At 43.1% G+C, this 72,089-nt stretch overlaps 1 protein-coding gene across 1 annotated transcript; it reads right to left on the bottom strand.

Annotated features, from left to right (window-relative positions):
• Positions 1-12,276: 12,276 nt before the first annotated feature.
• On the bottom strand, positions 12,277-64,461 carry LOC129693394 (protein transport protein Sec23A-like). Its single transcript, XM_055630223.1, has 21 exons — positions 64,151-64,461; positions 53,090-53,256; positions 50,316-50,406; positions 47,502-47,559; positions 45,826-45,912; positions 45,451-45,687; positions 42,253-42,335; positions 36,560-36,704; positions 35,603-35,761; positions 34,216-34,331; positions 31,228-31,351; positions 26,682-26,762; positions 25,822-25,911; positions 20,528-20,634; positions 19,938-20,091; positions 19,758-19,835; positions 18,821-18,982; positions 18,037-18,123; positions 15,231-15,386; positions 14,665-14,730; positions 12,277-12,497 (listed from the first exon to the last, which is right to left on the bottom strand). Exons 1-21 carry the CDS (start codon positions 64,459-64,461, stop codon positions 12,408-12,410), a joined length of 2,649 nt encoding a protein of 882 aa, XP_055486198.1. The 3' UTR covers positions 12,277-12,407.
• Positions 64,462-72,089: the final 7,628 nt, after the last annotated feature.

The following is a 72,089-nucleotide window of genomic DNA, read 5'->3' as shown; positions in this document are numbered from 1 at the left end:
TATTTGTTGACATCCTTCCTATAATTGGGCGACCAAAATTGTACACCATACTCCAGATTTGGTCTCACCAATGCCTTGTACAATTTTAACATTACATCCCAGCTTCTATACTCAATGCTCTGATTTATAAAGGCTAGCATACCAAAAGCTTTCTTTACCACCCTATCTATATGAGATTCCACCTTCAAGGAACTATACACGGATATACCCAGATCCCTCTGTTCAACTGTATTCTTCAATTCCCTACCATTTACCATGTACGTCCTATTTTGATTTGTCCTGCCAAGGTGTAGCACCTTACATTTATCAGCATTAAACTCCATCTGCCATCTTTCAGCCCATTCTTCCAAATGGCCTAAATCACTCTGTAGACTTTGGAAATCCTCTTCATTATCCACAACACCCACCTATCTTGGTGTCATCTGCATACTTACTAATCCAATTTACCACACCTTCATCCAGATCATTGATGTACATGACAAACAACAAAGGACCCAACACAGATCCCTGAGGCACCCCACTAGTCACCTGCCTCCAACCCGACAAACAACCATCCACCATTACCCTCTGGCTTCTCCCATTCAGCCACTGTTGAATCCATCTTGCTACTCCTGCATTTATACCCAACAGTTGAACCTTCTTAACCAACCTTCCATGAGGAACCTTGTCAAAGGCCTTACTAAAGTCCATATAGACAACATCCACTGCTTTACCCTCGTCAATTTCCCTAGTAACCTCTTCAAAAAATTCAAGAACATTAGTCAATCATGACCTTCCAGGCACAAATCCATGCTGACTGTTCCTAATCAGACCCTGTTTATCCAGATGCTTATATATATTATCTCTAAGTATCTTTTCCATTAATTTGCCCACCACTGACGTCCAACTATCAGGTCTATAATTGCTAGGTTTACTCTTGCAACCCTTTTTAAACAATGGAAAAACATGCACAGTACGCCAATCCTCGGGGACTATTCCCGTTTCTAATGACATTTGAAATATTTCTGTCATAGCCCCGGCTATTTCTACACTAACTTCCCTCAATGTCCTAGGGAATATCATGTCAGGACCTGGAGACTTATCCACTTTTATATTTTTCAAAAGTGTCAGTACTTCTTTTACTTTGAAACTCATAGTATCCATAGCTACTCTACTAGTTTCCCTTACCTCACATAATTCAATATCCTTCTCCTTGGTGAATACCGAAGAAAAAAAATTGTTCAATATCTCCTCCATCTCTTTTGGCTCTGCAGATAGCTGTCTCTCCAATGGACCAATTTTATCCCTCGTTATCCTTTTGCTATTAATATAGCTGTAGAAACCCTTTGGATTTACTTTCACCTTACTTGCCAAAGCAACCTTATGTCTTCTTTTAGCTTTTCTAATTTCTTTCTTAAGATTCTTTTTTACATTCCTTATACTCCTCAAGCACCTCATTTACTTCATACTGCCTATAATTATTGTAGATCTCCCTCTTTTTCCGAACAAATGTCCAATTTCCCTTGAAAACCAGGGCTTTTTCCAATTTTGTACTGTTTCCTTTCAACCGAACAGGAACATAAATATTCTGTACTCTTAAAATTTCCCCTTTAAATGTCCTCCATTTCTCTTCTACATCCTTCCCATAAAACAAACATTCATTGAAAACAAACATTGAATTTAACTTGGACAAGTGCAAAGTGGCAAGTTAAATGTGTGCAGGAACAGCAGCAGGACTTACACTGTAAATGGCAGCAGAGCCCCAGAGAATGTTATAGGTGTATACAGAGACCGCTAAATAGTACGAATGCATGATTCTCCAAAAGTGATAACACAAATAGACCAAGAGGCTGATCAAGAAGCAGTTTGTCAAGTATGTCTTCATCAGTCAGAGCATTAAGTACAAGACTTAGGACATCATGTTCGAGCTGTACAAGAAATGTTGGTGAGGCAATACAGTGTGGGGGGGGGGGGGGGGGGGGGGGGGGGGGGGGGGGAGAGAGAGATTGGGGACGGAGGGGGGGTGTAGTGGGGGAGAGAGGGGGAGGGGTGGGGGGGGGGAGAGGGGGGGGGGGGGGAGGAGAGAGTCTTACGGGGTTTGCCTATTATCTATCGGGATGTGCTAAGAGTGAGGAATTTGGTTGTTTTCAGCCAGCGTGTTGCTCCACAGAGGGAGGGGGATGTTGTGGGTGTGGGAGTGGCCAGTCCTCACCCTGTCGTGGGGGGGGGGGTGTGGAGGAGAGGCGTGTGCTTAGAGAGGTTTCTGACTGACTGAGCTTACCACCGCTCCGTCGGATCTGCTCATCGGGCCTAGGCTCAGGAATATATCTCGGGCACCGACTCCACACAACTTGAGCCCCCTCATCGAGATGCCCAGCGTGCCGTTTCGTGATGCGAAGAGACGCACACTGCACAGAATGCTCCTGCACATTCTGCACCTCCTTGCTTTCATCTTCTGTCCCGACATACCTTGGCGGTCTGTGGTTCCACCTGAAGACGGGGGCGGCCCCAGTGGATGTCTCTCTACAAGGGAGTTGTCCCCCTTTACATTGGGGACCTGGGGGATCGAGGGAATTGTTCATATTGATTACACCATTGTATTATAATGACTGCTTGATGTATTCTTTATGTACTTTGGTCAAGCTATAATATTCAATTTGGAAACAAATAAAATTATCTTTAAAATTAAGAAATTTATCATTGTTAATGCCAATTGCGAATAACCCTTTATTTAAACCTTATTGATAAAACATACAACCAATGGGAAAGTCTCGGAATTAGAAGGATCGGGGATATGTACAAAATGGGAAACCTACTATCATTCCAACAATTACAATTAAAATTTAAATTGAAAAACAACCAATATTTTAAATATCTTCAGATTTTCAATTTCATGAAAAAATACATACAAGGATATCAAAAAATAACTCCTGAATTATTGGAAGAAGCAATGAATATTAAAGCGGAATCACAAAAATTTATATCATATTTATATAATAGTATTTTAAATATAGACCTACCATCGACAGAGGTACTTAGAGAAGAGTGGGAACGGGAACTAATGATAAAAATTACGAAGGTTACATGGGAAAAATACTTGATATATATTCACAAATGTTCGATTAATGGAAGACATAATCTAATTCAATTTAAAATTTTACATAGATTATATTATTCAAAAACAAGATTGAACAAATTCTATCCAAATATATCCGCCATTTGTGATAAATGTCTATCCCAAAATGCAACTATAACGCACTGCTTAGTTTCCTGCATAAAACGTTATAGATTTTGGAGTGATATTTTTGAAATATTTACAAAATTATTTAAGATAAGAATGGAACCTAATACTGAAATGATTATATTTGAAGTAATGGAAGATGGGAATAAATTGAACTCATCCCAAAATTTATTTTTAAATTATGGTTTAATAATAGCTTAAAAATTAATACTTCAATTTTGGAAAAAATACATCAATACCAACGCTTAAAATGTGGATTGCAAGTATGTTAGACACCGCACATCTAGAGGAAATGCGATTCCTCCTAATGGATAAATCAGACCAATTGATAACGAGTTGGTCTCCATTTGTCGTCTTCTTGGAATCATATGGTGCAACACAATTGTAAAAACTAACTGTTTCAGGACTGGGCGAGGGTTGGTCACGATTATAAATAATGAGCTCCTTACTTCTTTTCTTTGTCTTATTCTCCTTTTCCTATTTTCTTTTCTTCAACTTTCTTCATTCATTCATTCTTTTTTTTTCTTCACACACTATATCTCACGTCTTTCTATCCTTTACTATCTAATTTATTTTTCTTATTTTTCTTTATTATAACAAAAAAAAAGCTGTACATAAAATGTATTATGCAAATATATGTTAGGCACTTTGGTGCCATAAGATTGTACTTACTTCGAATAAAATAAAGTATATTAAAAAAAAGGAAATGTGGCAGCTAATTTGTGCACAGTAAGGCCTGACACATGCTAAAAGAAGGTTGCTCTGGAACGGGTAATTCAAGAGGGTATATAGGGAAAGGGTCAAAGGAGGGAATTTATGGCTCAAGCTAAAGGAACCGGATGAAGTGCTAAATGAGTATTCTGCATTGGTATTCACCAAAGAGAAGTATGTGGACCACGGTCAGATCTGGGGGGGGGGGCTGATAATCTTGAACGTTGGGTCAATAGACAATAGGTGCAGGAGTAGGCCATTCGGCCCTTCGAGCCAGCACCGCTATTCAATGTGATCATGGCTGAAGAACATTAAGGTGGCTAAAACAACAGGGATTGGCCAGATCTTTCCCAGGCTATTGAAGGAGGCATGAGTGGAGATAGCTGGGACCTTCAAAGGGATCTTTGTATCTGCTTTAGTTACAGGTGAGATCCCAAAGGACTGAAGTATATCCCATGTTGCTTCATTGTTTAAGAGGGGCAACAGATAATAGTCTAGAGAACTTTACATCAGTGGTAGGGAAATTACTGGAGAAGATTCTTAGAGATAGGATTTATACAGTCAGTGTGGCATTGTGCAGAGGAGGTCATGTCTTCAGAACCTGATTGATGAGGGCACTGGATGTTGCTTATATGGACCTTCAGTAATATTTCAGCAAGATCCTCATGGTAGGCTGATCCAGCACATAGGATTCATGATGATCTGTAGACTGGATTAGTCCTGGATAGAAGACGGGATAGTTGTGGAGGGATACCTGCGACCTGTGGTGCTGCAACAGGATCAGTGGCAGGATCTCTGTTACTTGAGAGAGGAACTAGCTGGGTTAGACAACATGGTTGGCATGGGTAAGATGGGCCAAAGACATTCTGTGTAGGCCCACGATTCAATTTTCTCAAACATCCACTGTCCATTAAAGTTCTAGAGGTGATCTTAGAGGTGTATAAAATCATGAGAGGAATGGATAGGATGAATATGGGTCTTTTACCCATGGTAGGGGAATCAAGAACAGGGGGAGTATCAAAGAAGGACTGCAGATGCTGATTTACACTGTAAACACAAAAAGCTGGAGAAACTCAGCAGGACAGGCAGCATTTATGGAGAGAAGGAATGGGTGACATTATGAGTCGAGACCCCACGGGGGGAGATGGGTTAAGGTGAGGGCAGGATTGATGGGAACCCGGGGGGGACACTTGGACAGGTTCGTGGTTGGGGTGGGTCTATAGCAATGTGGGCCAGGCACGGGCAAATGGGACTACTTAGATGGGGCATTTTGGTTGGCATGGATGATTTGGGCTGAAGGGCCTGTTTCCATGCTGTATGACTCTACAACCTCTATATAAATTATTTGGATGAAACAAAAAAGTGGGCTTATTGACAAGTTTTCAAAAAAATGAGGAATTGTGAATAGTGAGGAAAGTTGTCAAAGGATACAGCAGGATATAGATTTGTTGGACATTTGGCAGAGAAATTGCAGGTGTTTAATCCATACCAATATGAGGCGTTGTATTTTGGGAGGTCAAATGCAAGAGGAAACTACACTGTTAATGGCAGGACCCAGGCATGCAGGTGCAGCAGGCAGTAAAGAAAGCGAATGATATGTTAGCTTTCATAGCAAAAGGATTTGAGTATAGGAGCAGGGGTTCTACTGCAGTTGTACAGGGTCTTGGTGAGACCACACCTGGAGTATTGCGTACAGTTTTGGTCTCCAAATCTGAGGAAGGACATTATTGCCATAGAGGGAGTGCAGAGACGGTTCACCAGACTGATTCCTGGGATGTCAGGACAGTCTTATGAAGAAAGACTGGATAGACTTGGTTTATACTCTCTAGAATTTAGGAGATTGAGAGGGGATCTTATAGAAACTTACAAAATTCTTAAGGGGTTGGACAGGCTAGATGCAGGAAGATTGTTCCCGATGTTGGGGAAGTCCAGGACAAGGGGGTCACAGCTTAAGGATAAGGGGTAAATCCTTTAAAACCGAGATGAGAAGAACTTTTTTCACACAGAGAGTGGTGAATCTCTGCAACTCTCTGCCACAGAGGGTAGTTGAGGCCAGTTCATTGGCTATATTTAAGAGGGAGTTAGATGTGGCCCTTGTGGCTAAGGGGATCAGGGGGTATGGAGAGAAGGCAGGTACGGGATACTGAGTTGGATGATCAGCCATGATCATATTGAATGGCGGTGCAGGCTCGAACGGCCGAATGGCCTACTCCTGCACCTAATTTCTATGTTTCTATGACCCGTAGTACTGTATTGATGTACAGTGCTATCTTGAAAGTGACAATACAAGGGAAAGAAGTGGTAAAGAAGGCATATGGCATATTTGCCTTCATCGTTCAAGATGTTGAGTATTAAAGTAGGGAAGTCATGTTGCAGCTTTATTAACCTTTAGTGATGTCATTTTGGAGTACCATGTACAGTCCTGATCACTTCATTACAGGAATGATGTAGGGGTTTTGGAGGTTCAAGTGGATGGTCGATACAAAACTCTGGAGTATCTCAGCGTGACAGGAAGCATCTCTGGAGTGAAGGAATGGGTGATGTTTTGGGTCGAGACTCTTCTTCAGTATCTGGATCAGATTATTGGCTGTAAGGAGAGGTTAGACAAATTTGAATTGTTTTCTTCGGATCTGATGGGCAACCAGATGGAAACATATAAAATTCAGTGGAGATAGATAGGGTGGAGTCAGTCTACTTTCCCAGTGTGAAAATGCCAAAATACCAGAGGGCATCATTTTAAGGTGAGAAGAGGAGATTTATTAAGCAAGTTTAAAAAACAAAACCGTAGGTGTTGGAACAATCTGCCTGGAGAAGTGGAAATTTCCATGTGGAAAGATGCGTGGATGAACCAACAGTTTTGTGAAGATTCTATAAACATCAGGTTCTTGTGAACTTTTCCAAACTAAATAAAAAACAGCACAAATGTTAGAAGTGCACACTATATTAGTAAGATTAAACGAGTACTTACCAGTACGAAGTTTGATCTGTATTTTATGAGGAGTTACGATGAGGGATTACGTGAAGAACCCACCCAGCGCGCAGGCGCGGCATACTTCCAAGCAGCGGTGTGGAATCACAGATAGACACTAGTTGAAGTAAAGATAGTGAAGACCAACGAGACATTAGTCCGAATTTGATCTATATAATGAGGGTGGGAGCGGAGGGCACGTAATCCCTCATCGTAACTCCTCATAAAATACAGATCAAACTTCGTACTGGTAAGTACTCGTTTAATCTTACTATTTTACTTCGGAGTCACGTGAGTGACTACGTGAAGACTTCAAAGGTCTGTGATTTCAAACCGTGTAACAGTTATATCACTCACTGCCGAAAGATCATCGAGGGAGGAAGTGGTAGCTAGAGACCAACAAGTTTGTTTAGTTATAAAAGAAATATTTATTAACTATAACAAAAAACAAAATAGCTCCCATGGGCTTTAAATCATAACTTTGCGGTTTTTTAAAACGGTATCCGCAAAGACGTCCTGTTCCATCAGCGGTTTGTTGTAAAATCGTTGGAATGTCGATTCCCTTGACCATCCCGCTGCTCTGAGGATGTGGTCGAGGGGAACCTGCATCCTATCCGCCGCTGAGGTGGACGCTGCCCTGGTTGAATGGGATTTAAAAACATTTGTGTTAATCCCTGCCATGCTGAGGACCTGTTTCAACCATCTGGATAATGTTTGGCTGGTTACCCGTCCAAAAGGCTTTCTGTGGCTAACCCATAAGGCTTTCTCTCTCCCTCTTAGCGTTTGGGTTGTGTCTAGATAATGATGAAGGTGGGTCACCACACACAGCCTAGGTTCTGGAGGGTAAGCCCGGAAGATCAACGGGGAGTTTGATGTACCTGGTCTACTTTGTTTTACCAACCCCGGCATGGTGAAAGTAATGGTATCTGGGGTGGTCACCATGTAGTTCAGATTAAGCTGATGGAGCGACTGAACCCTTTGAGCTGAGACAAGCGCCATGAGCATGAGGGTTTTGTAAGTGGCCTGTTCCAGGCTCAGGGATCCCACCGGAGGCCAACCTCGAAGGTGTGTGAGAACTACACTCACATCCCACATGTGAGTGTATCTAGGTGTAGGGGGTTTGGTATTAAAGATCCCCTTAAGGAGTCTGATGACTAGAGGGTGGGATCCCACACTATGCTGTTCTATCGGCATGAGGTATGCGGACAGTGCGCTCCGAGCCGTATTGATGGCACTGTAGCTCATCTTGAGATCATGGTGCAGGTGGGCCAGGAACTCCAGCACATCCGAGATCGAAGTCGTCGTGTAGGATGTCCCTGCGTCCAGACAGTACTGTTCCCATTTCCTGATGAAGGTCAGGTACTGTTTCTTGGTGGAAACTCGCAGGGATGCCGACATGGTGGTGATTGTTCTGTCTGATAACCCCAATCCCCGGTAAGGCCTGTTCAAAATCTGGAAACCAGGAGTTTCAATTTTTGGTGGCATGGATGGCTAATGCCAGTTACCGGGTGAGTCAATAATTGGGGGTGGTGTTGAAGGACCATTGGTGTCTCTACCACCATGTCGTGGAACATTGGGAACCATGGTTGGGTAGGCCAGTCGGGCACGACCAGAATGCCAGAGGCTGAGTCTGCCTGAATTTTCTGGAGTACCCGACTGATGAGGCAGAAGGGAGGGAAAGCATAGAAAAAGAAATTTCCCCAGTCCAGCGTGAAGGCATCTACCGCTGCTGCCTCTGGGTCTGGTTCCCAAGCCACATACATGGGTAGTTGGTGATTTAACCTAGACGCAAACAAATCTATATCTGGCGTACCATATTGCTTGATAATTTTAGCAAATAATTTTGGGTCCAACATCCATTCGATGTTGTCGTTGAATTTTCGTGACCTGGTGTCCGCCACTAAATTTAGCTTGCCTGGTAAATAGGCAGCTGATAGCCAAATATGTCTCTCGACACACCATTGCCAGATTATAGCAGTTAATTTGTCGCATGATACTGATTTAATGCCACCCATGTGCTGGATATAAGATACTGCCGTAGTGTTGTCGATCATAATTCTAACATGCACGTGTCGCATACCAGATGCATATGCTTTTAGCCCATAAAAGGCGGCGAGCATTTCCAAAAAGTTAATGCCCAGTGATTGTAGTAGCGATGCCTCTGAGTTAGTCCATCTGCCACCTGTGCTGTCTTTGGAGTTAGTAGCTCCCCAGCCTAAAGCACTGGCATCCGTTGCAATGGTTATGTTAGGATTGGTTACGGTGATAGGACTGTGACTGTGCCAAATATTGTCAACCCACCACTGAAGTTCTGATTTGGCTTCAGCGGGTAAATCCATTTTGCGATCATAATGCCCCCTATGAAGGCGTAATGCATGAGTCCTTGCTCTTTGTAAATTTTGATAATGCAAGGGCCCATGTTGGGCAGCCGGAAATGCTGCTACTATAGAGCCAATAACTCTGGCTACATGCCGTATTCTAGGTTGCGGTGTGGCAATTAAATGGCTACAAGCTTCAATGAGTGAAACTGTTTTGTTTCTGGGCAGAGTGACAGTCATGTGAATCGTGTCAATAGTGAAGCCTAAGTAATCCATGTTAGTAGTAGGCTCCAATATTGATTTATCTGGGTGGAGGATAAAACCCAAAGTTTCAAGGAGTTGTTTAGTGGCTAACACTCCTGCGACAGCTTGTTCCCGTGTTCTTCCTAATATGAGAACATCGTCCAGATAGGCCACTACTAAATGTTTTAGTTCTCTCAATTTCTTCATGGCCACTTTAAGAATTTTCGTAAATAGTCTGGGAGCTGTCGTTAAACCATTGGGCAAAGCTCGGTACTGCCATAGCTGGCCCCTCCAGATAAATTTCAGATATTTAAAAGTAATCCTTATGAATGGGTACCAAATAGTAAGCATCTTTGATATCTATGCTTGCCATGTAGTATCCCTTGGAGATCAGTTGTCTGGCAGTGACAAATGTCTCCATTTTGAAATGTTGATACTCAACAGACTGATTGAGTGATGTCAGATCAATAATAATGCGACATCCACCATCTTTTTTGGTTTTGAGAAAAATATTTGATACAAATTCTTGCGGCTCGTGTGTGGTCATTTCTATGATGCCTTTAGCCACGAGCCGATCAAGTTCAGCTTGTCCTTCTACCTTCTCAACTGCCGAGGGAAGGAACACCCTTTGGGGCATGTGCTGAACTGGCGGTTCTACGCCTGGTTTGAATTCAATCTTGTATCCACTAATACTGTTGAGTATAAACTGATTGTTAGTAAGGGAGCACCAAACATGCTTGAAGAACCTCAGACGTCCCCCTGTTAATACTACACCCTTTGTCTGTGTATGTTGACAGGAACCAGACCCACCTACCTCCATGTTCACTTGTGGGGTCGTTTCCGGTGGGTCTGGCCCAAGGTTGTCCGTGTTGGTGCTGCGGTGGGGCGGCGCATCTTCCCACGGCTCCGCCCTGGGCCCCGCTCTAAAAAAGAGCACTGGGGGTAGTGGGAGGCGGTCACCAGGCTTTCACCAGCTCGGTATCAGCTGGTGGCTGCCGAGGCGTGCGGCCAACTGGGTGTCTTCGCCCTGCTCGGTCCTGGCCCTGCCCTCATGAGGCCTACTGGTTTTGCCGCCTCTTCCAACTCCTTGAGCCTTTTGGCCAGATCCGCACCAAATAGCAGCGCCTGTCGTTCGGGCGCTGGAGCTTTACAGAGGCCGGCATATGTTGGGTTGAGGGCAGGCCTGATGTTGTCCCGCCGTAGGTTGTTTAGCTCATACGTGGTGCTGCACATCAGTGCGAGGGCATCCTGCTGGGGTATGGTCAGGTCTTCATCCCCAACGGACCGAGCAAAGGCGGTGACGGCTGCTGAGTGGAGCTTCAGGACTCGCTGCATTTTGACCTCCTGAGCCCTTATGTGCTGCCCCAGCTGGTTCCAGATCTGCCCATTTACCGTCTTGACCCTCAGCGCCTCGCAATTTTCGGGCGCGATGTAGTTGTCAAGGGCCTGCTGGACAGCCTTGTCCTGCAGCGGGTTGTTGGACAGCCTGTTTATAGTTGCCGCCATTCTGGGTGGCAACACCATCCCAGTTGTTGGTGGTGCCGCATATCGGCCCACTACACCCAGTAGCTCTTCTTCCGGCACGCCCAGCATGCTGACGATATCCTCCGCCTGCCCTTGGGATAGGCCAGCCCAGTCCTGGCCTCCCTTACTGCCCTCGAATATAGAGGGTACAGAAGGGTGTGGAGAGGAGGAGGCCAAAGCCCGTCCTCCTGGGAGATGCCGCATCTCCTCATTAATCATACGCTCGAGGAGCTGCCTCATGCAGCTTATCCGAGCGTCTCCCCTTTTCGGTGGGGGAGAGTGTTCCCGTTCCTCCGAATCATCGGAGGACACCGGCCGGTCGGTTTTCTGTGTCGCCTTCCTCCCTGTGCGGGGCGTTGAGATCTGCAGCACTGGGGGCGGCTCGGTGTCGGGTGAGCGGGAGCGTTGAAAAAGCTCCTCCGCTGCGAGAGGCTGCCGTCCCGCTATGGACCCGTCCTCGGGTGGAGTAGGGCAGGCAGTCCTCCTGGCTGGTCGCTTGCGAGAGGCCATTATTCTCTCTAGCGCGACTCTGTAACAAAAAAGGCACTTACCTGAGGTCTCGTCTTTATGCTGCAGCTGGAGAGCCTGGCTCCAGCTGCTGCCGCTGTTGCACTGCTGACGTAATGCCGCGCCTGCGCGCTGGGTGGGTTCTTCACGTAGTCACTCACGTGACTCCGAAGTAAAATCACAAGTACAAACTTGTTGCAGTCAGAACTGAAACAAATCAAAATATTTAAGTTTACACAAGGATTCAAGAAACTGGGAATAAAACCCATTATCAGAATTAAGGGCTATATTAAAAAAAAAATAATTTCTATATATTTCAGCAGACAGTTTATTGAAATCTAGTTGGTAACATCCTGTACCCAAAGAAATCTCCCTTTTTTGTGGTGATGATCCACCAGGTTCAGGATGTTGGTATAAATACCAGACTTTAATTTGCACATTGTTTGCAATTAAATTGTCTTGTTGTTTGACTTTCAAGGCTATTTTTATGAAAAAATAATCTAAAAGAAGCCATGTTACAAATTCATCAGACTAAGGAAAAATATTATGTAAATATAGTTCGGCATGGAGTTGTAGGGCCGAGATGGCCTGTTTCCGTGCTGTAATTGTTATATGGTTATATGGTTAAATAATTTTTTAATTTACACAGAGTCATTGTCAATATATTTAAGTTCATTTATTAATAGCATTGAACATGTATATAAAAGACAGTGATCGAATGATAAATTAAAGATTACAGGACGTAAGAAGAAAACATTTTCTCAAATAGGAATGCAGTAGTTTGGAATGAAATGAAACAAAATCAAATTAGGAAATCCACCCACAAGCAAGATGCGACAATGAATGCAAGGCAGTCATAATTCAAAGATTTGACATGAATTCACTATTTTCCTGTGCGCTTCTGCACCAGCTTGATTTATGATGAACTAGATACAGCTAACTTTTTTAGATGGTCCATAAAGACCTGAAGGCTAACATCATCAGTCAGGATTGGTGCTCCAGATTCCTGAAGAATGCATAAAAATTAACTTATTATCAGCTACTATTAAATAATCCATTATACCTAAATACAACAATTGCTTCACATAATCTGCTTCAGCTCAATGTCAAATTAATTTCTGCATAGTTGATTTTTATTTCTCTTTCATTAAAAAGTATTTGGACACTTTTCTGCTACTACTAATTTCCATCAATATAGTTTCTGTAACAGTTCAATAGGCAACAATGTATTTTAATCATTTGTTATCTAGCAATAGAAGCAGCACTGTTTTACATTCAGTCTTAGATTACTATTAATTACTAAGCAATTGGACTTTATTTTGGCAAGTCAATGGTAAAAACGTTGCAGTCACTTAAAATAGATGTGACACGACAGATTCAAATTTACGATTTTCACAAATTTTAACGAAACACACTCATGCTAAAGTGCATTTTCACAGGTCTCTCATATCTAATACAATTGGTTATTATTCATGTGTGAATTGTGATCAGCTGACTAGCAAAATGCAAACCCAATATACAAATCGTCCCGCATTACATAACACACCATGCACACTTTTTAAGTGCAGTTTGGTGGATACTGAGGTGGAGTTGTGAATCATTTTCTCTCCTCTGTCTGCATGGCCAATTACTAAATACTGTCTTACAGACCAACTGAAACCAGATCAGGGTAATAATCTGTACCCTTTATTCCCATTTAAAAATCAAAAAGACTGTTGTAGGGTCATACAACACTGAAACAAGTCCTCAGCCCAACCTGTCCATGCCAACAAAGCTGTCTTCCTTGACTGGTCCTGTTTGCCTGCATTTGACCCAGATCCCTCCAAACGTCTATTCACAAACCTGTCCAAATGTATGTTGTAATTCTACCTGGCATTACCACTTCCTCCAGCAGCTCATTCCCTATACCCAACCCCATTTGTATGGAAACATGGTTACACAAAAAAGCTGGAGAAACTCAGCGGGTGCAGCAGCATCTATGGAGCGAAGGAAATAGGCAACGTTTCGGGCCGAAACCCTTCTTCAGACTGATCGGGGGCGGGGGTGGGTGGGGACAAGAAAGGGAAAAGGAGGAGTAGCCCGAAGGCTGGGGGATGGGAGGAGACAGCAGGGGGGCTGAGGAAGGGGAGGAGACAGCAAGGACTAACAAAATTGGGAGAATTCGATGTTCATGCCCCCGGGATGCAGACTCCCCAAACGGAATATGAGGTGCTGTTCCTCCAATTTCCGGTGCTGCTCGCTGTGGCCATGGAGGAGACCCAGGACAGAGAGGTCGGAGACGGAGTGGGAGGGGGAGTTGAAGTGCTGAGCCACCGGGAGGTCAGCTTGGTTATTGCGGACCGAGCGGAGGTGTTCGGCGAAACGATCGCCCAACCTCCGCTTGGTCTCACCGATATAGATCTGCTGACATCTAGAGCAGCAGACGCAATAGATGAGGTTGGAAGAGATGCAGGTAAACCTCTGTCGCACCTGGAACGATTGCTTGGGTCGAAGAGATGCAGGTAAACCTCTTTAAACACTGTATGGGAACATGTGTCTCTTTGGTCTCCTTTAAATCTTAAACCTGTGCCTTCTAATTTCAAACAAAAAACTGTGACAGCCTGTCGTATTAAGGCCCCTCGCGATTTTATAAGCCTTTGTAAGGTCAAACCTCAGCCTCCTTCACATCAGGAAAAATACTCAACCAATCTAGTCGTGATACCCAAGCTGTCCAAACCTGGCAACATCCTTATGACTCTTTTCTGCACCCCCTTCAGTTTAGTCACATTCTTTCCATAGTATGGTGACCAGAACTGTATTTAATACTGGTTCAAATCACTTTCCTATCTGATCTTGATGCAGCTTTTGACGACCCTGTTAAATGTCCAAGACACCACCAATTTGGGAGTTATTGACACATTTTCTATCCATGCCAACTGCAATCTCAACCAAATAGTTAATATCCATGACAGTCAACGGTGGACCCAGCACCAATCCGAATTTGAAAAGCAAAACTTCCCGACCACACTGTCTCCTTCCATCAAGCTAATTTTGAAACCAATTGGCTAGTTCATCTTGTAAATTACTTAACGATAGTGACATACATAGTAAAGAAAGTGAGAACACAAAATAAAACTTTTGGGTTTGTTGGGTGTATATTAACCAGTAAAAGTGCCTTTCCAGAGAATACCAACCTGTCCACAAGCATACATATTATTATGAGTCTGTGATGGGTTCACTTTTGATAGAAGAAATCGAGCCTTAAAAAGAGAAAGCCAATCACCATCAACATAAAACACATTTGTTTCTTCTCCTTTTAAGTTGCAAAACTCCATTAAGTTTCGGACAATGAGAATCTTAAGAGCCTTTGCTATAAAGGTTTCTGGCTAAAAGATGTTCCTGTAAACTTATAATGTTACAGTAAGCAGCAGTGGCACAGTCCCACACTCCAAATATGTACAGGTTTGTAGGTTAGTTGGCTTGGTATAAGTGTAAATTGTCCCTAGTGTGTGTAGGATAGTGTTAATGTGCGGGGATCGCTGGGCAGCGCGGACTTGGTGGGCTGAAGGTCCTGTTTCCGCGCTGTATCTCTAAACTAATAGCAGCTAGTACAGACAATGTTATAAATGGGCATTGTTGGTTAGCTAGAAGAGAATGTTATGTAATTTAATGTAATGTAATTGAAACCTCTACCAAAGATTTATTTCAGCATTTCTACGAAGAGGAATCTTTTACGTTGAATGTTGAAAAACGTAGGTACCCGACTCCCTCCATGTTCTGTGTCAACATAACGTGGCATTGGGAATCGAGTCTGCAGTATTTCCTGTGCATCATCCAGTGGAGCTTGCAGAAGCTGTTTGAAGTTTTCATACTCTTGCATGTCCTGATATCCAGCTTTCCGCCATTGAGAAATGGTCTTAGAAAAAGAATAAAAACTGAATTAAATATTCACGGCAAATTTATTTTAATTACTTATCACTTTTCCCTCAATAATCTTTCAATTGCAACATCTGAAAACAAAGAAATAGTACTTTTAATTGGTTCAATATTTAAAAGGACATAACTTGATTTATTAACAAAATGGTTTTAGCTATTCTTTATAAATCATAATAACGTTCAATCTATGCAGTTTAAAACAACTAGTTATACTCAAAGGATTTATATGGATTAATGCTACAATCTAAATAAAATGTAAATATAATCATTAATCAGCCTTTATTATTCTACATGCCTCAGGGATATGTGATATTCTAGCTGATTGAGTTTTGGGCTTGTCACTTTGCTCTGTATCATGAGACAAGCATTTCAGCACCAGAAGGTATAAATCTCATAAGCTTCTGACAATAATGTTTCATCAAGCATTTTATTCCAATGTTGCCCCAAGTGCATTTATAAATTAAGAACATTATCTTTATTCAATTTGAACTTTTGAATCATGTTGTTATATAAAATAGTCCATTCAGTAAAATACAACTTTCAAGGGATGGTTTCTCTGGACTACTTTCATATTGTCTAAACTAAAGATTACTAATGCTTTCAGGTTGCTCAGCTAAATTAATTCAAAGGGATTTTCCTCAGTGTGTGCTTTTTTTGTATATCAAATAGTATTTGCAAAGACTACAAAATATGCCGATCCCCAAAGTTTTGACTTTATGGTTAATAAGGTTTGAAAGGTAATGACTAGAGCCAGGATGTTTAGGCGCTAAAAACCTCTGAAATAGGCAGGCAAAAAAAATTTACAAAAAAGGAACAAAAAAGGCATTTATCGACCAAAAAAAAGCATAAAAATGCATTTATTTCAACCACCAAAATATGGTTAAAATTATAATTATAAAGGTATACTACATTAAATGACCAAAGTTGCACATAACTACCAGCATTTTTTCAAATTATCTGGTGTTAAACTATGCCGTCGGTCAGACAGAATATGCTACAGTTGTGAAAAACTTCTTTCTACCGCAGCTGAGGTCACTGGTGCATACCCGAAACAAGCTACAAACTCTACATTCATGCCAATATCTTGTGCATTCCAACTACCTTTGAGAACTTCAGATATTTGTATTTCTTCAAGATCTTTTTTAGCTAAAATCACCCTCGCACATTTTCCTTTTATGTCTTCACCTACATCGCCAGGAACTTTACGTACAAAGTACAGCAAGTGAAGATGTAAAAACTGAGCAATAGTTGTGCGTTTTGACTTCTCCAATACTTCCAATGTCAAGAAATACTCCTTTGATGGTTGACCTGCCTCCAGTGTACCAATGACCACATTGGCAACAAATCTTCCCGTAGCATCAGTTATCTCGTCTACTGAGATCCATATTCTGTTGCATGCAACATCATCTCTAATCTTCTGCACAACAATGTTGTAGTTGCTGTCAACATAATTTTTCCGTAATGATGACTCGCTTGGTATATGTTCCTTTGTGTATTTCCCTAAAAAACCTCTGAGGCATTTGTTTTCCAATTTCCACAGTGGAATTCCAGCATCAATGAATGTGTTGCACAGATCACTCAAACTCAGATTTGCTATTGGAGCCAGCAGTAAATGTAGTGAGGAGACAAGCTTGCGTATTTCCTACCTTCTGTTTCTCTGCCTTCAACTTGTGTTTAACTGTTTCTACATGCATGGAGATGAAATATTTTTCTCATGATTCACTGCTTTCTCACATGCATTGCAAAACAGCACACAGTTGTCTGCAGAGAATATATCAGTCCCGTTCAGTTTTTTACAAGGCGTTGACTTGACTTTAGGCATTTTTACTGCTGGGGTAGATCCTACAGGAGCGGAGATGCAGATCTCTACAGGCACGCCAAGTACAAGCTAAGAAGAGGAATCAGAGCTGCCAAGGAAAGGTTGAAGAGCAAGTTCTCAGCAAATGACTCTTCTTCAGTGTGGAAGGGCTTGCAAGAAATCACAAGCTACAAGAGGAACCCCCCCCCTGCCCGCTCCTTGGACAATCGTTAGCTGACCAACGACCTGAACGAGTTCTACTGCAGTTTCGATAAACAGAAACTTAACCCTAGTAACCCCAACTGACACTTCACACCTACTCACAGTTTGATTCCAGTTTGAAAAGACTGGACCCTTCCCCACCTACTCCTCCCCAATCACCACTTACAGCCGGGTTTCGCCCAGGTGGTGTAAATTTTCTTGTAAGCTACGTTAAAACAGCAAAAAAGGCTGATTTGGGCACTCAATCGTGAAAAAGGCATTATCTTCCTAAAATCATTAAAAAAGGCACATGGCATTTATGGCAAAATCCTGGCTCTGGTAATGAATAGAGTTTAAAAGGTAATAAGTTTTATTCTATTTTTAGCCTTTGGACAACTTGGAAAGGTTTTAATGAAATGAGATTTATGATTACTAGATGAAAACAGCGTTGCAAAAAGTTGAACAAAATTAATAAATATATTTAATGCATTGTTCTTGAAGCTGAATAAAAGACCTTTCAATAAATAAGATTATTTAATGAGCATCATTAATCCAAAACCATTAAAGTAAGCACAATAAATCAATTAGTATAGGTATAATGTTTCTGAATTTTGCATCCTTAAACACTGACCTCTCCATGGTAGATGACAATCTGGAAGAAAGTGTCCATGAGGAGTATTCGGTCTGGTAAGATGCTGCCACTGTCTAAAAGCACGGGCTGAGGAAAAGATGAATAAACGTTTGCCATTACTTACGAAAAAGATAACCAATGTTACACAATGCTGCGGGCGGAGCACCAAGGCAGATTCCTTGTATGTGAATACTTGGCCGATAAACATATTAATTCATTCAAATTCCGATGATATTTATGCAGAATAGCACACATATCCCCAAGCATGCTCTAGGAAATAAGAAGGTACTTCTGCATACCGATTGTGAATGTTCGAAAATGTTTGAAAATCTTCCCCCAAATGACATCTAGTGCTGGGCTAATGGTCAAAATCAAGCCTGAACATTTTTTTGTTAACCGCAAGATATTAAGAGGTATAGGCAATTGTCAGTGAATGGTGGCATGAATTTGAAGGATTAAATGACTGACTGACCCTTCATATTTTCCTATCTATCCTGATCGATTCAAAACCATTCATCAATGCTCATGCAGTTCCAGTAAAAGTGGCTGGACAGGAATCAGGATAAAGAACATCTGCAATTTATTCTTTAACCATCCAGAAGTTGAGGTCAGTTATACATTGCTCCAACTCAGACCAGGTAAAACTACTAACGAGCCACTCAACTTATTTTTAAAATGTGCCACATAAAAGTCTCTGAATTAGCTGATGAAATAAGAGATATTTTGTTTATAAACTCTTCAACAATCAGTCATGCAAGATTTCTAATTTGTGACCAAACCTCACCTCAGGGGGTCCATAGAAAGAATAAGAGTAGAGAACAGGCTGAATCATGATCAGTGACTGCGTCAGGTCTTGTCTCATGAAATGATGACGGTAGTATGATGATTCATCAGGACTATTATTGAAAACTTGAAGGAAAGGGGATCTTCTCAGATGGAACATGAACTAAAATGACAACATAAAATCACTCATCACATCACTGAATATATTCATGCTCTAGATAAAAAAGCTACCTAGTTTGATGAAATTAAAACTTGCATCTATCTTGCTAAAGAGAAAACGTTTACTCAAAAGTAAAGCTATCCTTCGCCTCAACATTTTATTTAAAAATATTTCCATTAACAACCTTTCCTTGTAACTTGTTGGGATATTGGGATTTTCTGAATTAGGGGAGGAAGAGGATGTACTCCTAATCTAAGCAACCATTAATATTGTAATTCTATAGATCATAGGTGAACTATTCCCTCCCTTCAATAATCTTGCAGACACTAGAGCTAACTATTGCCATCACACCTGAAGGTTATGGATCCCACTACCCTTTGTATTCTTCATCCATGAACTAGGACATGATTGGTCATCCATTCATCCATTCTAGGAGGGGATGAAATCAGAACAGAGACTTTTTTAACCCACAAATGTTAGTACACACATTCTGCAGTCCAACACCAGGCCGATTAGAAACAGGAACCCTTGCTGACATATCCCTGTTTTCTGGTTACGAAGGGTATTCCACACTGCTCGAGGTACAACCATGTAAACCCAGGGGAATTGAGTGACTGAATCAAGAAACTAAACAAAATAGCTTTTTTCCCTGAAGGTATGTATCTATAACAATATTTTCGAATATGTTAACATATTTTGCCAGTCTGCAGACCAGACTGCATTTTATGAATATAATTTTAAATATTCTCCAACAAATTCATTTTGCTATTCTACTTACCTGTGGATAGAGGGAAAATGTTTCAGAAAGCTTGAAAGAGTTGGAATCATCTTTGTGGAACTGGCCAAATTTCTGACACTGATGGAAAAAGTGGAAGAGTAATTAGTAGTTTTATGGTTGCTTCAATCTTAAATGTAATTAGCTGTCCTTCCAAGTTGATCATGTTCCTGAAGGGCTTACCAGTCGGATTAACTGTCTGTCCAACCAACGAAGCACATCGGGTCCTTCTTCAGACTCAGCTTTGAAAACACCCAGTCTTGCCATCAGCACAGCTGATGCCTCCTGATCAAATGCTGCTTCTATATGCTGGAGTTGGCTCTGTGCATCCGCCCAGCTGAGAATCCAGGCAAATATTAAACAACATTTCACTGCACAATCAATGCCTAGTAAATACCTCCCCACCACCTGTGTTCCAAATCATTTTGATTCCGTAATGAAATGTGACAATGTCAAGTATTATTGCATCACTCTTACATTGGAAAACAAAACTAAACTAGTCTTTATCCTTCCCTTTTCAGATTCAAAATGTATTCTCAGAACGGACAGTCTTTCATTGTATAAAGCTCATTTAGAGAAGATTTCAAAATGAAGAGAAGACATCGATATCTTTTCGTTTTGCGGGTGTTATTAATGACACCACTTTTTAGGTTTGTTAATTTTGTACCCGAATGAAAGAGAAGCAGAACATTTAGTTGTCGTACAATCCAAAACTTGTACATGATGAAAAAGGCTGCAAAATACACATATTGGAAGACATTCAGCAAACTTACTTTCTGGCTACTGTAGTAACTCGGATGCGTCTCTGACTGCTGGAATGCTGGTAATGGGTGACAAACTGAATAGCACCTCGTCCACCCTGAGGGATTGGTGCATTATGCTGCAAAATTTAGTTGAACAGAAACTAGATATCACTGAATTCAATATTTTTTACAAGTTTTTATATTTTTTACACTTTACACACATCAGTCAGAGTATTGAGTGTAGAAATTGGGAAGTCATGTTACAGTTCTACCAGGCATCGGTGAGGCCACACTTAGAGTATTGTGTTCAGTTTTGGTCACCCTGTTATAGGAAAGATGTTGTTAAGCTGGAAAGGGTGCAGAGAAGATTTATGACGATGTTGCCAGGACTCAACATCAACAAGGGCCAGAGCTACAGGGAGAAGTTGAGCAGGTTAGCACTTTTTTTCTTGGAGCGCAAAGGGATGAGGGTTGATCTTATAGAGGTGTACAAGATCATAAGAACAATAGATAACGTAAATGTATTTTACCCAGAGTAGGGGAATCGAGTACCAGAGGGCATAGATTTAAGGTGAAGGGGGAAAGATTTAATAGGAACCTGAATGCCAACTTTTTTTTTTTTTGAACACAAAGGTTGGTATGTATATGGAATGGGCTGCCAGATGAGGTAGTTGAGGCAGGTGCTGTCACAATTTGTAAGAAACATTTACACAGGTACATAGATAGGATGGGTTTAGAGGGATAAGGGCCAAATGCAGGCAGGTGGAACTAGAGTAGATGGGGCACGTTGGTCTGCATGGCAAGTTGGGCCGAAGGGCATGTTTTCACACAGTATGACACTATGAAATGTGATTTAAACAATGAACACATTACAATACAAGCTATCTTTGAATGTTGAATTTGGTATTCATTTGTTATTTGTTGTTATGTTGCTATTTGTGATATCCTAATTCTTCACCATCGCAACACTAGTAAAAGACAGTAACCACCAATGTCTCATTGTTGCATAATACAATCTTCCTTTTCAATGCTTTAATGTATATTCAATAATGGTCTATAGAACGGTGTGATGAGTGAACAAGTAATTTGCATGAACCTCTCAAGTTGACATATTTTTGAGTAAATTTGGACAAATTACAACTCGTATCTATCTTGCTAAACAGAAAATATTTACTTAACAAAAATGAAGGTACATTCTCACTGGCCCTCACCTCAGAACATTAGAGCACTGCTTTTAGGCATAGCTGGTGGAGGAAACATCCTCAATCAGTCAAATGAGGCCACCAACCCCATGGTAGAAGGTAAGACAGTTCAGAAGGTAAAGATAGTTAGATATAGCTCGTAGGGCTAACGGAATCAGTGAATATGGGGAGAAGGCAGGAACGGCGTACTGATTTTGGAAGATCAGCCAAGATCATATTGAATGGTGGTGCTGGCTCGAGGGGCTGAATGGCCTGCTCCTGCACCTATTTTCTATGATTCTGCCTGGTTTACTTATTTTACTTCTTTAATTATTTGCTATCTTTGAAAGTGCTTTCAAATAAGTGATTTTCACTCATTTCTAATTATTTGATTCCACCCGAGCAGTTTTTAAACTATCAGAAATATTTAAAGAGCTCTTCAAAAGGCTGTGATTAGTGGTCAGGGCCTCAGGATGCAGCATTCACACCCTCTTACTGCATGGCACCTACTCTGCTTTGTGGGGTAACCCTCATCGATGGACAGTCAGCTCAGGTAGCTCCGCATATCTAGCAGATCAGCGCACAGGTTTACACAATGATGGCACATTCAAGTTTTAATTTTAGTTCTTAATAATTCAGATCTTGTTGAACAGTTAAAAAAAAAAAAAAAAATCAGAAACATGGTCCAACCAAAAGACTGACCCTCTAACTGACACCAGGACAGTGAAAATAGGCTTTAGGATGCAAAGAAAGGGAGGAAAGAACAAAGGGACCCAGATAGGGTGGATGGAGGAGAAATTAAAAGACAGAAGGGATCATACTGCAACACAAAAGGAAGTTAAATAGAGAAAAATATGGTTCTAGAGCAAATATAAAAGAAGGTAACTGAATCAATGTGTAAAACTGCTTAACTCATTGACAAGACTAGAGGGTTATGTGTTGCTGCTCAAAAGGTGATCCTTGGGCACTCATTGAGATCAACTGTAACATTGCAGTAGGAAGAGGACAAACGGGAGTGGGATAGAGAATTGGAATGTGTGTGCAGCAGAAAATACCAAACCAAATACTAAATAAATGACTGCGTCACCCAAAACTATGTTTGGAACCCTGACTGAGTTCAGAATGGAAGCAAAACAGCAGTTGCTGGTTCTAGGACCCAGGAAAGGGAAAGGACATTTGCTGGCAAAATTGTAATTTTATGGCAGGAATGATCCGTTTGGAATGGTGAAAGGGGAGCAAAGAGAAAGATGTTTGATGATGAAGTGCAGAAACAGCAGAGAAATGTCCTTTGTATATGAAAACATTCGGATTGATCATGACATGAGGAATCCTATTTTACGTTGAGGGAAAAAGGATGTACAAAGTAGCAATGTTACAAAATGTTGAGATTTTAAAAACCAAGTCTTTAATTTATCCCATCAGATAAAGCATAAAACGATGTTTAATTTGACACCTGATTCACTTTCATATCTTCAGTATTAAAAAGGTTATGGCCATTTCCATACTCAGAAATTGGCATCTTGTTCCCTATTGCTTTTTCATTGACTTAAATCAAAAGCTGTGATCGAGAACATTTAAAGCTCGATAACTTTCTTAAAATTTAAGAGAACTGAAAGAAATGATCAGTTATTATAGATTGAAGCATGAAACAATCTTACTTAGATGACTTGAAATTAAAGCATAATTAATTAGTTACCCAATTGTAGCCAATTACAAAATTCAATTACGAGATCTAAAAATCTATCCATTTCCTAAGAATAGATTAACATTTTTAAATAGCCTAAGTGTGCAAATAACAGTCACACAAGAATTCAGAATATAATATAATTTTTAAATCTCATTGTCATGGGTTTATAGGCCAAATGGAAGGAATTTAATGTTTAATACAGGTGCACAACCTTTTATCCGAAATTCCAAATAATGAAAAGCTCCGAATATTTTTTCGGTCCTTGAAGAAAGGTCCTTGAAGACGTTCACCGAGGGCGGCCCGCAGAGGTGACAGCGGAACCTCCGGTCGGTCCTCGAAGAAAGGGGAACTAAATCCCCATTCATAAAAGAGAAGGTGAGGGTATATTGCACGGGAGGGTTAATAATTGACAATCTGCTGCTGCCTGCCCGCTGAGTTAAAAGGTTCCCACGGTAGACTCACGATACACAGTGTATCGTGAGTCTTGCGTGGGAAATTTTTAACTCAGCGGGCAGGCAGCAGCAGATTGTCGCTCCCTTCAGTTTCACCCCACCTACACCCCTCTGCTTCGCGGCCATGTGTGTGACCCCTTCCCTCCCCTCTCCAGCTTCCCGCCCATTGCTCCGGCGCGGGGGCTTTGCACTGTCTTCACGTCGGCGATGCCAGCAGGTCAGTGCCAGTTACCGGAGACGTCAGGACCAACTGGACACCGACCCCCAGGCCCACTGCAAGCACGGAGAACCCAGAGACCCACAGCCAGCAGCAGCCCAGCCCCGTTCCAACTACAGAGGAACACTCTCCCCGTAGGGACAGAAGCTGATGGTGTGCAAGGTACGTCTTGTTCTTGGGGTTGCGGATGAGGGGGCGCAGCTCGGGCTGTGGGCGAACTGCCACTTGTCGCTGTAGCGGCCCATCGGGGAGCGGGTTCCTGTTGGTCCTGACGTCTCCGGCCACTCCCCTGGACAGGAGCTGAGAGACGTCAGGACCACCAGAAGCCACTCCCCGATGGGCCGCTAAGGCGACAAGTGGCAGTTCGCCCACAGCCCAAGCTGCGCCCCCTCATCGGGACACCGACCCCCAGGCCCACTGCAAGCACAGAGATCCCAGATCAGCAACTCCAGCCCAACCCCACTCCAACTCCAGAGGGACACGCTCCCCGTAGGGGCAGAAGCTGATGGTGTGCAAGGTACGTCTTGTTCTTGGGGTGGCGCAGCTCTGGCTGTGGGTGAACTGCCACTTGTCGCCCATCGGGGAGCGGATTCCTCTGGAGTTGGAGGGACAGGGAGACACAGCGGCTTTTGAGAATGGTGGGCAATCACTTCCAAAGTTCTGCCCACACAGTCAGTACACCTCTCCTACACTTGTCTCCTGTACTAAAATCATCTTGCAGAGAATGATCCCAGCCTAACCCTCCCTATTCTCTCCTATTCTGCAAGAAAAAACTACATTGAAGACTCAAACTCGCGATGGAGTAACTGCCGGGATTGAGGCGCAAACTCGCGACCTTACGGATACGAGCCGAGCACTCTACCACTGAGCCAGCCGTTAAAATCTACGCTAAAAATCTTCCATTCCGTAAGCCGAAAAATTCCGAATTACGAAAAGTGTCTGGTCCCAAGGCTTTCGGATAAAAGGTTGTGCACCTGTACCTGTAAATTAATGGCCATTTAAATCAGCTTGCGAGTAGGATTTTCTGGAATGGGACCATTTGGAACATTCAGGCTGCGGTGAATTTATACCCCCATATCTGCAGCAAATACACTGCCGGTTCTTTGGGGGGAAAAAATCACCGTTTCGCAACTTAAAATGCGAATTAAATACATCTTAAGAAACACTTTTATACATAAAAATAAACTACTTTCTTTTACCTGGTCCTCCATAAAATCCATCCCCGTTTTCGGCATTGACGGCTTCAGAGCTGATTTTAAAATCATTCCAGCAATTAACTTGTCGGGTGTATTTTTTTTTTTAAACACACAGAACGGCCGTAGGAACGATTCTTTAGCAACATCTTGCACTCCAACAAATATAATTCAGGACCAGGTCGGAAAAAACCCCGTTTTAACCCCCCCCCCCCATAAACGCGCCAAAATCGCGCACACGGCCAGTGGCAGAATTGCAGCGCCTCTGAAGGCAAGTTTTGTAACATATACAAAGCCAAGCAAATATAAAGGAGCCTGCCAACAAAGATGGGAATCCTGAAACATGGAAAACAAGACAGCAGATGCACTAGCAAAACAAATGATATCATCAAGATATATTCAATGGAAATTGAGATGGGGAGAATGGAATGGAGTGCTAGTCTAATTCTGATGGAAGGTCTTCAACCTGAAACATTTACTCTGTTTCCCAGTAATATGGCCAGACTGAAGGAAATTTAATTCAGCCAGGCCAGAGGAAATTTCCATCCTGAAATGGATGCATTAGACACGAGGAAGAATATTCAGTCAGCTCACCTGATTGACCACTTCAAAATAGATACTCAAGGTGGTGCTGGGATCCAAGCCACATATTTTCCACTGGCATGTACCACCAATACCCAATTCCTTGAACAATAAAAGAATATGAAAAGTTACCAAAGTACAGAACTTTGGAATTATCTTTACACACTAAATATGACCGGAAAACATCAAAGCTGCTGCAAAAGTTAGATATTTCAGATCATCTTCAATAATTAAGTCCAGCTATATTTACGTTGGATTGCAACCTTGTCATGGTCGGGGAGCTTGTGTGTCTCAGTGACCCCTAGAGCTATGCCAGCGGGAGATTCGTCTCCTGTTAGGGTCTCCCATGCTGGACAGGTCGAAGGATAGAGGCGAGACGAGGAGTGATCCACTGGTCCTCCAGGTTGGAGGTTGAGCAGAGGGCTAACAACCCTGTCTCGTAAAACAACAAATATGTTATGGAAACAGCAACTGAAGGAATTAACACTACTGAGTGGAGGACCTTCGTTGCTGCCCTACATGCCAGGAGGCATCAGAGGCTGTAAGTAAGTAAGTAATATTTGCATTGGTTAGAAAATTCAGCAAAAAAATGCTGTCTGAAAGGATTATATTTTACCCAAATCTATGCATTGCCTTTATTACTTTTTTCTTGAGACTTAGTGGGAAGACTCTGAAAATGTTTTCTGATCTTATTCAATTGCAGAGCACGCACAAGGTTGCAACTCCTGCTTCTGTTTCTTAAGTTCTTCTATAGATAATGTGCTATTAAGTTTTCCATGAAAGTTACAAGACTTTGGATTACCAATAACAAAAACATCCTGCCCAAATCCAGCTGACATTTTTAGCCACACATATCATGTAAATCAACTTACATTTTCAGATACTGAAGAGCCTTTGGAGTTCAGCGACACACAGGTCCCTATTGCTCCGGCAATTTTAAGTTCTCTGGTTGTCTAAAATAAAATATTTTACATAGGAAAGTCAGTATAGTGAATTGGCTATTTCTCTTTCACAACTACATCTGCAATAATGACAAAATAAGAGTAAAAAGCAATTTTTTAGAATACAAATAGCCTGGCATTATTCTCCACGCATGTGTACCAGAAGATTATCTAATGGATTTGTTGATTAAAGTTCAAAAGTTGCCTTGTCACTCAAGACAAATGTCTTTGCAAACATCATCAGATAGGTAGAATCTGTTGGTTGCCATAATCAGGCTGGTAGTTGGGAGAGAGGCCACATGCTTTTTGTTTTATCCTTATATCTCAATAAGTTGCAATGATCTCCCAATAAAAAGTATCCACAGCACAAGACACACAAATTCCACCAAACGCTCAGAGCAGTTAGAATCATAGGGTCATAGTGTGGAAACAGGCCTTTCGGTGCAACTTGCCCACACCAGCCGACATGTCACATCTACATTCGTCCCACCTTCCTGCATTTGGGCCATGTCCCTCTAAACCTGTCCTATCCATGTACCTGTCTAAATGTTCCTTAAAAGTTGCGATAATACCTGCCTCAACTACCTCCTCCGGCAGCGCGCTCCACATACCACATTGTGTGAAAAAAGGGTGCCTGTTGATCGAGATCAGCGACAACAAAATTATAAGATTGCTCCGAATTATCTTCAGTAGCAAATAAACTGCATTGAATGTCTGAAGAAGGGACTCGACCCGAAATGTCACCTGTCCATATTCTCCAGAGATGCTGCCTGACCTGCCGAGTTACTCCAGCACTTTGTGTCCTTTTGTGCACAGAATCAGAGCAATGAACAGTAACTGGAATAAGGAAGCAAAGGCCTGCAGGTAAAGTGGATAGATGATGTTTCAGGTCAGGACCCTTCTTCAGACTGAATGAACGGGGGTGGGGATGGAGGGAGAAAGTTAGAAGAGAGGAAGGGCAGGACAAAGCCGGGCAGGCAATAGGTTGATACAGTGAGGAGGGATTTTGCTAGGCAGATGTTTGGACACAGGCCAGAGATGAAAAGACAGAAGGTGTAAAACAAAGGTATTGAAGAAATGCAGAATGTGAAGTTAGAGGAAGGAATATGCATGAAAGGGGAGGGGAGGGGAGAGGAGATATAGGTGCAAGTCCAGGTGGGGCAACAGGGAGAAGGGGTGAGAAAAGAAGGGAGTGTATAAGAGGGAAGAAGGGAAAGGGGAACAGTAGGTGCAGGAGTAGGCCATCCGGTCCTTCGAGTCAGCACCGCCATTCACTGTGATCATGGCTGATCATCCACAATCAGTACCCCGTTCCTGCCTTCTCCCCATATCCCTTGACTCCGCTATCTTCAAGAGCTCTATCTAACTCTCTCTTGAAAGCATCCAGAGAATCAGCCTCCACTGCCTTCTGAGAATTCCACAGATTCACAACTCTCCGGGTGAAAACGTTTTTCTTCATCTCCGTTCTAAATGGAATACCCCTTATTCTTAAACTGTGGCCCCTGGTTCTGGACTCCCCCCACATTGGGAACGTTTCCTGCCTCTAGCATGTCCAATCCCTTAAAAATATTATATGTTTCAATAAGATACCCTCTCATCCTTCTAAATTCTAGTGTATATAAGCCCAGTCACTCCATTCTTTCAACATATGATAGTCCCGCCATCACGGGAATTAACCTTGTAAACCTACGCTGCACTCCCTCAATAGCAAGAATGTCCTTCCTCAAATTTGGAGTCCAAAACTGCACACAATACTCCAGGTGTGGTCTCACCAGGGCCTTGTACAACTGCAGAAAGACCTCTTTGCTCCAATACTGAACTCCTCTTATTATAAAGGCCAACATGCCATCACAAAGCAAGGTTTCTTCACTGCTTGCTCTACCTGCATGCTTACTTTCAGGTTACGTAGTTAATTACAATGGGAGAATGTTCATACCGTTGGGTTGTTAGCTACAACAAGGTGTTGTTCCTTCACGCTGAGTGGCCACATGCAAACTGGAGGAACCACATCTCTAACAACCCTAATCCCAACAAACAATCTGAAGAGTGGTCATGACCCTAAATGTCATCTACCCATGCTCTCCAGAGATGCTGTTCGACTCCGAGTTACTCCAGCACTCTATCTTTTTTTGTAAACCAGCCTGCAGTTCTTTTTTTCTGCCTTCAGGTATCATGTTATTCTTATTCCAATATGTGATTTACCTCCTCCACTGAGGCAAATCACCACCACGGCTAAGTAGCCACATACAGTCTGCCGGCAGACTATATTTCATGGTAACTTATCTTTCCAAGCCTGACTCTGTCATCAGATGTTCAAATAGATTTGAACAAATTCAGCAGACAAGTAGAAACAATTTTTCAACTTTTTGAATTTTCCACTATCAGTTGTCACTCCCACCTGGTGCTTTTAAAATTAAAAAAAATTAACCAATGGACATCTAAACATGATGAAGAAAAAAAAACAATCATGCTGACAAGATCACATCACAAACTGTATGAGTACAAACATAGAAAATAGTTGCAGGAGTAGGCCATTCGGCCCTTCGAGCCTGCACCGCCATTCAATATGATCATGGCTGATCATCCAACTCAGTTAAAAAAGTATAACCATTTATAACAGATTGTGAACTATTGAGATATTGCTCACAGATATTAAGTCTTTGTGGGCATCATTATGAACAGGCCCTGCCTTGGTTTAACTTTCCAAAATGCTGAACATCTCACTTGTCCAAGTGAAATTCCATTTACCATTCCTTTGATCACTTCCCCATCATGATCTTAGATAACCTTCGTGTCCACTACACCACCAGTTTTGGGGACATCTGCAAACTAACCTACATTCTCATCGTTAATATATGTGGCAAACAATATTGGAGCCAGCATTGAACCCTGCATCACACCACTGGTCACAAGCCTCCAAGCATCAACCCCTCACTACCACCTTCTGTCTACTAACACTTGACAGGAAGGCTCTGCAGAGTAGTGCGTTCAGCCAAATGCACGATGGGAACTACACTCGCCCCCCTGCAGGACCTATACATCAGAAGGTGCAGATCCAGAGCCAGCAACATTATGGGGGACCCCTACCACCCCAGCAACAGACTGTTCCAGCTGCGACAGTCAGGCAAACGCCTCCACTGTCATGCTGCGAAAACAGAGAGGATGTGACGGAGTTTCTTCCTACAGGCCATCAGGACTGTAAACTCTTATCTCACCAGGAACTAATTTACTGTACTAATTTACTGTTGTGTTGTCCTTTTAAAATTGTTGTTTTTTTTAATATATAAATACCGATTCTGGTCTATTCTGTTCTGTAGTTTTTCCACAATCCGCAGGCATTGCCACTTTCATTTCACTGCACATCTTGTATGTGTATGTGACAAATAAACTTGACTTGACTTGAACAGCACCTCATTTCCCACCCCTGGGTAGTTCACACCAGCATGGCCACTGAATTCTTCAGTTTTAGGTAGCCTGCACCCACTCTGTTTCCTCCAATCTACCCTGGTCCTCTCTCACATCTTCTCCCTTCCACCTTCTTCCGTGCAGTTAGCTCCTCACTTGCTCTGCTGCTACCACTTGCTACCCCTCAATTAGTTCCATTCTTCCCCTTCCATTCCAATCAGATTCCAGAAACTGCAGCTTTTTGTTCTCCTTTTATCACTTCAAGTCAATCTCCACCTTTCCATCTTTCATTTAACTTTCTGCAAATCAATGGTTCAACGGTACTTTATTGTCACGGGTACCTAAGTGCAGGCCGTCGGCGACTTACATTGTTGAGGGAGTTACATAACTTGCATTTACGTAAACAGTTCACAATAGACCCCATTCTCGTTTCCTGAATGACCTGTGTTATTGCAATGTGAGGATGGCGAGGAATTCCCGTCCACTTCACAGATATAAAAGAAGCGCCCGGACTCGCTGCTCTTCCAGTTTCTGCCATTGTCAGTGCGACACTGGGGAGGCGAGTGAGAACGAGGGTGGCAGTACAGAGCAACTTTTCCACAAGATGCACAAGTGAGCCCTTCTTCACCAGCTGCCGCACCATCGGGTTGACTCAGCTGTTGCTGCGGCTCACACTGTAGCCTCTGGCCGACAGTGCTTTCTCCCCTCTCACCGTCTGCCGCTTCTTCTTGTCGACCTAGTCCCCTTTATACATTTTAAGTCCTCCCACACCTCCTTCATAATGTTGACATCGGTGTTTCCTCCCCTGAACTCCCTGGTATCCATGACCTTCTCCACGGTAAATAGAGAGAAGCATTCATTTTGCAACATTACCCCTCATGATGCAGGGAGTAGTAGATAGGGAATGGAAGTACGCAATAAAACAATCATTAAAAACACAGATTTCAACTACAGGGAAACAATATTAAATGGTTTGTGAAACTATAAACTTGGTGATAATGTCTACTCAGGTGATAGACGGTCAAGCCAGTACTATTTAAAGTGCTAGACCTGTATTAAGATATTTGCTTACCTTAATCTCTAAACTGGCACCAAATGCCATTCTGAAATCTCCTTGCAGACCTTTACTGAAAACCCTTTGGAATGTTTGCTTGAAGAGGGAAGTGTTGAACGAGTCTGCCATCACGATATAACCTCTAGATGTGGAAAGATGGAGGCAGGCTGTGAAGTTATTTCACTACAAATATCCATCAGTGTAAATTTTTAAATATTCAGTAAACAACTGTTACAGGTACACACACTGAACTTTTTTTTCTCATTTATTAAACAGAGTACTATGTTTTGAGTACCATGTCTGAGGAAGGGTTTCGGCCCGAAACGTTGCCCATTTCCTTCGCTCCATAGATGCTGCCGCACCCGCTGAGTTTCTCCAGCACCTTTGTCTACCTTTGATTTTCCAGCATCTGCAGTTCCTTCTTGAACAACTATGTTTTGCATGGTAGACAAAAATGCTGGATAAACTCAGCGGGTGAGACAGCATCTATGGAGCGAGGGAAATAGGCAACGTTACGGGTCAAAACCCTTCAACGTTTTGACCCGTAACGTTGCCTATTTCCTTCGCTCCATAGATGCTGCCACACCCGCTGAGTTTCCCCAGCATTGTCTACCTTCAATTTTCCAGCATCTGCAGTTCCTTCTTAAACACTATGTTTTGCATATCCTATTGTGCTGCTGCAAGAAAGAATGTAATTGTTCTATCTGGGTCATATGACAATATAACACTCTTGACATTGAAGAATAGATACTAATAGGAGCCAGTAATCAAACCGAGTGATGAAAATAACTTATGCAAACACTACATTATATATAACATCTGCTTAACTAAATGAGAACTGAGGTTTGAATATGTTTGGTTGATTGTGGAATTATTCAGTTTCCATCAGGCTCAACAAAATGAAAATTAAGCAGTTTCGCTCAATTGTCACAAGCTTTGACTTACAAATGATACACCAGCTGGCAAGGTGAAAAGGATCCCGACCCAAAATGTCACCTATCCATGGTCTCTAGAGATGTTACCAGAGCCGCAAAGGTACACCAGCATTTTGTGTCTCTTTTTGTAAAGCAGCATCCGCAGTTCCTTGCTTCTACCTACTATCTTGTTTTCTTTACTACTGGATTGTCAATGCATGGAATTAAACAGACATTAACAAATGCACAGAGGAATGGGCTCATCAACAGTTCTTCCATTTCTGGAATCACAAGAGTGGAGAAAGGATACATGACTCTAGCATCTCCAAGTGTCCCATAAATAAAGTAATCTGAACATTCTGAACTCAGCTTCCAATGGGGCAGGCTACAAAACAAAATGCTCAATTTGACACCCTGTTCCAACAAAACATCTTGGCATATATGGGACACTTGGAGATGCTAGAGTCATGTATCCTTTCTCCAAGTGTCCCATAAATAAAGTAATCTGAACATTCTGAACTCAGCTTCCAATGGGGCAGGCCACAAAACAAAATGCTCAATTTGACACCCTGTTCCAACAAAACATCTTGGCATATACTATGAACTTATCTGCCCACCCCACCAAAAAAGTCAACTGACCTGGTGATAAATGTCATCAACCTGAAACATTAACTGTTGTTTGGCTCCCACAGATCAGTCTGGCCCACCGAGTATCTCCAGCATTTTTTAACATTTCAATTGACCTGGCACAGATTTTTCAAAGGAGCTCTTTTCATGCGAGTCTTCCTGTGCCTATGGGTTTTGTCTGGCCTTTCTTGATAACTGCATTGAAAGATGTCTTCTGTGTCATTAGATTCACGTCTGGTGTACAATGACTGGAGTACAAGATAGGGGAATAAAACGTTTGCCTAACAACCAAGATATCATTAGCCGTAGCAGTGTGAGAGTTTGAGGACATTCAAGTGTAGTTTTGTCAAGTGTAATGAAGAATCCACAATTTTCCAAAGGGGCTTACAAATAAACCTTCCCAAAACCAGCCTGTCTAATATAGACCATGCACAAAGATGAAAATAATGAGATGACTATTTCTGAAATTAATTTTAATTTGTTGGCAGCGGAGAAAGCTGCTCATTTTGAATTACTTTCATAGGTGCTCAGTCATTGGCAGTCATTTCACAAGTTAAAATTTTAAGTAATTTTTAAGTTACTCATGAAATTAACCGATAAAACCAGTAAATCATTCAATCGACACATAGGACACTGAGGATGCTGGAATCGAGAAAAAAAAACAATCTGCTGGAGGAACTCAGTAGGATGAGCAGCATCTGTGGAGACAGAGAGACAGTCAGCTCCATCGATGCTGCTCATCCCACTGGGATCCTCCGGCAGATTGTTTCTTGAAATGACTCTGCTGATTTTCTTTATGTCATTTACAGCACAGGTGGAGGATGAGACAAGAAAAATATATAGTATTTTTGCGCTAACACTGATTACTTAAATCACAGTATGTTACATGATGTTCAAGATGTTCATATGTAAGATTAAAAACAAGCTCTGTTCCATTACACTGAGCCTGTGCAGAGATTTTATGACATGGCTAATCAAATGTCTCTTAGCATATACTTAACCTCACCATGACTATCTGCAGTCAGTTTCTTAATCCCACTAGAAAAGGAAAGACTCCATAGCGTTTGCCTGAGATTGCAACATCATTTTTTTTAAATGTTATTTGATGTGATCAATGCTACCATCCAGTGGCCACAACTAGGAAGTGCATTATTTAATCACAGAGTTTAGTATGCAAAATCTTAGAAGCAAATGCAATCAAAACTTTAAGGAGGATTAATGGAATTGAGCAAAAAAAAAAATCCACGTATATCTCGGCATTTCTATTCTTAATATTTTCCAACAATAGACTGATTACTTTCATGCACCAGTGGAAAATATACCTTTCTCAATGGAATGAGAAAAAGTAGCACAACCATATACTTTTCTGTACAAAGCATGCCACACTTTTTTTTCAGTTAAATTGGAGGCATACTTCTCCAATAATTAGACCCCATGCTGCTTGCTTTCTTTGGAAAACACATACCCAGACAGGTTGCAGCAGCACTTCAACTCCAAAAGTCCAGTCTGATCCAGAGAACAAGCATAGATGTCAATGCAATGTCCATTCACTGCTGCACGGTTCGCCAGAGCCTCATAGTGCTGTAGGAAGCAAATTATAAGAAGATTTTAAACATGTAACAGAAGAAATATTATCCCAATAAAGGTAAGAAATGAAGAACAACCCCACTCATGTTGCCAGCAGTGAAGAGGCAGATTTGCAAGAATGAAGAAGAGAACTTCCGTAACCCTGTACTAAACCTCGGGATATCACAGATTGATTTGTCATTAAGGTATCGGGTTTTTGAGGTCAAATGTGATTTGTGCATTGCAGGTTTCCAAAAAGAGGCGGTGGATATGGTAGCATTGTAGTTAACCAACTGAGCTTGTATCCAGTGGCATGAATCACAGAATATCATTATTTAAATAGTGCTGTGGAATATTCTGTTTTCACATGAGGAGCTTGGCATCTGTCTACAGTATATTCTTAGTTACTACAGTTTGCCTTCAACCCACCTGCTTCTTGCTTGAAGCTTTGAATCATCATGATTTGCATGATTTGGGAATGATGTGATTACATGTGCTATTATTTCAAAGTACCACCTAAAAAGCTGGTTAACTGAGACTCCTGGAAAAGCAGGAATATCCATCCATACAGCACAATGCTGTAATTGCCAAGTAATCCGAGCAATAAATATATGTTTGCCAAACCCAATTGTTCCCACATTTTTCTATTTCCAAACAAGGTAATAAAGATAAGAGCGTGGCACTTGATCAATTATCTCCGTAAAAGGAGAAAATAAAACAATCTATAGATGTACAAAGCTAAATGGGTTAATAGGGATGACTAAAATGACCATAGAAACATAGAAAACATAGAAAATAGGTTCAGGAGTAGCGCATTCAGCCCTTCGAGCCTGCACCGCCATTCTATATGATCATGGCTGATCATCCAACTCAGTATCCCATACCTGCCTTCTCTCCATGCCCCCTGATCCCTTTAGCCACATCTAACTCCCTCTTAAATATAGCCAATGAACTGGCCTCAACTACCTTCTGAACCAATATAGGAAAATGAATTTGTGAACTAAATGTGCAAATTATTTAGTAACAGATTAATATTTTTGTCGTTTATGTTGAAACAGATATAATATTCATGTGCAATCAGTTCATTTAAACAACCGTAAATGAGAATAAATTACTCTTAAAATGAGTAGATTCTTGCGCTAAATGAAATGTACTTGGGGAATATACCATATCATTCACTTGCCCAAATCGCAGATATTTTACATCAGAGGCTGTACAAGTAATAACATTTGGTCTTCATTACACTCACGGCAATGCCAAAAACAAGTTTATAAAAGATGACTGACCTTGGTTGCTTTCTTCAGAAACCGTGCGTTGTCCTTTTCTATATCATGCCAGGAACGGATCGGTGTTTTTAGTTCATCCCCCACCACTATGCCTGGTCCCTGGGTTGGTGGTCCTCCAGTAAACAACATTATTCTTGCTCCAGTATTTGGAAAACTGCCCTGTGGCAAAGAATCCAAAATCAATACCCTATGTCACCCAAAATGAAAATTGTGTACTGTGCAAGTTCAAGGGTATTCATCTTCAAAGCACTTTTTCATTAAATAATGTGAAACAAGAAGACTACAATGGCAAAGAGCATGGTTTTGGAAAAAACGACCTCCACATAAACACACTTCTTCCAATAACATCTCTTACCTTAAACAACAGTCTTTTATATGGTACCTTACCAAATATCAAATATTGTAATTGATATTTTCTCAGAATTCTGAAGAATACCCACTGATTAACCCATGGGTTATAAGATTTCTATTGTGCACACTTCCAATCAAAAGCATAAATCTCAGAAAATGCTTTGGGATAGGACAGTTATTTTCCATTCCATCATTCTATAAAAGATACTTTAATAACACAGGGTAAGGTGCGCATTAAATAATATTTAGCGGGTCATTAATATGACCAATGTCCCGATTCTCTGAAAGCTGTCTGCATTTAAGGAATTTGGAAGCAATTGCTGTATCTTTCTTCCAAACTCCTACCACAAATAATTGCCAGTTGAATGAGGAAAGCTCAGAATGGTGTATGTTGATATTTTTCCTTCATAAAGGAGATAATCGGATTACCCCATCTCCCGACAAGTATCTTAGAATTATGTATCTTCTAATTGGAGTATAAATAAAAGTAATCCAACACGATCTTGCGTATGTTCCTGACAGGGGATCAGGCAATAAGCCACGAGAAGCTTCTGATGTCAAAGTCCCCCAGAAGGGCCCAAAGCCCACAGACATTCAGTTCAATACCTCAAGCAAACCGACAGCAATGGAAAGAGCTACGCCAGTCGAACGCAAAGGTCTTTTCCCCTGAGGTACAGGCCATGGATCCCTCTGAAGCTCTCCAAGCAGATCAGTCAAATTCATATCAATTTTATGAACTGGCTGCAAGAACCTTAATGAAAAAGAGCACATCATCTTACTATGTAAACTGAAATATTCATAAGTGTAAAGTATCACAGTAATGCCTTTCAACTCTTGAAGTAATGCAGGAATTGGTGGACAAAGATTTAGCTCAGAGGTGTTTTACCTAATTGTTTTCCATGTGAAGACAACTGAATGCAAAAAGAGAATGTGCATCCAATGAAGTGTTTGATGTAATTGGAAATACCTCCCTTGCCCAGACTCATCAATCTGATAATGAAAATGACGGATGGAAGATGCTCATGAGCACTCTACATTCATTAATATTTGAGTGCAAGGTGACAATAAGGAAATACTGTATCCTGGAATAGATGTGAACAAGTCTAATCAGAATTAAATGGAGCCACTTTGCGAATCTTTGAGATAATCTGAGAATGAAATATGAACTGTAGCACAAAATTTAAAGGTAGATAATACAGACAGACAGACTCACCACTTGGAAAAAGTAAGATTGATAATTGTTGATCATACCAGAATGGTCACAAAACATCATGTTATCATTTGAATTCTAACCAATAATTCCAAAATGATCAAATCTTCATTATAGGCAACAAAAGAAAATGTGAGCCATAGGAGCCTCTTTGACCCTCAGACAAACCATGTAATGCAACAAGGGCTGATCTGTTCTGGGTTTCAACTCCTCTTGCCAATTATTAATAGCTCTCAAATCCCTGAAATATATAACTACCTCTTCTTGAGGTATCCCCAGTCGTTTAGCTGCGACATCCGTCCAACATAGAGAATTCTAGAGATATTTCACCCACTACAAGAAGAAACTACGCACCTTGGTTTTAAATAATCCTTATGCTGTAACTAGGGGCCCCATTCTAGTCTCTCCCTGTGGTGGAAACATCCTAATATCTAACCTATACACATAATGCTGGGGGAACTCAGCAGGACAGGCAGCATAGGTGGAGGGAATGGGCAGATGATGTTTCTTCAGACTGATCTAGACTCGCTACTGCAAGCATGCGTGCTTCCTCAGCACTTGACTGCGCCACCATCTTGTCCCACGTGGCTACTGCCAGGTCTCCCATTTTGGGCACACCAATTATCTAAGTTATCTACCCTTCATCTACCGCTTCTTGCACAAGTTCTCACTCCATGCAAGAACACTGAAGACTGAAGACGTGACCCGACCCAAAATGTCATCCATTCCCTGCACAAGTGCTGACTGAGCTCCAGCACTTTGAGCACTGGGCAAATGAATTTCTTCTAAATCAGCTTCAATGCACATGTACCCTTTCTTAAATAAGGGAGCTAATAATGTACACATACTTAAAGCATGTTCTCACCAACGCTGTGTACAATTCTAACAATTATTTTCTATATGTAAACGCCAAACCCCTTGCAATAAAGGCCAATATGCCATTTGCCTTTTTAACCACTTGCTTCAGCTGCCAGCTAACTTTGTGATACTTACACAAGAACACATAGATGTCTCTGTACACTGACTGGCAATCTCTGCTTTTAGATATTAATCTACTAACTGAAGCGCAGGTCCACGCAATTTTCTACTTTAAATTCCATTTGCCTGCCAAGGTTTCACCCACTTAGTCAATCTGTCTATAACCTTTTGGAGAATACAAATATCCTCATTGCAGAATGCCCTTCCACCTATTTTATGTTATCAGAAAACCTGGAGACCATACACTCTGCCCCCTATTGCAAGTCATTGAGACAGATAGCAAACGATTGAAAGACATGAACTCATTCTTGGGGCACTGGAATCGCTACATCCATCCATCGGAAAGAGACTTGTTTCTTCAAACTGTCTTTTATGGGATAACTAATCTTCAATCCATGTTCCCACACATCCTCCAATATTGTGACCTCTTATCTTGCAAAACAAACTTACGTAGGCTTATAAAATATCTACACCACATCTATAGGTCCCCCTCTGTCAACTCTACTTGTTACACCCTTGAAGGAATCCAGCAAATTAGTCAAACATGATTGTCTTTTCATAATTCACATTTACTTGGTTTGATTGCATTCAACACCTCTTAATGCAAAGGTACTTCTTTATAACCATATAACAATTACAGCATGGAAACAGGCCATCTCGGCCCTACAAGTCCGTGCCGAACAACTTTTTCCTTTAGTCCCACCTGCCTGCACTCATACCATAACCCTCCATTCCCTTCTCATCCATATGCCTATCCAATTTGTTTTGAAATGATACCAACGAACCTGCCTCCACCACTTCCACTGGAAGCTCATTCCACACCGCTACCACTCTCTGAGTAAAGAAGTTCCCCCTCATATTACCCCTAAACTTCTGTCCCTTAATTCTGAAGTCATGTCCTCTTGTTTGAATCTTCCCTATTCTCAAAGAGAAAAGCTTGGCCACATCAACTCTGACTATCCCTCTCATCATTTTAAAGACCACTATCAAGTCCCCCCTTAACCTTCTGCGCTCCAGAGAATAAAGACCTAACTTATTCAACCTATCTCTGTAACTTAGTTGCTGAAACCCAGGCAACATTCTAGTAAATCTCCTCTGTACTCTCTCTATTTTGTTGACATCCTTCCTATAATTGGGCGACCAAAATTGTACACCATACTCCAGATTTGGTCTCACCAATGCCTTGTACAATTTTAACATTACATCCCAGCTTCTATACTCAATGCTCTGATTTATAAAGGCTAGCATACCAAAAGCTTTCTTTACCACCCTATCTATATGAGATTCCACCTTCAAGGAACTATGCACGGTTATTCCCAGATCCCTCTGTTCAACTGTATTCTTCAATTCCCTACCATTTACCATGTATGTCCTATTTTGATTTGTCCTGCCAAGGTGTAGCACTTCACATTTATCAGCATTAAACTCCATCTGCCATCTTTCAGCCCATTTTTCCAAATGGCCTAAATCACTCTGTAGACTTTGGAAATCCTCTTCATTATCCACAACACCTTGGTATCATCTGCATACTTACTAATCCAATTCACCACCCCTTCAACCAGATCATTGATGTACATGACAAACAACAAAGGACCCAACACAGATCCCTGAGGCACCCCACTAGTCACCTGCCTCCAACCCGACAAACAACCATTACCGTCTGGCTTCTCCCATTCAGCCACTGTTGAATCCATCTTGCTATTCCGCCATTTATACCCAACAGTTTAACCTTCTTAACCAACCTTCCATGAGGAACCTTGTCAAAGGCCTTACTAAAGTCCATATAGACAACATCCACTGCTTTACCCTCGTCAATTTCCCTAGTAACTTCTTCAAAAAATTCAAGAAGATTAGTCAAACATGACCTTCCAGGCACAAATCCATGTTGACATCCTAATCAGACCCTGTTAATCCAGATGCTTATATATATTATCTCTAAGTATCTTTTCCATTAATTTGCCCACCACTGAAGTCAAACTAACAGGTCTATAATTGCTAGGTTTACTCTTAGAACCCTTTTTAAACAATGGAACACCATGTGCAGTACGCCAATCCTCGGGGACTATTCCCGTTTCTAATGACATTTGAAATATTTCTGTCATGGCCCCGGCTATTTCTACACTAACTTCCCTCAACGTCCTAGGGAATATCCTGTCAAGACCTGGAGACTTATCCACTTTTATATTTTTCAAAAGTGTCAGTACTTCTTTTACTTTGAAACTCATAGTATCCATAGCTACTCTACTAGTTTCCCTTACCTCACATAATTCAATATCCTTCTCCTTGGTGAATACCGAAGAAAATAAATTGTTCAATATCTCCCCCATCTCTTTTGGCTCTGGAGATAGCTGTCCACTCTGACTCTCTAATGGACCAACTTTATCCCTCGTTATCCTTTTGCTATTAATATAGCTGTAGAAACCCTTTGGATTTACTTTCACCTTACTTGCCAAAGCAACCTCATATCTTCTTTTAGCTTTTCTAATTTCTTTCTTAAGATTCTTTTTACATTCCTTATACTCCACAAGCACCTCATTTACTTCATGCTGCCTATAATTATTGTAGATCTCCCTCTTTTTCCGAACAAGATGTCCAATTTCCCTTGAAAACCAGGGCTCTTTCCAATTTTCACTGTTTCCTTTCAACTGAACTGGAACATAAAGATTCTGTACCCTTAAAATTTCCCCTTTAAATGTCCTCCATTTCTCTTCTACATCTTTCCCATAAAACAAAATGTCCCAGTTCACTCCTTTTAAATCATCTCGCATCTCATCAAAGTTAGCCTTTCTCCAATCAAAAATCTCAACCCTAGGTCCAGTTCTGACCTTCTCCATAATTATATTGAAACTAATGGTATTGTGATCACTGGACCCAAAGTGCTCCCCAACGCATACCTCCACCACCTGTCCCGTCTCATTTCCTAACAGGAGGTCCAGCACTGCCCCTCCTCTAGTAGGTACCCCTATGTATTGCTGCAAAAAACTATCCTGCACACATTTTACAAACTCCAAACCATCCAGCCCATTTACAGAATGTGTTTCCCAGTCTATGTGTGGAAAGTTGAAATCTCCCACAATCACTACCTTGTTCTTACTACTAATATCTGCTATCTCCTTACATATTTGCTCTTCCAATTCTCGTTCCCCATTTGGCGGTCTATAATACACCCCTATAACCCCATATAACAATTACAGCCCGGAAACAGCCCATCTCGACCCTTTTAGTCCGTGCCGACCAAAAAATCTCCCCTAGTCCCATATACCTGCCCCCAGCCCATACCCCTCCATCCCCTTCCCTTCAATAAAACTATCAAATTTTTTTTTAAATGATAAAAACAAACCTGCCTCCACCACCTTCACTGGAAGCTCATTCCACACAGCTACCACTCTCTGAGTAAAGAAGTTCCCCCTCATGTTACCCCTAAACTTCAGTCCCTTAATTCTCAAATAAGTGTTGCTACATCTTTCCCACTTCTCAGTTCACCCAAATAGCCTCCCTAGACGAGCCCTCCAATCTATCCTGCCAAAGCACTGCTGTAATATCTTCCCTGATAATCAATGCAACACCTCCACCTCTTGCCCCTCCAATTCTATCACACCTGAAGCAACGAAATCCTGGAATATTTAGTTTCCAATCACAGCCCTCCTGCAACCATGTTTCACTGATCGCCACAACATCATACTTCCAGGTGTCTATCCAGACTCTAAGCTCATCCACCTTTCTTACAATGCTCCTGGCATTAAAATATGCACATTTAAGAAACCCCCTTTCTTCATAACAACCACAGATAAGCTTCACTGGTCTATTCCGCTTTTATCTCCCACCATGCTTGAACAGAGGAAACACATTTACTGTTCTCCAACCGCTTCGCCACTTCCCTTAAAATGTTTAAGTGCAGACCATTGGGTCTTGGTGACTTGTCCATCTTTATTCCCATTAGCTTTTCCAAAAGCTTTTTCCTTGTTGCAGTTTGCAAGAGAAGACGGTTTGTTGCATTTGTTTAAGAGAATGGCACATTGTAAAGAATTTACAAAATGAAAATTTGGAAATCTAACTACTTTTATATTATAGATATTTTCCTCTAAATCATTGCTAACTGCAGATATAATACCTGCTGGATAAACCAGGGTGCTCTTGTGGTTGAGGGGCGCTTCCTTGAACTCCTGCTGGTGGTTTTGCAAGTCCCAGCATATCCTGTTTGAAAAGGGAAAATGAGAAATGAACATATATTTTAATACATGAAATGAACCTTGCTCCTTTAAAAGTGGCTTGATGTCAACGACATAATACTCCAGAGGTCAATTTTTTTTTTCTCTTCCACTGCTCTCATATTCGCAACAAAATTGACATCAAATATAAATAAATTCATCTTTTAGCAAGGAGAAATAAGTATGATTTTGAATAATTCAGTTTTATACCTTCTGATGTGCAAGAATAATTACATTCTAAAAGTTGATCTAGCTTCAAGTTTCTTTACAACAAATATTAGGTAACCGAATTAACCCTCCAATTCATTCACCGCATAATTCTCATGTTTTTGCACACTGAATTCAAAAGTAACTTTAAAAAAAAAAATGCTTTCGTTTTTTAAAACAAAAAAGCGTATTTTCTTCTTTTTATATTTATCAACCTACTTTTAAAATGGAACACACTAGTCCATCAGCACAGCCCTTTCCTCCATTAACAGCATCTATATGATTAAGTCCTGAACTACTATCTGCCTCATTGAAGACCCTCAGACCATTTTTGATCAGACTTTACAGGCCTTATCTTGCACTAAATGTTATTCACGTTATTCCCTTTATCATGAATCTGTACATGACACTGTGAATGGCTCAATTGTAATCATGTATTGACTACGTCTGAAGAAGGGTTTTGCCCCGAAACGTTGCCCATTTCCTTCGCTCCATAGATGCTGCTGTACCCGTTGAGTTTCTCCAGCATTTTTGTGTACCTTCGATTTTCCAGCATCTGCAGTTCCTCCTTAAACACTGTAATCATGTATTGTCTTTCCGCTGACTGATTAGCACGCGACAAAAGCTTTTCACTGTACCTCAATACACGTGACAATAAAGTAAACTAAACTAATGAGGTGCTGCATCATGAAAGTGACCTCTATCATCAAGGATCCCCACCATCCAGCCAAGGCCCTTTTCTCTCTGCTATCATCAAGCAAGAGGTACAGAGCCCGGGGGTTGCACAGCACAAGGTTCAGGAACGACTACTTTCCTAAGGACAGCAGGTTCTTGAATCAACCTGCAGAACTCTAATCCCACCTCGACAACAGAACACTACGACCCACTACCATGTTTTTTTTCCCCCTTTCGCAACAATATATTTTTTTTCCCCACAGTCTTCTTTCTTTTTATTGTTTTGCAGAATTTCATGCATCATTTATATTTCTGTGTGTTTGTCAGAGTCTGTGCCTGTGATGCTGCTCCAAACAAGATTTTCATCTTACTGTAGTTGTGCATATGAACATATACTCAACTTGGTGTGGTCTTGCCAAATACATGGAGCTAAAATCCAAGAAAGATCAAGATAATAAAGCATACTGATTCTGAAATAACTGTAAACTATCATAGAATTTTAAAGCACCAAAGGAGGACATGATCTCATCATATTCACACCACGTTATTCAGATCAATTTCACACCCCAGCTTTTGCTCAGGAACATTGAACATTACAGCACATTGAATGCTCATCCAGATTGGTTTCTGCTTCCAATACTGCTTCAGGCAATGAGCTTCAGACCATGACATCTCTTTGGATGAAGACATTCAAACCTTTTGCCGATTCACTTAAATAAAATATCCCTATCCCTCCTGAATTATTGGTTTCTTTTCCAAGGGAAAATGATTCTAGTATTCATCCCACCTCTTCCTCTCTATGTTTTGAGTTACATTCCCTTCAGCCTTCTCGACTCACAAAAAATATTTGCGACCAAGCTCTAAATATACTTTTTACCGTGATAATTAAAACCACTGTTACCTCTCTCTTACTATAACAGTTTCTATAATATGGTGACCTCAACTGTAAGCATTACTTTAGTTATGGTCTAATTAGTTTGTTTTACACAGTCCCAGCAAGAATATCCTGTTTCTATAACTATGACTCTACCAATAAGGTTAAGCAGTCCTCTTCTCATCTCAAACAGTACCTTGGGATCAAGGACGACTTGCTTCCACTACACCTCTGCAGGATTCTGAAGTAACTGATGAGGCCAATGTGGGAACTGCAGACTCTCCATGTGCGGCTGGAAGTGTTTGTCAGGGTGAGCGGATACTTTAGGAGATAGTGTATTCCCACCATTAATTATGCTAAGATCCTGAATATTCCTGACAAAGGGTCTTGAGGTCCTTAGTGCCTACTTGAACTCTGCTGCTCCATTTTCTATCGTTCTCAGGCTAAGGATTCCCATGACAAAAAGGGGATGATGCTGTTTTTCAGTATCTTCGTAAATCATTTCCTCTGTCTAGCTGATAATCTCTTGCTGTAATGAAGCTTAGACTAGAGTACATAACTTGTTGGGGTATAGAGTGTGTCCATTGAAACTGGCTGAATGTAATCAGACACATAGCAGTTGCCAGGAAAACATAACATGCTGCTTGTGGATCAGGAGTATTTTGCTGAGACAGTGTTGCTGTCTCTACAATGCTTTTAAGGTGCCTACTGAATGTAGTCATGTAAGTGAGGCATGCAAGGTGACAGGAATCATTGCAGCCAAGTAGGCATGCTTGAATTAAGATCTTGATCTTCCTTAATCATAATCTCTATATTTATATTTGTAGCCGATGTGTACTACAAAGAGCTTGCACTGATGATGGAATCACATTGTAATGTCTTTCAGTCACCACAGCAACATGCTTCCTATCAGAATTAATTTTGAATCTGACCGCCTCTTTTGCAGTCTGTCCTGTGGGACTTTGTCAGTTATTTTGTTTAAATCTACAGACCACATTAAATACACTTTCCTTATCAGCAGTCCTCATTATCTGTTCAAAACGATTCAGTCAAATTCCTGTCACAATATTCCATTAAGAAATTAATCTGTCAGATTTAAACAATGCTTTATAATCTTCACTTTCATAAACCAGGATAGACTGATATTACAAATGCATTAACTTTGATTAGAGAAAGACAAAAGGAGAATTACAAAATATTAAAGCTGAAGAAATATAGTTTTCAATGCACAACCTTTTTTCCCCCCATACGTTTTAAAGCCAAAATATCTGTGGGATTTAGTATATGATTTCTCTTAAATAATAAGCAACATCTAGTTTCAACTTTCCAGCAATCTAAAACACACCCGGATTTGTTTTGCTGTCAGGTCCTTTGTGCCTCTGAAGACATAACTTTTGGAAATCCCCTCACAGTTCAGTTCATGGACCTGCACCATTCGACCAAAAGTAATCAGACCAACCAGTGAGTTGGGAGTGAGCAGACTCAGGGACATCTGCAGGGATTCTTTGAGGGCCTGTAGATCATCTTCCTCCAAGCAAGTGTCCACCACATACAAGAAGATGAGAGGGGCAGATGAACCTCGCTGACCAACACAAAAATAAAGAACAATTAGTGAATTAATGTTCTTACTTCAATGTAACCGTTTCTCATTAACCGGTTCTGCCAAATTATGTAATATACAGAATATTAATGCAATGAATAGGCATGCTTCTCATATTACCTGAACAACATATTCAATAGTTGAAAACTGAGGCAATAGTTCAGCTGGTTGATTCAATTCGGAAATGCCCGAGTAAGATGGTGAAAACTACAAATTAGGTCATTTGGAAAAATCAGAATATGCAAGAATTATTAGTACAATGTTGTTGCCGGCCTTGATAAAATACAGAAATAACTTTTCTTAGATTCAGCCCGTAGTGAAAATAATGTGAGATATCCCCACATGAATATTGGGCACCTATTTAATATCAAGACCTGTCATTACACAATTCTAACAACAGTTAATATTGCTGGCACATGGTCCCATAATTGAACATTGGTATGTGCATGGAAGCTAGCTAACTAAGAGAATTGATGGTAGGGCAGTAGACATGGTTCACAAAGACTAGGGCAAGGCTTCTGACAAGGTCCTGCATGGCGAGCTGGTTAAATGTCAAGGTATCTGAGGAATGTACGCAAATTGCCTCCAAGAGAGTGAGCGAGAGAGAGCGTGTGTGTGTGTGTGTGTGTGTGTGTGTGTGTGTGTGTGTGTGTGTGTGTGCGTGTGTGTGTGTGTGTGTGTGTGTGTGTGTGTGCGTGTGTGACTTGAAGGAGAATGTAGGTGGTACGATTAGTAAGTTTTCAAAACAACATTTGAGTAGTGATGGATCTCAAAGAGGTTTGTCTAAGGATTCATCTGTACATTTATCACCTGGGCAGACAGGTAATAGATGGAATTTAATGCCAGTAAGTGTGAGGTTATGAACTTTGGCAAATCAATTTCTGTTAGACCGGGAACCTAATTAGTGGTTATGTGCAGAGAAGCCTTGTAGTGTAAATCTACAGCTCCAAGAAAATGGTTACAGAGCCAAACAGTGTGGTGATAAATATATTTGTCAGGCTTGACTTCATAGGTAGACACAGTGAGTAAATGAATTATGTCATGTTGCAGTTGGATGGAATATTGGTTTAACCACACTTGTTAGCCATACTGCTGGAAAGATACAATATCATGAGAGTGCAGATGAGATTCACCAAGATTATTGCAACGAATGGAGGGCTGTAGTTATAAGAAAAGATTGGAATATAGGATGCTGAAGGCAACCTTAGAGAAGTTTATAACATTATAAGGGTCATTAATAGGATAGATTCACAGAATCTGGTGATAGAGGGCACAGATTTAAGTTTGGAAAATTGTGATAAAAGAAAAAGCTAGACATTCGGTAGGGTAAGCATGAATACACTACATGCTGGTTATGCAAGTAATAAATGCTCGATAATTTGTTACTGTTGAAAATAAAACTCTGTAAAGTACAGCAATATGTTGTGTCATTTTAGCATGAATAATGCTGATTGTTCTAATTCTGTCCTTGGTATACAAGCAAAGTTCGCAAACATGGCAAATAGAGGGATTCTTCTTCACAAAGGAGGCAAAGAACACCAGTTCCTCTTTATTTGTAAACAGCGCTCTTTCTGTTTGGCATTGATTAAAACATAGTCTAATATCTTTTAACATAGAATAACTTTTTTTTTAAAACTAGTGCCACTCCTGAAATGTGCACCACTTTGCATGTATGCAGATATGGAACATTAAAATAAAATGCACAAAAACGTTATTTCCCCTTACTTTTTTCCAGCCAACTAATTTCCTTTTAATAGTTTGCATATTGAAATATACACAATTTAATTAGAACTTACCTGGTTCCTTTGGAAACAAAAATTGCACGCCCAGAGCTTTGCTCGATAGTCCACCTGACTGTTTAAAAATAGGTGTAAATCTCTTAGTTACTTTAGTAAAACAAGAACTCTATTCCTCCACTACATGTATATACATTAATAATTATGTTTGGTTTTAATTTCTAAATGAGGTAACTTTATCTTTCATTTCATTCATTATTGCACTGGTGCGCATGTCTATATACAAAACGCAGATGAAACTTGTGATGGGCAGCATGTAATAGAAACAAATAGAAACACTCAAGAGGGTCAGGCAGCATTTGTAGAATGAGGAATATGGAATGAACCCTTTGTTCTTCCAGGGTGTCTTCAATCAGAAACGTCAATTCCCTTTCTCTTGCCACAAATGCAGTCTGATCCCTTAATTTCTTCTGGCATTTTCTGGTTTTATTTCAAATTGCATTAAAAAAAAACAATTCAAAACCATATATTCTAATTTGGTAAAAAAAAACATTAGACTGTTTAAAAAATTGATTTAGACAAATAGGTGCAGCAGTAGGCCATTCGGCCCTTCGTGCCAGCACCGCCATTCAATATGATCATGGCTGATCATCTAAAATCAGTACCCCGTTCCTGCTTTTTTTCCCCATATCCCTTGATTCCTTTAGTCTCAAGAGTAAATCTAACCCCCTCTTGAAAACATCGAGTGAATTGGCCTCCACTGCCTTCTGGGGCATGTTTTGTTTTTTTCCCCCACACACCAAGGTCGTGTCTAAACTGGCTAGTCACTGGTTGCTTTCTTTTAAAGAAATCTCTATTTTCACTCCATTGTGAGTTGATGTCTTCAGATGCTGAGGTGGTTGTCTGATGAGGTGTACCAGCCCACTGTTTCGAATGCAGAGTTTCATTGGTGCTCAGAGGGTTTTTGTATTCCTCCACGTCTCCTTTAGAGTTGAATAATGGCAATCGTCAAAATAATCCTTCGACAGTTACCATGTAAATGAGCCAGATACGTTTTGGTACATTACCTCCGATGTTGGATTGTTGCACAAATTGCATTATAAGAGTAATTAAATCAATATTAAACCCCGTTTAAAAATAATCCAGTGTTCTGCATTCACTGGATTTTGTAACAAAACCTTCCATTAATTATTATTTTAACATAGTTGAAACATCAGCTATTTTATTTAACATAAATACAGTCAAATTTGTGTCACACCTTCAAATCAAAACCCATATGTATGAAATGATATTCTTCCATTCTCTGTTGCAATCTGCTTGACTAAAACATCAAATAAATGAATAAGATGTGTCACAGGTACTGCATGGAACAAAATATTATCATCTCAAATTGGTTCAAGGATGCCATCTATGCAAGCTACACGATTTCATTCAGATTTCCCTCAGTCTGCTCTTCAATTATATTAGAACCCACACTAAATGTTGAATAAACAACTGTCCAATCAATAATTGCTTCTATCATGAAAACTAAAACCTCCAGAATAGCAGGACTCTGTAAAGATCACACGAAGAAAGGAATGAAAGTGTTAATAATATAAACTGACCCCTGATGACATAGGCCTGACATTTTGCATGTGAGCGGGATTGCAAAGGTAAATACATGTTGAACACCCATTAACCGGCAACAGATGTACTCCCCCCCCCAACCCCCTCGTCCTAAAATCCAGACAAATTTACTAGTTGAAACACCGAGAGGCCAGAGATGGCATTGAAAACCGAACAGGAATGGAACGACTTTCTGACCCATTCCCGGCTCCCACCGTCACCGTTATTGTAACCTACTGCTACTTGCCAGAACAATGGATGATATATCACTTAAATGCAATTGTTTTCAGTTGTGTGGAGAGACCTGTATATTGAAAATGCGTTTTGCCTCAATGTCAATTTACCTTAAATGTAGAAGAGCCTATTAAAATCTTCTTACAAAGACCATTAAGTATTTTCTATCTATCCTCTTTTGGACCCAAGGCATAGCAGAGCTGCCAACTCTCATGAAGAGGTAAGGGAGGGAGAGATGGAAGGGAGGGAGAGAGGGAAGGGAGGGAGATCGCGAAGAGAGGGGAGAGAGAGAGAGAGAGAGAGATCGAGAGAGAGAGAGAGAGAGAGAGAGAGAGAGAGGGAGAGGAGGGAGGGAGAGAGGGGGGAGGGAGGGAGAAGGGGGGAGAGGGGGAGAGGGAGGAGGGGGGAGAGGGGGGGAGGGGGGGGACAGAGAGAAGGGGCAGGGAGAAGGGGAGAGGGGGAGGGGGAGGGGGAGAGGGAGAGTGGGAACGATAGCACATTATAACGCGCAGCCGTCCCATTCCGACCAAAGATTATAGAGCAGAGCTCCACTAGTATCTTTGATTGCGGCCGCCGCCACCGAACCCCCCGACCCACCATTGCACCCAAAGATGATAGAGCAGAGTTATATAATATTTGATTGCACCCTTCTTCACGGCGGGCTTGTGATCTTTGCTTGTGATGTCGTATGTATGTGAGTGTTGTTTGCTATGTCCCTATGTTCGAGGAATATAATGGGTAACAGCCGCCCATTCTCGGACTTGAATCTGAGCTCGAAAAATCTCCTGGTCACTGGACCTAATGTGTCCGCGGGCCATATTGTGGAGACCAATCCCTTAGAAAACAAAACCAAAAACGTACAGAAGTGTTAAAATTGTCTTTATTATTATGGTAAGTAAAGATTTATTAAACATAAGTCTAATAACTTTCTAATGTACCGACAAACCTAGTTTCCCAATGGCCGTTGATGAGAGAACAGAAAATAACATTTTCACGACAGAATATCGACTGAAAATAATAAAAATATTTTCTCACCTTTCTTTTTTATTGGGGAACCTAAAGAATGACAGGTCGGGTCGTTTAGATTTACGATTAGAATACTTGATAGCAGAGCAGTGAGATGGAATTTAGACCAGGACGCCATGACAGTGTGGGGGAAGCCAATAAATGCCTCGACAAATGGCGTCGACGGTCACACACGTCATACTACGCGTTTTTCGAGGAGTGAGTGGTCTATCTTGCTCCTCTAGGATCTTTGGTCCGTTGGGTTTCACCAAATCCCCTTTTTTCCAGTAAAAAACATTCACAGGAAAAATAAATTTGCGCCAAATTCGGGAAAATTCTGGTTCCGGCGCGGGATGAATTGTGGCCACCCGCGCCTGCGCAGTGGGGGGAAGCTGGTGACCAATGGACGTCGCCTCTCCGCGCCTGCGCAGTGGGGGGAAGCTGGTGACCAATGGACGTCGTCTCTCCGCGCCTGCGCAGTGGGCGGGGCGGGATCAGATCGCCGCCATTGTCAACGCATCGCCTCGATGATCCGGGCCTAGTCTGGGTGAGTGAGTGAGTGAGGCCGTGAAACGTTGCGGTGTTTGCCCGCCCGGTCTATCGGCCCCATCGGTCAGCCTGGCGCCCAGTGAGCGGGTCCCGTCCCGTCCCGTCCGCTGCCGGCGGCCGCTCGTCTGTCTCTGTCTGTCCGTCTGTGCGGGGAGACCGTTCTCCCGTCGCCGGGCGGGAAACAGGAACGACGGACTCTGGACCCAGTCCCGTCCCGGCAGCGACAACACAACACGCGGGCGGGCGGGCGGGCGCTGCTCCAGCCGGGTCTACACCCCCCCCCCCCCCCCCCCCGGCCCCCCACCGTCGCCTCTATCGGGGGTGAACGACGGGCCCACAACAACAACAACAACACACAACGGCGGCGGCGATGGCGATGGCTCTCTCTCTCTCTCTCTCTCTCTCTCTCCCTCCCTCACACCGGCCGCTGAATGTCACTCCGCCAACGGCCATAAACACTTTCAAATCAAACCCTCATGCATCAACGCCGAGGCTGGGAGGAGAGAGAGAGAGAGAGGGCGGGAGGAGAGAGAGGGCGGGAGGAAAGATGGGGGAGGCCCCCTTCAGCCGTCTGAAGCACCTACACCGCTCGGCCCCGCACCTTCCTGTTGGCTGGCGGAGGAAGGGAGGCGGTGGCGAGGAGATCCCAACTGCCTCCCCCTTTGGCAGTGGACAGGGGCGGGTTGTGGGGCGATCATGCCGGTGTTGTCCGAGGAGCACTGACCTTCCTTCCTCCTCACCACCTCCCCTGCCAATTTCCCTCTCTCTCTCTCTTGTACATCTAATCATCCTGCACTGATCTCCCTATCCACCTCGCATTGATTCCCCTGCCACCCCCTCTCCCTGCCACCCCCCCCCCCCCCCCCCCCCCCCCCCATCCATCCTACACTGGTCCCCCAATTCATCCTGGACTGATCCCCTTCCCATCCATCCTGCACTGTCTCTCCCCATTCATCCTGCACAGACCCCCCGATCCACACTGTACTGACCCACCCATTCATCCTGTACTGAGCCCCCCATTCATCCTGCACTGACCCCCCCTTCCATACTGTACTGATTACCCCCATCTATCCCGTACTCCCCCACTGACATCCCCCACACTCACCCCGCACAATTTTACCTACTCAACCAACACGCACTAATTCCCCTGCCCCAATCCATCCATTCCACACCGATTGCCTTCTCAACCCCATCTCCCCCATCTATCCATCCCGCACTGATTCACCCCCCCCCCCCCCCCCCCTGACCCTTGTGCGTTTGCAAATGAGGGCTATAGACCTTTGACCTAAAATAACCCTAAAAGTGTTGCATTGTTTATCTCTAGTTTGTGTGTGTGTCAGATGTGTTTTAAGTTCAAATTCAAGTGAGTTTATTGTCATGTATCCCTGTATAAGACAATGAAATCCTTGTTTTGCTTCAGCACACAGAACATGGTAGGCATTTAAGATAAGATAAGATAAGATACATTTATTGTCATTTGGACCCCTTGAGGTCCAAACGATGTGTGTACTACAAAACAGATGTAGTACACTGTTTACTACAAAACAGATGTGTGTACATATACCATAATATAAATACATACACACATGAATAAATAAACTGATAAAGTGCAAATAACAGATAATAGAAACATAGAAAATAGGTGCAGGAGTAGGCCATTCGGCCCTTCGAGCCTGCACCGCCATTCAATATGATCATGGCCGATCATCCAACTCAGTATCCTGTACCTGCCTTCTCTCCATAACCCCTGATCCCTTTAGCCACAAGGGCCACATCTAACTCCCTCTTAAATATAGCCAATGAACTGTGGCCTCAACTACCTTCTGCGGCAGAGAATTCAGGAGATTCACCACTCCTTCTCTTTGGGGCGACCTGATGCTGCTTCTCATGGCGCTGCTGACATCGTTACTTGTACCCCCTGGGATGCTGCTGACGTGGCGACTGGTGCATCCTGGGATGCTGCTGGACCCTTGGGTGCTGCTGGTGTAGTTACTTGTGCACCCTTGGGTGCTGCTGGTGTAGTTACTTGTGCACCCTGGGTTGTTGCTGGCGAGGCTGCTGTTTCTCCCTGGAGTGCTGCTGGTGTGGTTACTTGTGCAACCTGGTGTGCTGCAGCCTCTGTACTCTCTGCTAATTCTCCCCCCTTCCGACATTGCTGCTCCCGTTGCCAGCCCCTGCTGCTTGTCGCCCCGGCCGCTAGAGCCGGGCAGCAGCCGCCGGACCAGGCGTTGCCGCCGTACTACGCACAAGCTCACATTTCTGCCGGTACATGACCAACGAGTCGGGCCTGAGCTGCCTCTTGGAGCTGGAGCGAAGCACAATGTCAGGCGGAAGCCACAGCTGCCCGCTCTGCTGGGGGCTGCCGGAGGCCAGGTAAGTCTTGATGCTAATCCCCTCACACTTTGGGAGCCCAAACAGGGCACTGCAAGAAGAGGTAGAAGTCGGGCTACCAACATCAGTGTACTAGCTGCGGAATGACACAGGCCTTGGACAGCGTTAACGAACTGAGGATTGCCATTAAAAATAAATCAAAATCAAGAATTGTAAATTCACATTTCAAAAATGGTTTCACAATTCAGTAGTACTTATTTTCAATATCCCATACTAATATTTGAGAATACATGAGGTTGCATGCAAAATACTGATTTTCAAAAATCCAGTTTCTGTGTAGTACGTTCTATTGCATTTATGTGAGAAATACCGATTTCCCCAACAAAATACTAATTTTCAGCCATCAAAATACAGAAATGCTCAGTGTAACTTGGTAGCTCTGCAATTATTCACAATCGTATTATGTTTGAGAATTCAAAATGTGATTTGTGATCATGTTTATGAGACATCATGGAACTAGAATTTGTTATAATAGTATGAGTGTAAAATAGCTTAGTTTGAAATGTAACGTAAATTAGTAATGTAAATGCACCATTTAGTTTGACTTCAATTTTCATGACCAAAATTATTTCTGAAATATTAGTCATAAATTTGGTGCACAAATGCTCCAATATATGGCTCAGAATGCACCAGAGCGCATCTAAAACCCCAGAGCTTTTGGGGGCCTTAAGCGGGCCCTAGAACCTAAACGCGAGGGGCTTCCTGCTTGTGATGTGCGCTGCGTGTACATTATTTCACATAAAAGTTTTGTAATCCTGTCGTGCCATCCCCCTTTTTGAAAAGCTTCGTACGGGCCTGTTGATTACTCTAGCCTGTTGGTCTTTAGTACGTCCAGTTACATCATCTGCGCTGGACACATTACATGGATTCACAGTTTTGATTTAGCTCTGACATCAGCTTCAGAGTCTGAGATCACAGGGGCTGTGTAAATGTGTCATTATTTTCCCATTCAAGGCATGGATGAATGGCATTAAACTTATTGGGAAATTATGTGCCATTTCCACATGCCATCCAGTTTCCCCTTGTAGGTTATAGTGTACACGTCCTGCCACAGTTGTCAACCATGAGGAACCTGAGTGGTAACATTTTCACACACAGGGCAGTGGGTGCTTCGAACAAGCTGCCAGAGGAGGTAGTTGAGGCAGGGACTACCGCAACATTTAAGAAACATTTAGACATATACATGCACAGGATTGGTTTAGATGGATATGGGCCAAACATGGGCAGGTAGGACTTGTGTAGATGGGACATAGAAACATAGAAATTAGGTGCAGGAGTAGGCCATTCGTCCCTTCGAGCCTGCACCGCCATTCAATATGATCATGGCTGATCATCCAACTCAGTATCCCGTACCTGCCTTCTCTCCATACCCTCTGATCTCCTTAGCCACAAGGGCCACATCTAACTCCCTCTTAAATATAGCCAATGAACTGGCCTCAACTATCTTCTGCGGCAGAGAATTCAGGAGATTCACCACTCCTTCTCCTTGGGGCGACCTGATGCTGCTTCCTTAATGAAGTTAGTGATGACCATGGCATAATCGGTCAGGGCCGCTGATGAATCCTTGAACATGGCCTAGTCCACCGAATCAAAGTAATCCTATAACGTTCCCCCCCCCCCCCCCCCCCCCCCCCCCCCCCCCGACCTGCGCTTTACAGATCTTTGCACCAGTGCCACAAACTTCCGTTTCTGATTATAGGCAGGAAGAAGCAACACAGACAGGTGGTGGGATTTTACAAACTGTGGGTGAGGAATGGAGTGATTTGCCAGCCTGATGGTGGTTTTGCTATAATAATAATAAATTTTTATAGCACTTTTCTAACACTCAAAGTCGCTTTACAATAGTAACAGACAATAGCAGACGGAGAAGCGGGGAACAAAGAGTGCCAGCGTCCTCTCCGTGCAGCACATAAAGAAAGAATACAGACATAACAGTAATAAAGAAATTTAAACATAAAAACATCCCCCCCACAATGGTTACCCATTATGAGGGAAGGCACAATGTCCAGTCCCCATCCCCATCCCCAGTTCACCCATAGTCAGGCCTATTGAGGCCTCCACAGTTGCCTCCACGGAGGCCCGATGTTCTAGGCCGTTCTCGCCGGGTGATGGTGCTCCAGCGTCGGGAGAATCCTCACAGCGGCATGGGAACCCTGGAACGGCCGCTTCCGCACTGGAGGCCGCGGCTTCCGAAACCAACAAGGCCGCGCCGGATGGAGCTCCACCACTGGCGATCTCATCGAGAGATCCCAGGCTCCCGATGTAAAGTCAGCGTCGAAGCCCGCAGCTGGCCGCTCCTCAGACCCGCAGCTCCGCGATATTTTTTATCGCCGGTCCCAGCATACCGGAGTTCCAGCGCGGCGACCCGGGCAAGGCATCGCCCGCTCCGCGATAGCGCTCCAGCGCGGTGCCACCACCAAAGCCGTGGTACTGGGCGGTTCCCGACAGGAAACGCTGCTCCAGGCCCACTGGTAGGCCGCGAGGACGGGTCGAAACTGCAGCCCGGAGAAAAGCTGCCTCACGACCAAGTAGGGACCCTGAACGATAGTTTCCCCCTTCCCCTCCCCCTACATAAAAAAGTTTAGACCTCCAGAACAAAACACTATAACTAACTAAAAATAAAATAAAAGATGAAGAGACGGACAGCTGCCGGCTGGGCAGCCATGCACAGGACAGCGCCCCCAACCAAGAATCCTCATCATAGCTATGGAAGCATAGACAATAACTATTCAGCCCTTCGAGCCACCACCGTCATTCAATATAATCATGGCTGATCATCCAAAATCAGTACCCCGTTCTGGCTTTTTCCCCATATTCCTTGATTCCCTTAACCCCAAGAGCTAATAACTCCCTTTGTAGTAATTAAGCAGGTTGGGAAATGACGTGTCATTCCCACTTGTGCCATCCAGTTTCCCCCTGTAGAAGGTGATAGCTTACAAGTCCTGCCACAGATGCCAACCTTGAGGAACTTGAGGGGTAACAGGAGGGAGCGATAGATCAGCTATGATTGAATGGCGGAGTAGACGTGATGGACCAAATGGCCTATTTCTGCTCCTATAACTTATGACCTTATGATTCAATGTGTTGCAGCCCCTGATATTGACGGTTGATGTATTAATGTTAGTTCTGCAGACATTTCTTCAAGATATTTCGATCCTAACTAAGGGTGCTGTCTGTACGCAGTTTGTACGTTCTCCCTGTGCCCGTGTGGGTTTTCTCCGGCTGCTCCGGTTTCTTCCCACACTCCAAAGACGTGCAGGTTTGTAGGTTAATTTCCTTCAGTTAAAAATAATACAGCCAAGTCATTATATGTACATCCCAGTGACATTCAATGCATTCAGGTTGGCAAGGTTGAATTACGTAAATGTAAAACAAGAACCAAGGTCTGATTCATCCCCATCCAACTCCAAGTTTACCTTCAGCGGAATGGTTATGGTGCTGCCTGACCCAGAGTTACTCCAACTTTTTGTGTCTGTCTTCAGTGTAAACCAGGATCTGCAGTTACTTCCTACATGGTTATGTTTGGGAAATGTATGCACAGAGGAGGATTATCTCAACCTTATACCCATTTGTTTCATTTTCATTTTAGCATTTGTCCACCAATCTATAAATCAACCACACACACACACACACACCGAATGCCATGTTGTTTATCAGTCTCAAGATTACAATCAATTCTAATGAGTGAAAACTACGTGTTTTTGAACCAAAAATATACAATAATTGCAAGCTCCATCTTGCTCTTCTATCCTTGGATTATATTATAGGTAGAAATTATTATATTTTAAACTAATAAATTCAGTCTGAAGAAGGGTCTCGACCCGAAACGTCACCAGAGATGCTGCCTGTCCCGCTGAGTTACTCCAGTATCTTGTGTCTACCTTCGATTTAAACCAGCATCTGTAGTTCTTTCTTACACATAATGAATTAAGCTATTGGATGGACAAGGCTTCTGGGTGGAACAACACCGCAGTGCCATCTGCAGCTTTATTATCAATGGAAGACTCGTAAATGTACGTTTTAAAAATAATAAAGATTTGGGGATGGCGAATTAATAAATATCGTCAGAAACAACCTGAGCATTTACACTGGGCTGATACACTTTCCAATGGCAAGATGTGAGAGATCCAATTGTTTATGATAAGAATGACTTTACATTTCACATTTTTTGAAAGATAAATGAGGAGGGTTCTCCACTCACCCCATTCCCATCCTAACTGCCTCCCCTATAGCCCCCAAATACTATCACCATCTTGTGCATCTCTAAGCTCTGGTGGACATTTAACATCCTATGAAATACTTCAGTGGAGTAATCCCTGGTGCTTGCCCAGTAATTATCCCAAAAATAATATCACTGCAGAATTGTCGAGAGCATTGTCTGGATTTTGGACCTTTATGAGCGATTATTTATAGGCGACTTTGGGTATGCAAGCAAAGAATTTCACTGTCCCCTGTAACAGGTGACAATAAAGTATTCAATTCAATTCCTTTCAATTTGTCCCTCTCACCTTAAAGCTATAGCCTCTATTCTTTGACATTTCATCCCTGGGAAAACATGATCCAAAATAAACCAAACTGATAAGGCTATTATGTGCTCCTTAATGTGGTTGAGGATGGAACTTCACTTAAGTCACTAAATCTGAATGGGAACCTTGTTTTAATAAATGAAGTTGATTAAATTAGGTTAGTTTTAATATATAGCCTGATAACTGCCACTCCATCTTATCACCTCCAGAGTGGTCCTGTGTTATCATCTACCTCATCGCAAACCCTCGGACTATCTGTAATCAGACTTTACTGGAATTTACCTTGCACTAAACTTTATTTCCTTTATCCTGTATCTGTACACTGTGGACGGCTTATTTGTAGTCATGTACAGTATAGTCTCCGCTGATTGCCTAGCACGCAATAAAAGGGTTTTCACTGTTCCTCGGTACACAATGTGTACACAACAATACACGGTGACAATAAATTAAACTAAACTAAACATTGTGGAGAGCTGAAAGTGATTGCCATGGGTTATACAATCTGACATATGGTGTGCTCAGTGTTCTGAAGAATGGTTTTAAAGTTAGAAAGAAGTCAGTAGCAAGTCAGTAGAAATTAAAAACTGTTCTTTATTTCAAGTGTTGACGATGACCGAAAAAAACAAAGTGAGGAACTGAATGAGGCAGGCAGCATCTGTAGAAGATGATTTTTCAGGTTACGACCCTTCTTGAGACTGATGGACTAATGAATGAATGAATGAATCTCTTTATTGTCATTGCACATGGTACAACAAAATTTAAAAGTCAATCGAGGATGTAACTAGTAGAGTGGATAAGGGAGAACCAGTGGATGTGTTATATCATGACTTTCAGAAGGCTTTTGACAAGGTCCCACATAAGAGATTAGTATACAAACTTAAAGCACACGGTATTGGGGGTTCAGTATTGATGTGGATAGAGAACTGGCTGGCAGACAGGAAGCAAAGAGTAGGAGTAAACGGGTCCTTTTCACGATGGCAGGCAGTGACTAGTGGGGTACCGCAAGGCTCAGTTCTGGGACCCCAGCTATTTACGATATATATTAATGATTTGGACGAGGGAATTGAATGCAACATCTCCAAGTTTGCGGATGACACGAAGCTGGGGGGCAGTGTTAGCTGTGAGGAGGATGCTAGGAGGCTGCAAGGTGACTTGGATAGGCTGGGTGAGTGGGCAAATACATGGCAGATGCAGTATAATGTGGATAAATGTGAGGTTATCCACTTTGGTGGCAAAAACAGGAAAGTAGATTATTATCTGAATGGTGGCCGATTAGGAAAGGGGGAGATGCAACGAGACCTGGGTGTCATGGTACACCAGTCATTAAAAGTAGGCATGCAGGTGCAGCAGGCAGTGAAGAAGGCGAATGGTATGTTAGCATTCATAGCAAAAGGATTTGAGTATAGGAGCAGGGAGGTTCTGCTGCAGTTGTACAGGGTCTTGGTGAGACCACACTTGGAGTATTGTGTACAGTTTTGGCCTCCTAATCTGAAGAAAGACATTCTTGCCATAGAGGGAGTACAGAGAAGGTTCACCAGACTGATTCCTCAGGTCTTTCATATGAAGAAAAACTGGATAGACTTGGTTTGTACTGGCTAGAATTTAGAAGATTGAGGGGGGATCTTATAGAAACTTACAAAATTCTTAAGGGGTTGGACAGGCTAGATGCAGCAAGATTGTTCCCGATGTTGGGGAAGTCCAGAACAAGGGGTCACAGTTTAAGGATAAGGGGGAAATCTTTTAGGACCGAGATGAGGAAAACATTTTTCACACAGAGAGTGGCGAATCTCTGGAATTCTCTCCCGCAGAAGGTAGTTGAGGCCAGTTCATTGGCTATATTTAAGAGGGAGTTAGATGTGGCCCCAGGTACAGGATACTGAGTTGGATGATCAGCCATGATCCTATTGAATGACGGTGCAGGCTCGAAGGGCCGAATGGCCTACTCCTGCACCTATTTTCTATGTTTCTATGTTTCTAATCCCACGGTGCGATTCACAAGAGCAATTTTAAATATATAAGAAAAGGTAAAAATATATACATATTAAAAAAAATTACAGATAAATAACAATAGCAGCTGAGGTAGAACCATTCAGTTGAATGTGAGTGTTATTTCTTATTTTGCATTGTTAAGTTCACGTATGGCTATGGGGTAGAAGCTGTCTCTGAGTCTGTTGGTGCGTGTTTTGAAAGACCTGTACCACCTGCCAGAGGGCAGCAGGTGGAACAGGTTGTGTCCAGGGTGGGAAGGGTCCTTCAGGATGTTGGCTGCCCTGCCAAGGCAGTGAGAGCTGAAGATGTCCTTCAGGGAGGGCAGTGGGCAGCCAGTGATTTTTTGTGCGGTGTTGATGACATTTTCAAGGGCTCTCCTGTCCGCTGCAGAGCAGCTGGCATACCATGTGGTTATACAGTACGCCAGCACACTCTCGATGGAGCAGCGGTAGAAGGACACCAGCAGCTTCCCTCCAGGTTGTTTTTCCTGAGGATCCTCAGAAAGTAGAGTCGCTGCTGGGCCTTCTTGACTGCTGTGGTGGTGTTTGTAGTCCAGGAGAGATCCTCCGTAATTTGTGTGCCCACGAATCTGAAGTCTGAGACCCTTTCCACACAGTCCCCTTTGATGAATAGGGGTTTGGGGGCTGCACTGTTCTTGATATGATATGATATGATATGCCATTTATTGTCACTATACATGTACAATGAAATTAAAAGCTGCTCGTACTCAGTGCATACATATAATTTAGTACAAAAAACAAGAAACAGAAAAACAAAAACAGAAGGGAGAAGGGGGGGGGGGGGGATAGGTGCACAATTCTGCGGCGCTATATACATATATATATATATACAGATGGCAGTCCGGGTGTTGGGCTGTGAAGTCAGTGCATGTGTGAATTTGAATTCAGAGTAGTTATAATTTTCGGAAAACAACTATTCCTGGGTCTATTTGTCCTGGATTTGATGCACCTATAGCGCCTTCCAGAGGGCAGCAGGTCGAACAGTCCAAATGCAGGATGGGAGCTGTCTTTGATGATATTCTTTGCCCTGCTAAGGCAGCGGGAGGTGAAGATATCCATCAGGGAGGGGAGAGGGCAACCAAGTCAAGTCAAGTCAAGTCAAGTTTATTTGTCACATACACATACGAGATGTGCAGTGAAATGAAAGTGGCAATGATGAAACTTCATATGAACGTGCATATGCGTACAAACTAGCCAGAAAAAGCAGCATACCGGAGGACTGGGAGAAATTCAGAGACCAGCAGAGGAGGACGAAGGGCTTAATTAGAAAAGGAAAAATGGATTATGAAAGAAAACTGGCAGTGAACATAAAATCTGACTGCAAAAGTTTTTATAGATATGTGAAAAGAAAGAGATTAGTTAAAACAAATGTAGGTCCCTTGCAGTCAGAAACAGGTGCGTTGATCATGGGGAACCAGGATATGGCGGACCAATTGAATAACTACTTTGGTTCCGTCTTCACTAAGGAAGACATAAATGATCTGCCGGAAATAGCAGGGGCCCGCGGGTCAAAGGAGGTGGAGGAATTGAGTGAAATCCAGGTTAGTCGGGAAGAGGTGTTGGGTAAATTGAATGGATTAAAGGCCGATAAATCCCCAGGGCCAGATAGGCTGCATCCCAGAGTACTTAAGGAAGTAGCTCCAGAAATAGTGGATGCATTAGTAATAATCTTTCAAAACTCCTTAGATTCTGGAGTAGTTCCAGAGGATTGGCGGGTAGCAAAAGTAACCCCACTTTTTAAGAAGGGAGGGAGAGAGAAAACGGGGAATTACAGACCAGTTAGCCTAACATCGGTAGTGGGGAAACTGCTAGAGTCAGTTATTAAAGATGGGATAGCAGCACATTTAGAAAGTGGTGAAATCATTGGACAAAGTCAGCATGGATTTACGAAAGGTAAATCATGTCTGACGAATCTTATAGAATTTTTCGAGGATGTAACTAGTAGCGTGGATAGGGGAGAACCAGTGGATGTGGTGTATCTGGACTTCCAGAAGGCTTTCGACAAGGTCCCACATAAGAGATTAGTATACAAACTTAAAGCACATGGCATTGGGGGTTCAGTATTGATGTGGATAGAGAACTGTCTGGCAAACAGGAAGCAAAGAGTAGGAGTAAACGGGTCCTTTTCACAATGGCAGGCAGTGACTAGTGGGGTACCGCAAGGCTCAGTACTGGGACCCCAGCTATTTACAATATATATTAATGATCTGGATGAGGGAATTGAAGGCAATATCTCCAAGTTTGCGGATGACACTAAGCTGGGGGGCAGTGTTAGGTGTGAGGAGGATGCTAGGAGACTGCAAGGTGACTTGGATAGGCTGGGTGAGTGGGCAAATGTTTGGCAGATGCAGTTTAATGTGGATAAATGTGAGGTTATCCATTTTGGTGGCAAAAACAGGAAAGCAGATTATTATCTAAACGGTGGCCGATTGGGAAAGGGGGAGATGCAGCGAGACCTGGGTGTCATGGTACACCAGTCATTGAAGGTAGGCATGCAGGTGCAGCAGGCAGTAAAGAAAGCGAATGGCATGTTGGCTTTCATAGCAAGAGGATTTGAGTATAGGAGCAGGGAGGTTCTACTGCAGTTGTATAGGGTCTTGGTGAGACCACACTTGGAGTATTGCGTGCAGTTTTGGTCTCCAAATCTGAGGAAGGACATTATTGCCATAGAGGGAGTGCAGAGAAGGTTCACCAGACTGATTCCTGGGATGTCAGGACTGTCTTATGAAGAAAGACTGGATAGACTTGGTTTATACTCTATAGAGTTTAGGAGATTGAGAGGGGATCTTATAGAAACTTACAAAATTCTTAAGGGGTTGGACAGGCTAGATGCAGGAAGATTGTTTCCGATGTTGGGGAAGTCCAGGACAAGGGGTCACAGCTTAAGGATAAGGGGGAAATCCTTTAAAACCGAGATGAGGAGAACTTTTTTCACACAGAGAGTGGTGAATCTCTGGAACTCTCTGCCACAGAGGGTAGTTGAGGCCAGTTCATTGGCTATATTTAAGAGGGAGTTAGATGTGGCCCTTGTGGCCAAGGGGATCAGAGGGTATGGAGAAAAGGCAGGTACGGGATACTGAGTTGGATGATCAGCCATGATCATATTAAATGGCGGTGCAGGCTCGAAGGGCCGAATGGCCTACTCCTGCACCTAATTTCTATGTTTCTATGAAACCAATGATCTTCTGTGCTGTCCTAGTTACCCTCTGAAGCCTCTCCTTGTCTGCCACGGTGCAGCTGCCATACCATGCTGTAATGCAGTATGTCAGCAGGCTCTCGATGGACGAGCGGTAGAAGGTCAGCAGCAGGTTAGAGTCCAGGTTGTGCTTCCTGAGGACCCTCAGGAAGTGCAGCCGCTGCTGAGCCTTATTGATGACCGCTGTCGTGTTGTCTGTCCAGGAGATATCAGCAGCGATATGGACGCCGAGAAACCGGAAGGTGTTGACCCTCTCCACACACTCGCCGTTGATGTGGAGGGGGACTAAGTCGGTGCTGTGCCTCCTGAAGTCGACAATGAGCTCTTTTGTTTTCCTGGTGTTCAGAGCCAGATTGTTTTCTGAGCACCAGGTTGTCAACTTCAGGACTTCCTCTCTGTAGGCTGCCTCATCTCCCTTTGAAATAAGTCCGACCACAACTATCCGGCCTCAACTATCTTCTGCGGCAGAGAATTCAGGAGATTCACCACTCCTTCTCCTTGGGGCGACCTGATGCTGCTTCCTTAATGAAGTTAGTGATGACCGTGGCATAATCGGTCAGGGCCGCTGATGAATCCTTGAACATGGCCTAGTCCACCGAATCAAAGTAATCCTATAACGTTCTTCCCCACACCCCCGACCTGCGCTTTACAGATCTTTGCACCATTGCCACAATCTTCCGTTTCTGATTATAGGCAGGAAGAAGCAACACAGACAGGTGGTGGGATTTTACAAACTGTGGGTGAGGAATGGAGCGATTTGCCAGCCTGATGGTGGTTTTGCTATAATAATAATACATTTTTATAGCACTTTTCTAGCACTCAAAGTCGCTTTACAATACTAACAGCCAATAGCAGACGGAGAAGCGGGGAACAAAGAGTGCCAGCGTCCTCGCCGTGCAGCACATAAAGAAAGAATACAGACATAACAGTAATAAAGAAATTTAAACATAAAAACATCCCCCCCACAATGGTTACCCATTATGAGGGAAGGCACAATGTCCAGTCCCCATCCCCATCCCCAGTTCACCCATAGTCAGGCCTATTGAGGCCTCCACAGTTGCCTCCACGGAGGCCCGATGTTCTAGGCCGTTCTCGCCGGGTGATGGTGCTCCAGCATCGGGAGAATCCTCACAGCGGCATGGGAACCCTGGAACAACCTGTCCCGGCAGTAGAGGCAGGAGGGGTTTGCATGACTTGTCGCGCGACCGTTTCTGAATATCGTGTTTCTCCTGAATACCCTTTTGGATTGAAGCAGGCTCCAGCACTTGAGGTATAAGCTTCTGCTCAGCAATCGGAATCGGAGGTCTTGTTGTCCTGGACATTAGTAGCTGGGCTGGTGAACCCAGGGTCCCGTCACTGGTGATGTTTCTGAGGTTCAGGAGATCAAGGTAAGAATCTGAATTGTCCAGGCGCAATTGCTCCATCAGTTGTTTAGCGCTTCTGACAGCCCGTTCGGCAAGTCCGTTACTCTGTGGGTACTCAGGGCTGCTCGTGACGTGGTCCATCGGTTGGCAAAGAGCTTGAACTCGTGGCTGGTCGGTGGGGGCGCTGCACTGGCGGCAGCCCTGTCAGCAGCGCGTTAGTTTTTTCAACTTTTTTAATTTTTTTGGTATGTTTTAAAGTATGTTTTTAATGTTCTTTCGTGTGTTTTGTGTGGGGGGTGGTGTGGTAAGGGGGAAACCGTTTTGGCCGCCTCCTCGATGGAGAGGTGACTTTTTCCAGGTCGCCTCCCCCGCGGCCTTTCCCGGAGACGCGCTCGGGGCTCCGGCGGCGGGTGCAGCGTGGACTGTCAGCACGGAGCTGGGGCTCGCTGGAGGGGAGCGCTCCGTTTCGTTGGCCCGCAGCAGACGGCAGCCTGAAGCCGCGGTCTGCACAGCTCCAGCTGGCGCGGCGTCTACAGCCCGGGATCCCTCGTGGGGGACCCGGGGGGAAGAAGAAGCTTCCACCGCCGGCCCGCGGCCAACTTCTACCGCGGGTCCGGTATGGACTTAACATCACCCCTGGAGGGGAGCTTCCACCGCCGGCCCTGCAGACTGCGGTGCTTATGGCTGCGACGTGGAGGGAACTTTAAATCTTCGGCCGCCGGCCTGCGGCCTACACCAACTAAAAGCTGCGGTCTCCGGTGGGGATGAGCCGACTCTGGACTTACCTGGACTTGTACCTGGTCCTTATCATCTGGACGCCCGCAGCGACTGCTGCGGAGGGTTGAGGTCCCGACCACGGGGTAAAATGGAGGACGACTGGCCAAATTGTGTGCCTTCCACCACAATGATGAATGCTGTGGTGGATGTTTATGTTAAAATTTTATTGTGTTTTTGTGTGTGCCCTTTATCATTGTATCGCTGCTGACATATCATTTCACTTGCACTTTTTGTGCAATGTGACAAATAAACCGTTGTGTTGTATTGGTAAACTGTGTTCCGTTGTCGGTCTGCAAATGGGCTGGTGAGACGAATGTGGAGAAGTGTTTCTTTAATTTTCGGATGACCATCTCAGATGTGATGGAGGTCAGGAGGTCGAGTTCAAACCAGTTTGAAAACGAGTTGGCAAGAACGAGGTAGTGCTTACCGCGCCATTCGAAGATGTCTACCGCCACTGACGTCCAGGCCAGGGCCGGTGCAAGTTGTTGCAGTAGGGGTTGCCTCTGCTGGTGTGGTGCAAGACTGTTGCAGGTGGGGCAAGAGGATATACGGTCCCGTATGTATTTGGCCATCCCATGCCAGTAGAACAGGTTCTGTGCATGGGTCAGTGTAGCATCGACTCCCGGGTGACCGCTGTGTGCCTAATTGTAGTATTTGTCATGCAACGATGAGGGGATCACGACTTTGTGGCCCTTGACTATGACACAGTCCTGTATGACCAGTTCGTTGCAGACTAGGAAGAACGGCTGTGCCTCTGTTGGTATGCTAGCACGCCTGTCTGGCCTGTCTGGCCAACCCCCTTTGATCACTGATGAGAGTATTTGGAGGGTGGCGTTGGCGGCAGTATGTGCGGCTTAGGCTCTGTAGTTGTTTAGTGGGAACAAAGTCAACGCCGAGAACCAGAAGCTCTTCCCGTTCATAGGGATGTCGTTCACAGGATGCTCGAGGTGCACGAGAGAGGGGATCCGCAACGTGCATGTCTGTACCCTTTTTGTAAACAAGGGTGAAGCCGAAACGTTGGAGCTGCATCATCATGCGTTGCAGGCGGGCTGGTGCAGCATGGATGGGTTTGATCAAAATCGTCACCAGTGGCTGATGGTCTGTCTCGACTGTGAAAGTGTTTCCGAAGATAAAGTCCTTGAATTTGGAGCAGGCAAAGATGACAGCCAGCAGCTCTTCCTCGATCTGCGCGTAGCGTTGTTCTGTGTCGGTCATGGTACGGGAGGCATATGAAACGGGGAGCAGGGTACCATCGGCAGACGGTTGCAGACGGTTGTAGGCAGGCTGCACCGAGCCCGAGTCGTGAGGCATCGCAGGTGATAGTCACAGGGCGTTTCAAATCGAAGAATATCAGAGTTGGTGCACTGGTCAGCTTGGATTTTAAAGCATCAAATGCCTGTTGATGTTGTTGGAACCAGGATAAAACAATGTCATTTTTAGTCAGTTGTCACAGGGGCGAGCTCAATTCGCTGAGGTTTCGTATGAATTTATCGGGTCCATTGATATCAGCAGCTTGTGGACAGTTTTGTCAAACAAAATCAGTCCCAAAAGATGGCATGCATGGTTGCCCAACAGAGTCACAGAGTTAGAGTTCAAGACGTAGAAGGTCATATCCCTTGTGGTTTTTTCAGCACACATTTAAAAGTGGCTCTTCCCAGTGGTACCAGCACCTCACCCCCGTAAGCATGCAAAGTCATATTTACATGGTGTCAGAAGTGGGACAGTGGGGGAGCCATGAGGGACAGGGTTGAGTCCATGTTAAACAATATGGTCTCCATGGACATGCTGGAAGCAGTCAGCGAGCCCACCGATTGGGTGTCCACCATGGTTGCTACTCTCAAAAAGGATAAAAATGAAATCCGTGTGTGCATCAATCCAAAAGACTTGAACCAAGCCACTATCCCACTTCTGACACCATGTAAATATGACATCTACACAACACGTGAATCATCTTTAATTCACATACAGACTTGACAACATGTTAGTAGTCACTGACTCCTGTCTGCTACCGAACTGTGTAGCATAGGAAGTGGGTGTTAGTATAAATGATACAGTAAGTCGGGGTTAGTGAAGCTAACCTATATATGATTGGTTACATGCATCAACCAATCTACACTCATCATTACCGATAACCCCAGAATACAATGACAACTGCTTTACTCTAACAAATGTTCTAACAAAAAGATGTTGATGTATTTTCCCAGAATTTCATCACGCTTCCCGAGTTTTCATGGGTTTAGCTTCATGATTCCCGTCTGATGAGTCTTCACCTCCCGAGTTTTCGTGGGCGCGAATCCCATCCATCAATCTTGATAATTCATCTGTGCTTGATCCATAATAGAGCATAGAGTTCCTAAGAGAGCCTTGGATGAAGTAAGTTAGTAATCCATTGATACATTTACAGTGATGGAGATGTACCCATGCGTACCTTGCATCTACTTTCACTGCTGTTGGAGTCATTAGAAGAACCTGAAGTTCCCTCCCAATGAATCCTCTAGGGGCGCTGCACTGGCAGCAGCCTCTACCTACAGCCTGTATGTCATTTCTATCTTTTTTATTATTTTTAGTTAGTCTAAAGTCTGTTTTAGGGGGAAACTTTTACTTTTCTATGTGGGGGAGGGGGGCAGGGTAAGGGGGAAACCGTCTCCAAGTCTCTTCCTGGCGGGGACGCGACTATTTCTCCGAGTCGCGTCCTCGCCCCCCACCTCGCGGCCTACCAGCTGGATCGGAGTGGCCTTTCTTGCCGGGGACCGGAAACCGGACCAGGGCTGCTACAGCGGCGGCGCAGCGCTGGAGTCACCGCAGAGCGGGCGATACTTACCTGGGTCGCCGTTGGAGCTCCGGAGCGTTGGGCCGTTGCTCTGGTGCGGAGAGCTTCCAACGCGGGCGGCGCTGAACGGCATCGTGGAGTTTGGGGCGCCTTGCAGAGGGTCTCCAGCAGGCAGTCTCCACGCGGCACGGCCTACGGACTTTGGAAGCCGCCGACTCCGGTAGGAGGGGGCCGACTCTGGTGTCCACGCCGCTGAGGACGTCCCGCAGCCCCGACGTCGGACTGGTATCATTCCCGGCGAGCGGTCCTGGTCATCGGGCCGCCCGTAGCTGCAACTGTGGAGGGCTTGGGGAGACCCTGACCACGGGGAACAGTGGAGGAAGAAGACTGACTTTGGTGCCTTCCCACACAGTGGGAAACTTTGATTCTGCTGTGTGGGGATGTTTTGTGTTAAATTCTATAGTGTGTTGAGTCCTGTTTATTTTTATTGTATGGCTGTATGGGAATTCATTTCACTGTGCCATCTGGCACATGTGACAATTAAAATCTATCTTGTATCTTGTATGAACCTCCAACCCTTTCCTCACCCAATTCTTTATCAGGACATAGTCTCCAGGTTTCACTTTAATGGCTGTTGCCAACATGCAGTCATTGGCAGATGCAGTATAATGTGGATAAAGGTGAGGTTATCCACTTTGGTGGGACGATTCGGTATTTGGCTGCACAGTCACGAGTGTATACAAATCTCTTTCCCATAATCGGCTCAAAATCCAGCCTACACCTTTTGTAGATCCAACACCAGTCAGATGGCCTCGCAATACCCATGGTGTCTGTTTTCTCACACAATGAGAACTGGCACTATCTTTGTACACAATGATAATTGTGCTGACATGCTGGACCTGATGTAGCATGTGGGCTTAATACGGCATTCTATGAATTCATGTCACAGCATGCAAAGATTCAAACTGTGAGGAGAACACAGAAAGTCTACAAAAGATTATAGAAAGGTTTAGTGACTGGTTAAAATGTTGTAAGTTACATGCAATGCCAAAAATAGTCAGGTTTGTACACGTTGATAGGAAGATTTGTAAAAAATATATTTTATTAACGTGGAAAACCTCAGATTGCTGTGTTGACTTGTGGGATGCAGTGCAGCAAGCCAAAAGGAAGTATGTGCAATGTTGGTCTTCATTGCTGCAGGGTTGAAGTGCAAAAGTCTGAGAGTCTTGCTAAGTAAGGTTCTTGCTGCTGTGAATGATATTACTGGGGAAAAAAAACTTGCTTTCGTGTTTTGCTTTGTTTGCTTTTGGATGCATAGCCCCAAGCCACATTTGCCCTCAATGCAAATACAGCTCTAAATATTATCAATAATCCAAGAGTATTGGTCAGAGAAAAATTACTGCATGCAATTTTAGCCTTTTTCCCTGTAAAATAATATATTTCTTTTGAGACAGTGGTGGATAGAATCACTGGACTGATTCCTGGAAAGGGGGATATTCAAAAGAAGCAATTGCACAAAGTTGCCTCCAGTTACAGGATGAAGAATATGGAGAGATGATCACATTCAAACAGTAAGGAAGGCAAATTCAATGCTAACATTTACAGTGCATTTACAGAAAGTATTCAGACCACCTTTTCCGCATTTTGTTATGTTACAGCCTTACTTTCAACTAAATTAAATTCTTTTTTTTTAAATCATCAATCTACACTCAGTACCCCAGAATGAAGTGAAAACAGGTTATTTAGACATTTTCACAAAGTAATTAAAAATAAATAACTGAAATATCCCATTTCCATAAGTATTCAGACCCTTTGCTATGACACTCAAAATTGAGCTTAGGTTCATCCTGTTTCCATTGATTATCCTTGAGATGTTTCTACAACTTGATTGGAGTCCACCTGTGGTAAATTGAATTGATTGGGCATGATTTGGAAAGGCACCTGTCTACATAAAGGTCCCACAGTTGACAGTGAATGTCAGAGCAAAAACCAAGTCAGGAAGATGAAGGAATTGTCCATAGATCTCCGAGACAGGATTATGCCAAGACACAGATCTGGGGAAGGGTATAAAACAATTTCTGCAGCATTGCAGGTCCCAAAGAGCACAGTGGCCTCCGTCATTCTTAAAGGGAAGAACTCTGGAACCACCAGGACTCTTCATAAAGCTGGCCGCCCGGCCAAACTGAGCAATCGGGGGAGAAGGGCCTTGGTCAGGGAGGTGACCAAGAACCTGATGGTCACTCTGACAGAGCTCCACAGTTCCTTTGTGAAGATGGGAGAACCTTCCTGAAGGACAACCATATCTGCAGCACTCCACCAATCAGGCCTTTATGGTAGAGTGGCCAGCATGGTGGTGGCAGCATCATGCTGTGGGGATAGTTTTCAGCGGCAGGAACTGGGAGACTAGTCAGGATCGAGGGAAAGATAAACGGAGCAAAATACAGAGAGATCCTTGATGAAAACCTGCTCCAGAGCATTCAGGATCTCAGACTAGGGCGGAGGTTCACCTTCCAACAGGACAATGACCCTAAGCACACAGCCAAGACAATGCAGGAGTGGTTTCATGACAAGTCTGTGAATGTCCCTGAGTGGCCCAGCCAGACTTGAATCTAATCGAACATCTCTGGAGGGCCTGAAAATAGCTGTACATCGACGCTCCCCATCCAACCTGACAGAGCTTGAGAGGATCTGCAGAAAAGAATGGGAGAAATTACCCAAATACAGGTGTACCAAGCTTGTAGCATCATATCCAAGAAGACTTGAGGCTGTAATCGCTGCCAAAGGTGCCTCAACAAAGTACTGAGTAATGCCCCTGTCCCACTTAGGAAACCTGAACGGAAACCTCTGGAGACTTTGCGCCCCACCCAAGGTTTCCGTGCGGTTCCCGGAGGTTTTTGTCAGTCTCCCTAATTGTCGAAAGTGGTTTCCGCTTCTTCTATGTCTTGCCTTCCACTACCTGCAACCGCCGGCAACCACCTTCAACTAGCATCGCAACCGGCTTCGACTAAACATTTACCGATTTTCAAAACGGCAACCTATTTTTAGTCGCAGCCGGTTTTGAATTTTTTGAAATAGTCGCCGGAACATAGAAGCGGAAACCACTTTCGACCATTAGGGAGACTGACAAAAACCTCCGGGAACCGGACGGAAACCTTGGGTGGGGCGCAAAGTCTCCAGAGGTTTCCGTTCAGGTTTCCTAAGTGGGACAGGGGCATTGAGGGTCTAAATACGTATGTAAATGTGATATTTCAGTTATTTCTATTTAAAATTACAAATATTTCACACCTGTTTTCGCATTTTTATTATGGGATATTGTGTGTAGATTGATGATAAAAAAAATAAATGTAATCCATTTTAAAATAAGGCTGTAACGTAACAAAAAATGAAGGGGTTTGAATACTTTCTGAATAACCATATAACCATATAACAATATACAGCACGGAAACACGCCATCTCGACCCTTCTAGTCCGTGCCGAACACATAATCTCCCCTAGTCCCATATACCTGCGCTCAGACCATAACCCTCCATTCCCTTCCCATCCATATAACTATCCAATTTATTTTTAAATGATAAAAATGAACCTGCCTTCACCACCTTCACAGGAAGCTCATTCCACACAGCTACCACTCTCTGAGTAAAGAAGTTCCCCCTCATGTTACCCCTAAACTTCAGTCCCTTAATTCTCATGTCATGTCCCCTTGTTTGAATCTTCCCTACTCTCAGTGGGAAAAGCTTTTCCACGTCAACTCTGTCTATCCCTCTCATCATTTTAAAGACCTCTATCAAGTCCCCCCTTAACCTTCTGCGCTCCAAAGAATAAAGCTCTAACTTATTCAACCTCTCCCTGTAACTTAGTTGCTGAAACCCAGGCAACATTCTAGTAAATCTCCTCTGTACTTTCTCTATTGTGTTGACATCCTTGTACTGTACTGTACTGTACTGTAATGCACTGTAAGCGAGGTTGGTATTCCGACTGCGCATGACCAGGTCATGTCACTCTCTATAAACGTTCTCGGCAACTATGGTGCTGCGTTGTGTGCAGGCCTGCATTTTGTCCGTGGTCGGGCCCGGGTCTCCTGTGTTGAGGGCGCTGTTGAGTTGCTACTGGGCTGTCCCCATCCCCTTCCGGGCTCCAGCTCAGCTCCGCCTGTCCAGCTGGGTTGGCCAGCAGCGGGGGCGCAGGCTTGGAGCGGTGATGGCCCTGGACTTGCAGCCGGCAC

The sequence above is a fragment of the Leucoraja erinacea genome, unplaced genomic scaffold, assembly GCF_028641065.1.
Source record: "Leucoraja erinacea ecotype New England unplaced genomic scaffold, Leri_hhj_1 Leri_276S, whole genome shotgun sequence".
Lineage (NCBI taxonomy): Eukaryota > Metazoa > Chordata > Chondrichthyes > Rajiformes > Rajidae > Leucoraja > Leucoraja erinaceus.
The sequence above is the reverse complement of the archived record's forward strand: the minus strand, read 5'-3'. Positions and strand labels throughout refer to the sequence as shown.

Excerpts from the sequence above, each read along its gene's own strand:
- LOC129693394 (XM_055630223.1), bottom strand. The coding sequence starts at position 64,461 with ATGGACCACGTCACGAGCAGCCCTGAGTACCCACAGAGTAACGGACTT. Across the intron at positions 20,635-25,821 it reads ATTTTGAAGTGGTCAATCAG|CATAATGCACCAATCCCTCA; the intron begins GTGAGCTGACTG and ends TAAATTTTGCAG. Across the intron at positions 18,983-19,757 it reads CATTTTCCCTCTATCCACAG|TTCATGTTCCATCTGAGAAG; the intron begins GTAAGTAGAATA and ends TTGTCATTTTAG.